General features: G+C 41.1%; 3 protein-coding genes across 4 annotated transcripts in view; all 3 read left to right on the top strand.

Annotated features, from left to right (window-relative positions):
• itgb5 (integrin, beta 5) overlaps positions 1-9864 on the top strand; it is a 67837-nt gene extending 57973 nt beyond the window's left edge. Inside the window, exons 13-16 of the mRNA XM_078262564.1 lie at positions 1-27; positions 5444-5563; positions 7130-7296; positions 8256-9864. The exon at positions 1-27 is cut by the window's left edge and continues 74 nt beyond it. Of these exons, the coding sequence (XP_078118690.1) occupies positions 1-27; positions 5444-5563; positions 7130-7296; positions 8256-8351 (410 nt within the window). The 3' untranslated portion in view covers positions 8352-9864. The remainder of the gene's footprint in view (positions 28-5443; positions 5564-7129; positions 7297-8255) is intronic.
• A 14859-nt stretch (positions 9865-24723) lies between these two features.
• Positions 24724-39659, top strand: tnfaip6 (tumor necrosis factor, alpha-induced protein 6). The gene is made up of 6 exons (XM_078262935.1): positions 24724-25021; positions 28151-28288; positions 29702-29863; positions 36649-36877; positions 39242-39282; positions 39370-39659. Exons 1-6 carry the CDS (start codon positions 24922-24924, stop codon positions 39489-39491), a joined length of 792 nt encoding a protein of 263 aa, XP_078119061.1. The 5' UTR covers positions 24724-24921; the 3' UTR covers positions 39492-39659.
• Positions 39660-42602: 2943 nt separating this feature from the next.
• On the top strand, positions 42603-69420 carry rif1 (replication timing regulatory factor 1). Of its 2 annotated transcripts, none has more exons than XM_078262563.1 (36): positions 42603-42807; positions 43296-43344; positions 43862-44008; positions 44135-44213; positions 44316-44412; positions 44520-44650; positions 44778-44872; positions 45627-45816; positions 46393-46485; positions 46811-46949; positions 47071-47222; positions 49621-49732; positions 49857-50042; positions 53085-53195; positions 54205-54267; positions 54911-55011; positions 55808-55894; positions 55985-56058; positions 56567-56747; positions 57150-57257; positions 57418-57567; positions 57913-58012; positions 58097-58386; positions 58467-58669; positions 59492-59585; positions 59678-59809; positions 60812-60954; positions 61064-61153; positions 61244-61298; positions 62220-65372; positions 65461-65589; positions 65711-65797; positions 67428-67546; positions 67658-67808; positions 67937-68060; positions 68454-69420. In XM_078262563.1, exons 3-36 carry the CDS (start codon positions 43893-43895, stop codon positions 68741-68743), a joined length of 7425 nt encoding a protein of 2474 aa, XP_078118689.1. In that variant the 5' UTR covers positions 42603-42807; positions 43296-43344; positions 43862-43892; the 3' UTR covers positions 68744-69420. The 2 variants fall into 2 exon arrangements, with proteins under 2 accessions (XP_078118689.1, XP_078118688.1); XM_078262562.1 differs by having other exon boundaries at positions 54908-55011.
• Positions 69421-72089: the final 2669 nt, after the last annotated feature.

Raw genomic sequence — 72089 nt, 5'->3', positions numbered from 1 at the left:
ATGAAATCATCACTGTGGAGACCCTCAGTGAGTAAAAAAACACACACACACACACATTCTTACACATGCACACAGACCAGCTGGCTGGAGGTATTCACATCTGTTGCATCTGCAACAGTTTCACTTTTCACATTACATCCTCCTTCCACTGTCATTTTTTATTAGACTTTTCATGCTGTTATTGGGGAGCTCTGCCAAAGTACAGTACATGGTCCAGTGATTTCAGTTCTGTGTGACATGTGACACATTTAACACGTCTGATGTAATGGATACAAACTCTCACACCGGTCTAGCACCATGCTGTCATTGCAAGAACAGCCATATTTAATTATTTACACACTGCCATTAGAATAATAACAAGATGGAGTTTAGTTAAAATAGCTTAATATGTCACATGCTCACATGTGACTGTAAATCACATTCATTTTCCCCGTTTGATTTTAGCCATTACATTATATACTGTAGGAAGTTAATTATGTTACTTTGCGTTGCCTATATACTTTAAGAGGATTATTCCATAATACTGTATATTAAATTAAAATGTGCATCAGTATTTGTCACGGAGACTTATTTAGCCTTTGCACATTGGTCCTTCATCACCCTCAATCTAACATACCAGGGCTGTCTTAAAAATTAATATAAAAAATAATAATAAATATCGGTTCTCCAATTAAAATCAGTTTTTGTTTGAGTGATCTGATATCGATAAATACAATCCCAAAATCGACCTTTTAATAAATGCCTTTTCACCATGGATGTGGTGAATTGACCACCTTTTTAGGTCTATATGTATGTCAAAAAATATATATATTAAAAGAAAATACTCACATTGTCTTGGAAGACAGAAGGAAGCCATCAACGAACCAATAGTAAAACATAAAATAAAGAAAAAGTAATACGTAGAATAAATTAGGGTTGGGCGATGTGTAGAAAATCAGATATCACGATATTTTTGACCAAACACCTCGATGTCGATATTGCGACGACATTGTAAGGTTGACAATTGGTGCTTTTACAAAATATCTTCACATTTAGATTTTAGAAAATATAATATAATGACTAAGCAAATAATAGAACAGCTAGAACAATCTGCAATGCATTTTGTCTTGACTGTTGTTGTTAGTTTTTGTCTTGCCTCTCAAACGATGAGGGTGTTGCATGCTTGTTAGTTTTTTTTATATTTTTCTTTTTATGTATCTGCCTAGGGACAATAGATGAAAATTAGCTATGGTGCTAACTCTAGCATATTTACATTATGTACTTGTACTGATGTCCATTAATATGCACTGTCCCTATCTAAATAAACAATAAAATAAAAATAAAATAAATACAATCTGGTAAGTTCAGAAAAGGACATCACTTTACTGTAGTGCAGCCTATAAAACCAGGAAAAGACAAAACTTACCATGTGACGATATTACGATTCTTCAAAATCTAAGACGATATCTAGTCTCATATCACGATATCGATATAATATTGATATATTGCCCAGCCCTAGAATAAATATAAAATGTAGAATAGAACAAGAACGGGGAAGATATGAAAACGCTACGATATATACAGCATGAACATGTACGTATGTGTATATGTAAATATACACTTTTTAATATACAAACTTATATTTGTACATAGCTTAACATGTTTGTTTACCTTTTCAGCTTTTTATCCTTGTTTTTAGCCGTATGTTTATTTCTGTTACAACTGATTTTGAAATAGTAAGACATTATGTACAGAATAAACAGCTGGCGGTATGATATGCCCAATAGATCTGATTATGGACAGTATGATAAGTCACTTAGGACAAAAGCATCTAGCAAATAGTTATAATATAATGTGTCAGAGAATCACACAGAGCAGCAAATTCCACGAGCAAGATGTGAACGTGCTTAATGAGAAACCAAGCCTCTGTCAAACTGCTGGAAGAAGAACTGTGTCCTATTGTTGATAATGTAAGAGCGCCTCGAAGCTGCAGCACGCTGATGTTAACATGCCTATACGTACCTAAGTGCAACCTCACAGAGCTGCCCGAGTGGCTGTAGACCAGGGGCGGGCAACGGATTTAGGGTTGGGTATCATTTGGATTTTTTTTTTTACGATTCCGATGCCGAACCGGTACTTTTAAAAATGATATCAAAACTGTAATATGTTTACTAGCGACAGTGTTGGGGAGTAACGGAATACATGTACCGGTGTTACGTATTCAGAATACAAATTATGAGTAACTGTATTCCGTTACAGTTACAATTTAAATAGTTGGTATTTAGAATACAGATACATTGTTGAAATCAATGGATTACATGACGATACTTCTCTGTTTCACGGGTTTATTCACTCTCGCAACTCCATGCATTTCCCAGAAGCCCCAATATGAAAACGAAAAAATGAGCTATTTGCGTGATCACTGATAGAGGTAAAGATGGAGCCGGAACCGGCACAACAGAGCCAGGGCAGGAATGTGTTTCTATCTTGGAAATTCAAACAGCATTTCACATTAAAGAAAGAGAAGGGAGAACGAAATATAACTGTGCACTGCAGTGCAACTTCTGCTTGCCAGCAACCAACTTCCTTTCAGCGTCCAAATTACTCCACTTCCAACCCGAAGAAACATCTTGAAGTAAGTTATTTTTAGCCAAGGGTAGTCGTCTGCTGTAGTTTTACTGGTCACCTTGCTATTTTATAGAAGACGTGCGACTTTACATTCTCCTACGTGATGATTTACTAGCCCCAGAGCCGTTGAAAGACTGACTAGCCCCGTTTGACATGTTAGCAAACGTTAGCTAAAATTAGCTCCTGGTAGCTTAGACTGCGGTTAGATTTTTGTAGTATGCAGTTCGGGACTACAAATACAAAAATCTATCTGCTTATTTAGGTACACATTCAGCCAGTTGGAACAGAAGAACACACCAGAATAGGCCTGTTTAGTAAGCTGGATGTGATGGCCGCATTCCTACTTATGAAATGCAATTCAATGTGGAAATAATCCAAGTATTCAGAATACGTTACTCAGATTGAGTAACGGAACACGTTACAAATTACATTTTTGGGCATGTATTCTGTACTCTGTAACGTTTTGAAAGTATCCTTCCCAACACTGACTAGCGATCACGTGCAGTGTAAGGGTAATATGCTTTTACGTCCGTTTTGGTGAGCCCAGAGGGAAAATGGTCGACACACTAAGTGCAACCGAAATGAGGAACCGAAATTTGCGTTCTAATTTTATGGTTTTAAAATAGCTTCAACTTTGTGTCATTTCCCCCTCAGTATCTCTGACCTGGTACATATCTGTGAACTCTACTCCAGCACAGTGTAATAAAGAGTCGAGATTAGAAGAGTTCAAATTTCTACGCTACCTATGTTATGTAGCCTAACTTAAAAATGCCAACATCAGAAGTTTTGCCTCTTCTTAAGTGGCAGGATTGTCTTCCTCAACATTTGATTTGATTGTTCTGGTTTCAGAATGATGAAAACCGGATGATTCTTTTTTTTTTTTTTTTCTTGGAAACTTATAATGGTTTTTCCCAAACGATGTACAGATTGCTAAGCATTCTGTTATCTCAAATGGCTTGAAAAATAGTAGGGATAGACCCATTATCGGTCAGTTTTTTGGCAGTTTGCAGATGATCTGTATCTGTGTTTTATTTCCCTGATAACCGATGAAGTTAATGAATTAAAAAGTGCTCTACTTTGGCTCTGCTCCAGCTCTGTGTCTGTCCCTCTGCTTCGGTTTCACTCACCACCGAGTCTGACTTAATGTCCCGCCCACAACACTATCTGACTCCCTGTTACTGGCTATTATGTTGAAAGTTTCTCATTTATTAAATAATTGCTTAAAGCATTTAAACAAAGTTTTGTGTTAGAGTTTGTAACATTCCAAAATCTTGATTTTGACTTTAAGATTTTCATTTTCACTGTACATGCATATCGGCTCCAAATTTTGGTAATCGGTTTCATTAACTACTAATAATCGGTATCGGTATCTGCCTTGAAAAACCAGTATCGGTCCATCCCTAAAAAAATAGAGCATATAGCTCCCGTAAATAGGAATAAACTCTCCCTGGTGGAGCATGCCCCTGGGAACCCCACCCCCACCCTCTAAGTTTGGGCTGAGCCCCAAATGTTAACAAAGTCTGGCTCTGCCCCTGCTGTAGACTGGCTCTCTGTGCTTGTTTGGGGCTTCACAGCTTTTCTTGTTTAACACCTCACACACGTCCTGTGATTAATAATGAAAGCCCGCCCACTGGTCAGTCGTGTCCCGATGTTTATGTTATTATGTGGCAGTCTGTTTGGGCCTCTCGCAGCTCCACGGACACCTTCACTTCACACAGCAGGAAATAACTACACACACCCCTCATTTGGTTCAAAGAGATCAATCCATTCACGTCTGTTCTTCCTTCTCCATAGGGAGACTAAACAAACCATTGCCTCTCTCATGTGTCATTTTTTTAAAAGCTGGAGTTACAGGTCTAACTGTGCAGACCGTGTTAACTATAAGTGCTTCTATCTGGGTTTGTCACCTCCTGGAGGGAAAGGTTTAGGAATGCATTAATAAGTACACAGTGATTTATGGCCTCTATGGCACCGTGATGCTGCATGAAGGAGAAAGAGGAGACTGACAGTTGTGTGTTTAGTTACAGAGACTATTTATATTATTATATAATTATTATAGACTATTATAAGACCATTCCATATTGGCCCAGCATGCATGGCCCTGGCCCAGATCTGATGTCTTTCATAGCATTCCCTGCTAGTTCAGCCATCTGACTGGCCTTAATAGGCTCCACATGTACATTCCAGATACTTGGTGCATGAAATATAAGGGGGGTAGTGTGACTTCACCCTCCTCTGTGAGCTTTTAAATGTTTTTGGGTGATAAAGATTGACTGAAAAAAAAAAAAAAAGCACCCAGAATATCAGTCTCATTTGTTGGTTGTGATTTCAGAGCAAAGAAATTCAGGCTATGTGATGATTGTTCACAAGTGTTTTCAGTTTTTCCCCTCAAGAGCCGGATTCCTCTTCAGTTTCACTTCATCTGTTCCGAAATCTGAAGCTAAACCTCGGCAGATAATGATAATATGATAATATTTCCTTCAAAACACCAGTAGAAAGTGAGCTCCTTCAGAAACGATCTTTGTTAGAAGAATATTTTCCCTAAGTGAAAGTAAAGAGCAAAGAAGCTCCAAGTATTTCTAAAAACAAGTCCGTAAAAGTTCATTTTAATCCAGTAAGACATTGATTGGGGGGCTGTTGTTGTTCTTCTCGTTAATAACTTTTAATCATTTTTTCTTCCAGGCTATTTCCTTTTCTCATCTCCTTTTGTGGTAAAATTCTGCTACGTATATGAACTTGAAGATGATTTAACCGATCCAATTAAAGATTGATACAAGATTCTTATCAGCTATTGAAGTGTGTTTGATCTGCTTTTCTCTCTCGCCTTCCCTTCCAGAAACGGAGGAGCCCGGCGCTGTGCTTTGTCTGTATAAGACAGACAACGATTGTGTCATGAAGTTCACGTATTCCGAGCACGCCAGCGGACAATCCGTCCTCACAGCTCTAAAAGAGCCAGGTCAGTGCTCCAAACAACAACAAATTAGGTCTGCCTTCCTTTTTAACCTGCGACCAACCAAGTGCCTTTAGATTGTATTTAAAGTGGAGAATCACCCACCACGGCTCCACCATAAGAATAGTTTAGTTTGTTTTGTCTTGTGTAACATAACAGGACTTCAACTTACATTTTGTTGTGCAACCCTGTGTTTTCCAATGAAGTATAAATGTATAGTCTTTGCTCTTAAAGGGATAGTTTGGATCTGTTGAAGTGGGGTTGTATGAGCTACTTCTCCATAGTCAGTAGTCAATAGTGTGTTAGCTACAGTAAGGCAAGGCAATTTTATTTATATAGCACATTTCAGCAACAGGACAATTCAAAGTGCTTTACATAAAACGTTAAACATTAAAAAGCAAAATTCACAGTGCAGTATAAAAAAATTAAAGAAAGGCAACATCAAAAATAAAGGTCTTCAGCCTTGATATAAAAGAAGTGAGTGTTGCGGCGGACCTGCAAAACTGAACGCTAGTAGGGCACGTCCCCCCCCCCCCGACAGTTCCCCGTCGTAAAGGGCTGTTAAGTTAAAGGGGTGAAAATATTCTAAATATAGCGTACACTTAAACTGATTTCGTTTTGTTTGATGTCTAAAATGTGTTTAGCTGCTGCCCCCGTCCACAGCAGGACATAGCTTTTTTTTTTCTTTTTTTATTAATACCAGGAAGTACACCAAATAAGGGCGAGACAACACCAATGAAAAGCAATGTAAAAAAAAAAAAAAAGATTTCAGAATTTCATCAAAATCAGAGTTTCATCAGAATTTCATCTCTACTTTTACATACTATGCTTCCCTCAGTACTTATTATTGATTATACAGACCCACCCCTACCAACCCACCTCACTTCCTTCAACCCACCCTACCATCCGCCCACCTCTCCCACCCCCGCCCTCATTTACCCACACACAAAAAAACACAGCAGTACATAGCTTAGCTTCCGTGTCTGTTTCTCCAAACTGGGGGCGTGCCGACCGCCATCTGCTGTAGCTAACACACTGACTATGGAAAAGTAGCTCATACGGCCCCACTTCAAAACATCCAAACTATCCTTTTAAAGCTATAGGGCGTAGTTTCTGTCGCCCCCATGAGGAATTCTAAGTAATGACAACAACACTGTTGGAGCGTCCACGTGATACAAGCCTTCCGTGACCGCGCACCGCCCGATAACTACATTTCTACATTACTTACCTAATGTCAGCTATGGATTCCAATGAAAATGTGAAATGTTCAAACATCAGCAAAGGAATTACCCCAGTGTGGAATTAATAAAGTCTATCTTATCTTATTTAGATATTACTGCGTGGTTTGTAACCTGAAATGTTTTTTGCATTTGACGATCAAGTACACAATGTAATAAACTGAGTGAGGAACTTTTAGACGAGCAACGATTCCATGATTCCATACACAAAACACCTTTAGAGGGTATTGATGGTTTATTCCAACTCTTTTTGATCATTGCTCTCGGTGATGGCGAGATTGTACTCGCCAGTGATCGATTATATCAGAACTGATTTGCCTGTTTCCTGTGTCAGAGTGCGGTGGTGGGCCCGATGCTCTGATGGTGCTGCTGGCAGTGGTCGGCAGCATCCTGCTGGTGGGAGTGGTGCTGCTCGCTGTCTGGAAGTTGGTCATCACCATTCATGACCGGAGAGAGTTTTCGCGCTTCCAGAGCGCACGCTCACGAGCCCGATACGAGATGGTAAGGTCGATCCCCCTCTTTGTATTTGGGAAGTTTATTGTATCTACTAGAACATAGTCTATATACACCATGTTCCACTTCCGGGATTGATTCGTTGCCGCCGGAAATTCCGCCGGATTTCACTCTTTTAGGCCGGATGTCCGTTACCTTCCGTTTTCTTTGTGTTGGCGTTCTAAACTCTGGTGGATTTCTGAGGACTATGGTTAACTGCTCCTCAGATCTCTGCAGGGTAAATCCAGACAGCTAGCTAGACTGTCTGTCCAATCTGAGTTCTGTGTTGCACGACTAAAACATTTGAACGTACACTTTCCACCAAAACAAGTTCCTTCCAGAGGCTATTTTGCAGAGGCACAGCGGCTCTTTGCGCTGCTTAGCGCCGCCCAAGACGGTTGTGATTGGTTTAAAGAAATGCCAATAAACCAGAGCAGGTTTTCCTCCCATCCTGGGATGCTGTGTGGACTAGCCAGACCCTCCTCCGCAGCGCTGTGGAGGAAGGTCTGGCAATGCGAGACTAACTAGAACCAAACTTTTCATTATAGATAAAAATGTCAAGTAAAAATATGAGGCTCATAGAACAAACAGAATTGTATCAGTGCCTCTTCTCTCTGCATAAATAGTGAGAGAGGCAATTCTAGTACAATTTCTCTAAAAAATAAATACTTACTTTAAAACGGTGTTTTATTTTGAAAATTCAAATGAGAGCCAGTGAGCGCGAGTAGGATATTTTTCAGTTAAAAAATAAAACTTGTCAGTGCTCTTTAGAGGACAAACTATGTAATGAGGACATCATCTTTGCATTTCTGCATTTTCTTATTGCTTATTGCCAAACAAATATGCTGATACCATCATATTTGTATTAAGCTAATATCAGCAGAGCCGTGTCCTAGACATTCAAAGCTCTCATCTTGTGCCGTTGTGTGACTTTCTGTTTTTTGTTTTTTTATGTCTCGCCCCTTCAGGCCTCCAACCCTCTGTACAAGCAGCCTGTCTCTACACATTTTGTAGAAACCGATTTCAACATGTATGGGAAGTCCTTCAACGGGGGGGTCCACTGATCCCTCGGCACGGGGCGCGGCAGGACCGGTCCGACAAACAGATCCCCGGAGGACGGGGCCAGAGGTGGACGGCGGACTCAACACACCCCATCCCTCAGCACGGTTCACACCTGATAACAGAAGTGAAAAAATGAACTAGACTGTGTCCGAAGGGGGGGGGCGGGGCGGAAATCTGTGGCCTTCTTGTTTTTTTTGTTTTTTCTTTACGCAGGAGATTCAAGCCTACCCCAGAGACGTGATGCGACTTCTTTTTTTCTTGATCTGTGTGTTTCGCTGACAGCGGTGGCAGTCTGGAGGAGCAACGAAGAATGAACTTCTTCTTAGGGAGAGAGAGAGAGAGAGAGAGAGAGAGAGAGAGAGAGAGAGAGAGAGAGAGAGAGAGTCTGCAGTTACACAAAATAAACAGAACTCTCTCATACAGACCATGACTCCAACCACCATTCAGTCTTTGCACAGAGCAGGCAGGACATTGGCTTATATTTGTATATTTTTTATAAACACTAAAACTGCTTTGTTTTAAGTATAAACTGCATCCAACAGGACAGGAAATTTACAGAATTATTAAAAAGCACATATTTCTAAAGGTGGCTAGATGACATTGTGGTACCACTAACATTTACTAAGCAATAGACTTCTTACCCTCATTTTGCACAGAGAATATTTAGAGTCAAGTCTCGTAAAGATTTAAATTTTCTTTTGTGTGTGTGTGTGTGTGTGTGTGTGTTGTTGTATGCTCCAATTGCACTCCCTTCTCGACCAGGACTCCCTGAAAGAAGAGATATTGTTTCTCATTGGGGGCCTTCCTGGCTAAATAAAGGATGAATGAATCTGAATGGCAGGGTACCAACTCATCCCCCAGCCTCTGAACCCTTAAAGGATAATGCTGGTCTTACTCTTACTTTTTTTTGTTAACAAATCCCATTAAAAGACCAAAACCAACAATGTGGTTGTCCCATAATACTTTCAGACTTCTCTACCGCGTCTGTTGCGCTCAGACCCAAACTCATTTGTTCCTAATGAAGACATAAATCTTCAAAATGTGGCAAAAAATATTAAGTTTCATTTTTCTAAAAGCAATATGCTAAACGGAACCACTGGGCGCTGTGGTTTTAGACAACATTACTTAAAGCTGGGGTAAGCAGTTTTCTAGAAAAGGCAACAACAAAAAAAAGGTTATTGTGGAATTTTTGCCCAATGACGCCAAAAAAACTGCCTACCCCAGCTTTAAATTTGAGGAAATGGTGAGTTTGTTGGGGACTATTTTCAGCAACGGATTAGTACACGCATGAAGCTCTAGTGACTATTTACAGTGAAGCTGAAACACTTGATTAGTAAATTGGCATACATTTGATCTGCAAGTATTTATTTTTAAAATGAGATAATCATTAGTTTTTTCTCAAAAACATCAAATATTGTCAGGAGGAGTCATTTGCTACTGTTCCTATTCTTCTGTAAAATGAATAACTGGGATTTGGACAGTTGGTCGGACAAAACAAACAATCTGAAGATGTCACCTTGGGCATTAGGAAATTGTGACAGGCATTTTTTTTTTTTTTTTTTCTTTTACTATTTTCAGACATTTTGTTGTCCAAATCAAGAAAATAATTGGTGTATTAATCCATAATGAAAATAATCAATAGTTGCAGGGCAACAGTGTGGCTCCTTTTTATGGGTTTTTAGAAGTTTTTGGACAAACTCTTGGTAATTTGTTCAGTTTATTGTTGCGTTTTGGTTTCTTTGACAGCGAGAAAAGTCAGAAATATCACGTGCCTCTGAAAACCTCACGATCAGAGACTTCCCGTGTTAAGCCCTGTATCTGCAGCACTGTGGTGACTGCCTTCACCCTCTGATGACGAAAGACGCACCGGCGAGTCCACACTCCACACTTTATTTTATATATTACACTACTTTTGAGAACCCAAGACTTTTGTAAATTAATTTCAAGCCCCAAAACAATTGAGTGTAGCGTTTGTTTTCACGAGAGATTTGAGAAATTTCAAAAAGCGAACATCTACTTTTCAGCTTTACACGTTGCTCTGGATCAAATGTGGGCCTCACTTTACAGAAAGCTGAGTTTGCTGTGAACATTTTGATATGAAACCCATGGGGATCAGGTTATATACAAATACCCTTAAAAGGGGAATTTAAAAAAAGATATCTTAAAATGCCCTTAGACCTCAGAGGGTTAAAGCGTTCTCGTGTGATAAAGTAGATTTGTTACACTCATGAGTAGATCACCTCTAACTTGGAATACGGACACATGCAGTACTTTGAGCTAATGTAGATTTGGGCATACTGTACTGGCTGCTACGTTATAAAGTCCCTGTGAGGCTGTGTCCACCCTGCCTGCACTGGGAGTGGGTGGAAACTTCAAGAAGCCCCAACAGGACGGCGTCTGGAGTCAAAAATCCACCATCACTGTTCCCACAGAAAGAGGCTGAGTCTGAGCTGCCGCAGGGAAATCGGACAGTGAGCAAAGTTAGAGGGGTTGGGGCAAGAAAGAAGGGCAATCTGTGATCTTTCTTGTGATGGTCTTTCAGTAAAAGTGGCAGGGACTTTGGAGTTTGTATGCGTAAGAGTGCGTTTGAGTGTATGTAAATAATATAACACGAGGATGTATGTACATAACGGTGCCAAATGAAAATGTTTTGAGTTTTGACTTAGCTTGGCTCTGTGTCTTGGCACGGTTTACTTAAACTCACCCACCCACATGTTTTTCTCCGATCAAACATAAATCTTTCCTGTGCAGGCGTGAACATTTTCACACGGATGAACAGACTTGCACCACTACACGTTTATGTAACACTGCACAGAGCAAGAACAATAAATGGGCTTATGTCAAGAACAACAAAAAAGCCGCTGAGTCTGTTGTGTTTGGTCGCTCGTTACATATTTACAGAGGCTGCAAGAATCTGAGGTCTAATTTTAATCGTGTGTGTGTGTGTACACACTCCAAGTTAGTAAAACATCTGTTTGCAACACTAACCATGCAAGGCTGGTCTGATGCTGTAATTTACCCCTCCTTTTTACCATGCAATATCGTTTTTTATTTAGTTTCAGTATTATATTTCTATATTTATAATCCATTGGTGCTTGTGCAAAGGACAGAGGAAAGGCCATGGACGTGTGAAGAGAAATGGGGGAAAAGGGAGCGAGAGGAAGAAGCAGCACTGATGGGAGGAGGGTCTTTTTTTAGGTGATGAGTTCATATGTTTATACTGCTTATTTTTCGGTGTAGTTTGTGTTTATAACCGTGGAGCTGTGAAACTATCTTAATCACATTTGATTAAGGTGTGATTACAAATCTGTAATTGCACACACAGACCTGAGCACACAGAGATTCTATTTTTATTTTATAAGATTATTTTTTGGGCATTTTTAGGCCTTTATTCGACGGGACAGCTGAAGACATGAAAGGGGGGGGAGAGAGAGAGAGGGGGAATGACACGCAGCAAAGGGCCGCAGGTCAGAGTCAGAGGAGTCGAACCCCGCGCCCGCTGCGTCGAGGAGTAAACCTCTATATATGGGCGCCCGCTCTACCGACTGAGCTATCCGGGCGCCCTAATGTGGGTTTTTTGAGGTGAAGCGTCACCATCCATCTTTGGTATTCTAAAACCTTTTAACACGCCGTCTTTAAACAGACTGTTTCTCATGTGAGGCAGGAGGAAACTGCAGCTGTGATGTGGAACGAGTCAATGTTCTGTTATTCCTGCTTGAGGTGAGCTCATAAATCTCTGCACGCTCCCCCTTGGTGGTTTTGGGTGGGTTTCCTCCCCCCCCCCCCCCCCCCCCCTCTTCCCCTCCTGACTGGGTAAGAGTATTCTGCCAGCACATTGACATGCTTGTGAAGTCACAGAGCTCAGGTTAAATCTGGCTGTGAGAGGGAGGAAAATAATCTGCTGTACAGAGCACAAGTCTGACCCCCCATTAACAGAATCAATGTCTTAATTAGCTGCTGATGAACTCACCCCACACACAGCAAGGGGAGGGGGGGGGGGAACATTGATTTTCAGAGAGGGTAAATGCTTTTCTCTGCTGACTACACACGTCTGTTATATTTTAGGAAACCTGACTCTGAGGAGATGTACTACAAACAGCACTTTTCCCCAAACACACTTTATGGTATATTTATATTTTCTGTGAAATTATGTCTCTTTTCTCTGAGACACTCACGTACACAATGGTACCTGCTTTACTTTTAGCTTTTTACAGTTTTTTTAGGAATTCTCTAATGTCTCCATTCTGCCTTTTAAAGAGATTTTTAGAGATGTTCAGTGTAAACGAGGATTGATAATTTATTGGTGAATGTCCTGCGTAGTTAAACTAAAATGGACCGTTACATCTGATTATTTACATTTGTGACAAAACGATACGATTTGGTTATTTCGTGATTCCAAGATCCTATAAATTCATAGCAGAGCTACTCCGCATCAATGTTTAATGATATTTAACCCTTGCGTTGTCTTCCTCTCGACCATGAACTTGTTGTCCTTCCAGGTCAAAAGTGAATTTTTGGCGCTTCCTTTTCCCCGACGTTTTTGTTGCTTTTTTCAGTGCTTTTGACGTTTTTGTCACTTACTTCTTTATTCATGGTCAATAAACCTAATTCACATGACATTATACCTCATTTTTGAGTTAAAACAAAGCAGAAATGATGATGTTGAATGAAAAGCAGACTGGTTTATGTCAAAGTTTAGCCCATATTTCTGAAATAAAAAACTTTGTAAATGGGTCAAATTTGACCTGAGGACAACACAAGGGTTAAACACATCAGTGCTATTTTCAGAATAAACCTTTCTTTTGGAGCGGGAGATTGGTCGGAGAATCGGAGCAGCGGGGGCGGTATTGCATTTACTTTATCGCACCGTTGTGACGAAAAGAGAGCTGAGCCAGAAGGCAAAGCTCTCAATCTACCGGTCAGTTTTTGTTCCTACCCTCACCTATGGTCATGAAGGCTGGGTCATGACCGAAAGAACAAGATCCAGGGTACAAGCGGCCAAAATGGGTTTCCTCAGGAGGGTGGCTGGCGTCTCCCTTAGAGATAGGGTGAGAAGCTCAGTCATCCGTGAGGAAGATTGGGCATCTAGAACCGATTCCTACTTGGAATCTTTTCAAAAATTATGATTCCAGTGGAATCGTTTCTTTATTGGAATCGTTTAGAGGATTTGGTTTCAAATCCAATCATCACTTCCCAATTTAATATGCGCAACTTTTGGAGCACAGTAAGCAGCGCTCTAGTGTGGCTTTATTTTACATTGAAAAAGCTGTAAAACTGCAAACCTAAGGGAGGTGTTGCAGGTACGTCCAGCTGGGAGGAGGCCTCGGGGGAGACCCAGGACTAGGTGGAGGGATTATATCTCCAACCTGGCCTGGGAACGCCTCGGGATCCCCCAATCGGATGTGGTTAATGTGGCTCGGGAAAGGGAAGTTTGGGGTCCCCTGCTGGAGCTGCTGCCCCCCCGACCTGACCCCGGATAAGCGGACGAAGATAGATGGATGGATGGACCTCTCTTTTGTATATCATAACTATTTGCTTAATATTACAGATGGTTTCACAAATAGGTAAGCTAGCTCAAAATGTGTTCTGAGGGCTTTTACTGTTATTTTGGCATCTGTTGGTTGGTTCAGACTGAAATATCTCAACATGTATGTGATTGATTGCCATGAAACTTTGCACAGACATTCATGGTGTCTACATGATGAATCCTACTGACTTTGGTGACCCTCTGACTTTTCATCCATGTCATATTTTAAATTGGTCAAATGATGATTGCTTATCACCAAATAATGGCATTCCCATCAGCTTCAGCTATACTTTGTCTTTATTGGTAATTAGCAAATGTTAGCATGCTAACATGCTAACCTAAGATGGTGAACATGGTAAACATTATATACCTGCTTACCATCAGCATGCTAGTATTGTCATTGCATGCCAACATTATCATTTAATTTCAAGCATCTCTGTGACTAAAAACAGGCTCACAGAGCTGTTAGCAGGGCTGGAGTGTTGTTGCAATGTCTCTGTGTGTGTGTGTGTGTGTGTGTGTGTGTGTGTGTGTGCGCGCGCCCACGCTTAGGTCTTCCTGTGTATGCTGTATTTTAACAGACATGCTGCTGAGGTCATAGTTTCTCCTCCTCCTCATGTCACACTTCACACCCTTCTGAGAGAAGCTTTTCATCCGGAGAAGATTTTTTCAAGTGCAATTAATGTATTTCCTTCCTCATAAAGTATACATATTCTGTGTTACATCTTTTAAGCCAACTTCATTCCAACTTACCACCGCTAGTTTTACACTTATGTTTGGAATTCACGGTCAATAAACCTCATTCATATTAAAATATGCCTAATTTTGAGTTAAAAAACCCCAGAAATTCTGAATTACTTTAGCTAATAATTAAGATCAGAGGAATGTACGTATGTTGATGCATAATTACAGCCTGTTTCGTGTATGGAACCATCCATGTTATTTTTGGCCAATTTGGTTGGAAGAAACACATATTTTTTATACAGATCTTTGAAAACGGGTCAAATTTGACCCGAGGACCACACACGTGTTAAATGCAGCATCGTTTACATCAAGATCTGAGAAGTAACTCTGTTAAGTAGTTTTCATGTGTTTGTCTTTAAATGCAGAAATGCAAGATGAGATGAAATGAGGGGAAAGAAGAGGGATGACAAAGCCCTTTTTAAATCAGGCTAATTTATCACACAGTCCTACCCAATGAAGTGTATCTCTTGCGGCAATCACAGGCGTCTGTTTCCCTCCACATTGGGAGGAGGAAAAGGAGCATTTGCCTCTTTGTGATGTAAATGTTTTTTGTCAACTGAGGATTGGTTCCCAGGTCTGAAAGCCGAGAGAATTCGGGGGAAGGAGAGAGTTTCACATGAACCCCAGTGAGTGTGACAGCGGCTCACCCGTCGCTCGTCCTCATACTTCCATGAATGAACACAGCACTGATGGGCTCTGACCTCACATGCCTGCTCTCACAGCAACGACACATTCAGGGCATCGGCTTCACAAAAGCTCTGTGAACCGTGTAAAGTAACATTGTCAGAAAGTCACAATGTTTTGACCTTTGGCCTCCTCTTGCTGAATGCTGTTATTGTCAATCTGATGCAAGGCTTTTCTGTGTCAAATACACACGTTGTTGGACAGAAATACTGCAAAAGCTGCAGTATTTGGGGTATTGACTTTTTTTTTATTGACTCACGTGGATGCCTATTTTAAAAGTGTTGTGTTCTGGGGGGCTGATTCACCCTTATTTCTAATGACGGGAACTCTTAAAGGGATAGTTCGGATCTTTTGAAGTGGGGCTGTATGAGCTACTTCTCCATAATCAGTGTGTTAGCTACAGTAGATGGCGGTCAGCACGCCCCCTCTCCCCCCAAGTTTGGAGAAGCAGGCAGGAGTACCAACAGCAGCAGATTAATGCCTATTCAATAAATCACATATGGCTGTCCATATAATTTAGGCTATTTAAGCACATCTGTACAAAGTGTATTCATGGAAATACTGCTACTGCTGATCTGTTATTCACCAGAAGCCTGCTTGCTCCACAGTATCCTGCCTGCTGCTGCCATCTAGTGAATGGAAAGAAGTCAGTGACGCTGTGAATTTACCTTCCCACTCTTTTAGGCTCCCATGTGCAGTGGTGGAACGTAACGAAGTACATTTACTCCAGTACTATTTAAGTACACATTTGAGGTGATTGTACTTTACTTGAGTCTTTTCTTTTCATGCCAATTTCTACTTCTACTCCGCTACATTTCAGAGAGAAATATTTTACTTTTTACTCCACTACATTCTACCTATAGCTTTAGTTACTAGTTACTTTACAGATTTAAGATTTGTGCACACAAAATACATGTAGTTTATAAAATATTATCGGGGTTTCCACGGGTTCTTAAAAAGTCTAACATTTCAAAATCAATATTTTAGGCCTTAAAAACTCAAATTAGCTGAAGCATTGTGTTCTAGGTCTCCTATAAGTTTAAACAGGTCTTACATTTTCCTACGTCCATGCAGCGCTACCTCTAATGCTCAGTGAAATGTACAACAAAAAATATGGTGTTTTTTTGAAAATTAAACCATGTAAACCTTTTCTGATATAACCTCTAAATACAATTATGAACCTGAAAATGAGCATAATATGAGCACTTTAAATCAGTGGCTCCCAACATTTATGGCTCGTGAGTGACCACTTCAACAAAGCTGCATCTAGTGGGAACTCCTTAGCTGCATCTCATCGCTCTTATGTGATAGCTCCTCGACTCCTCTGTCATTGGGTGAACCAGAAGTTGTTCTGTCCCTCCTCGGTGAAGGCCGTCTCAAAGCTCTTATTTCTGCTCCGAGTAGCGAGCATCGAGGAGGGATCATCGAGGAGCTACAGGCCAGGATACACAAGCGCAGCCTTCCCGGAAGCCGTGCAGCTGAAGGAGTTGCTAACTCCTCCCATAGAGCTGACAAATTCATGTGACGCTTCAGAGGAAAGGACTTCTCAGCCCCCTAAAAACACATTTGCTCGTTGCCTCTCTCCTCCCATGATTTCCTGCGTCTCTCCCGTGCCTCCTGGGTGGGAGGGGCTAAGACGCGAGGAAGGAAGGTAAGTGGAGGAGTCGGGGATGCAATTTAAGGGCTATGGGATGCACCTCTTGTCATGTTTCCAATGTTTATCAGTTCCACTAAAGAGACATTTCCCCTCTAAACTTCTCAGATCATTAAAATAACAGTTTGAGGCCTAAAAAGGTAAAATTATCCATATGTCATAAAAAAAGCAAACAGAGAAAATGAAAAAAAATAAAAATAATGAAAACATGAAAACTTTTCTTTTTCTTCTTTCCTGTCCCATTAATCATCTCACAGCCTCTCACATTTATCTTGTAAGCCTTTGGAGGGATGCAACCCTCAGATTGAGAACCACTGGGACAGTACTTTTACTTTTGATATCACAAGTACAATTTCAGAATCAGAATCAGAAAAAGGTTTATTGCCACAATGAGTACACTTATGTGGAATTTGCCTCGGGGAATGGTGCAAACATAAACAAACATATTAAACATGAATATGAAATAAACAATAAATACAGGAAACAAATATATACATACAAAACAACTGTTGCATAAGAACAAAAAGGAAAAAGAGGCTGAATGGATTGAGTGCAGAATGTGCAAAGAATAGAATACAGTATGTGCAATGGACAAATGGATAGTCCAGGATGAAGGATAGTGCAAAGTGTAGGGTTAGCTTTGATCATAATAGTTCTGAAATCTTACTTACAGAAGTTTTCTTTTACTTGTAATTGAGTATTTTTATGTTATTGTACTGGTACTTTCACTTAAGTAAAGGATCTGTGTACTGCTTCCACCAGTGAAAGAAGACATTTTAATCACACTGTATTTTAGGTTGAATCTGTGAACACCAGGAGGCGCCAGCACTTCATCCTTGAGTGTGAGAGGGGATGGCGGAGGAAGTCATTTGTAGTGGTGGCAGTATAGGTGAGGTATTCTTGATATTTTTCAGACTCGTGCTGTTGATGGAAGTCAGCTGTATTCCCAGAGTACAGTTTCTTGGTGAGTCTATCCTGTCTCAAGTCTTTACACTTATTTATTTTTTTAAAGGTGCACTATGAGTTCCTGCATGGTCACTTCTGTTGACGTTCCAAGTAAATTCAAAACAAAACAGAGCAAGCTCGCCCCTCCCCCCATGTTTCCGTAACTGTCTAACTGACTAACTGACTAACTGTCACTACCAGTCGATCCATGAGGACTACGGTTAACTGCTCCTCAGATCTCTGCAGGGCAACTCCAGACAGCTAGCTAGACTATCTGTCCAATCTGAGTTTTCTGCTGCACGACTAAAACAACTTTTGGACGTACACGTTCCACAAAACAAGTTCCTTCCCGAGGCGGTTATGCAGCGGCACCGTGGCGCTGTCTGGCGCTTAGTGCCGCCCATGACGATTGTGATTGGTTTAAAGAAATGCCCATAGACCACAGCATGTTTTTCTCCCATCCCAGGTTGCTGTGTGGACTAGCCAGACCCTCCTCCGCAGAGCTGTGGAGGAAGGTCTGGCAAAGTGAGACTAGCCACCTGGCTAATTTTCAACTGTAGTCATTTGGCCAGATGTTTTAAGACCAGAGTAACAGGAAACATCAAGACACCAGTACAGGACAAATGTACAGACAGAAGTCAACACCACAAAGACAGCTAGAGCAAAAAGTAAGCTTTCTTAAGAAGTCATGCAGAGCGACAGGAAGCAGCAAGACATTAGTACAGTTATACATCAACAGTATCCACATTCAGTACAGGAAGTCATGCAAGCAACACAACACAGCCAAGCAACACAGATTCGAGCCATCTTCCAGGCCATGCAGAGCTGGCTATATCTGACATTGTAGATGTCTTCAAAGATTTCCATGCCCCACTAGCCTGACAAGCCAGACCCACATCAAGATGTTGGGTCTGGGAACTCACCATTGACAGGGCTCAATCCAAGGGGCGGGATAAACGGTTGTCTTTCAAATTCCCTCTGCACGCAATAGGATAGCGCTACAACCAGGCAGAGCAACGAAGAAGGTAGCGAAGCTAGTTGATAGATTAAACTTTTGCCGTATCCGGTCGGCAAAACTCCGAACACATCTTCCTTTTTTAAGAATGACTTCAGTGCCGTTCTTTGTTCTTTTCTCAAAAAAAAGCTTAACTCCAAGTCTTCCAGAAGACTGCTGTTCCCAGCAGCAGCAGCCATAAGTCCGCCCACCAACTCTATACACGATGTGATTGGCCTGATTAGAGTTTGGTTTTTCCAGCTCACAAGACAACGGAGAGTTGCTAGACCCCCCCTGGCTGCAAATTAAATTTGCTGCCGCTAGGGTGTGTCTAGATTTCTAGGCTAATCCCCCACTGCTAACCCCTGTGAACTCAACAATCATGCAATTGATTTCCTAAGACAGTATGAGGCCTCCTCAAAGGAGAAACATTCATAACAGTAAATTAATGATGTATATATATCATAATGATTATGATATATTGATCAATTATAATCCAAAATGACCAGTGTTGATCTTTTACTTGAGTAAAAGTAGAAATACTCTGCTACAAGTAAAAGTCCTGCATTCAAAATCTAAACAAACAATCTTTTTTTGTTGTTGTTTTTGGACACTTTTCCGGATGTGTTTGTCGTTTTTTTTTGACACCTCAACCCCTCGCCAAATACACACACCTAAGTCTTCCACAAAGCTAGGGACACACTGCTATAGGGAATATTATACATTTATTTTATGCCCATGGATGGATGAATTAGGAATTTTCTACTAACCAGTAGAAACCAGACATGAGTGTACTGTACAATAAATGGAAGAAGGTGGGTTTGTATGTGCGTAATAGTGTGTATGCATGAGTGTGTGTGTGTGTCATAGACCACCAGAGCGACGAACACCACCAACTCCACTTTGACACATGCCAGTGTCAGGATGTTAAGTCATGGAAGTACGTCAGTACAGCCAGAGAGAATTAAAGAAAACAGAAAGCAGTCCAAAAACAAAGACACTATTATCCTCCACATCTCTCTCTCCATCCATCCATCCTCTCCCCATCTGGGTTGTTGTATTTGTGGAGGTCTCTCACAGAAACAATCAGCCCAAAAGAGAGAGGGTCTAAACAATAAAACAACCTCTGCTCCAGAAACGTGTTGGACATGTGTGCAGAGGATGTCCTGTCACTGCAGGGCAGTAATTACCGACAGCATGCCACCCCCAACGCTAGTAAAACAAACTACCTTAAAGCACTTTTATATGTTCTTATATTCAGATTAACTTAACTTAATTCAGCGTATAGTGAATAACTTTAAAGCTGCAGTAATAGTTTTTTTTCCCCACTTGGTGGCAACGAAAAAATAAACGCTGACATACTGTATTATTGCCTCATGTTGCTAGTCAGACCGCTTCCCGGGCACAGGCAATAAAGACACATAACACGACTACAAAGAAACACAAAAAGACAACAAAGATGCCAAAACAGCTGCAAAGAGACACAAAACGACTACAAAAAGACACAAAATGACTACAAAACACAAAACGACAAAGAGACACAAAATGACTACAAAGAGATACAAAACAACAACAGACACCAAATGACTACAAAGACACACAAAACAACTACAAAGAGACACAGACGACTACAAAGAGACACAAACCAACTACAAAGAGAGACAAAACAACAACAAAGAGACACAAAACAACTACAAAGAGAGACAAAACAACAACAAAGAGACACAAAATGACTACAAAGAGATACAAAACAACTACAAAGAGACACAAAATGACTACAAAGAGATACAAAACAACAACAAAGAGATACAAAATGATTACAAAGAGATACAAAACAACAACAAAGAGATACAAAACGACTACAAAGAGACACAAAATGACTACAAAGAGATACAAAACGACTACAAAGAGACACAAAATGACTACAAAGAGATACAAAACAACTACAAAGAGATAGAAAACAACTACAAAGAGACACAAAACAACTACAAAGAGACACAAAACAACTACAAAAAGGCTCAGAATAACTATAAAGAGACTTTACATGACAATGACTACAACGGGGCCCATTGTCTTACAATCCCCCCATGACTACAAACTTTCACTATCATAATGAAAAAGAGATTGTAAACACGGTTACTAATGCTATGATGTACGATGACTGTGTGGCAGTAGTTTTCTTTTCAGTTGCTAGGCAAAGCAAACTGCCCCATTCTTGCTATATCACAAAGGGAATAAAAGAATGTGCTCCAGGTGTATATTTAAAGCACGACATCGCTTGATAACATACAACACATCTATAAAGACAGGAAGGTAAGGATTGAAATCCGATGCTTAGCTATAAATCAATTCCCATGCTAAAGTTACGTATAACACAGAAGCATAAACCCAGCTTTAACTGTCGGGATTATAAAAGTTGCTTCTGAAATGTAATTCACTCTTGTGTGTGAATCATACATACACAAAGAAACAATACATAGTCACAACTTGTTGAAAGTTCAAACTCATTATTTACGATGTCTTTTATATATACAGCAACATTTTCTCACAAACCCACAGTAGTCAGATTAGTTTTAAATCAATGTTACATTCAAGAAACAACGTATCTTGTATGTCAACATTATGCAGTCTTTCTTCCTATTTCTGAGCACATTTAACATGGTTTTTTTGCATTTATTACTTATGACAGACATGATGTCAGTATAAATAATTGCACTTTTATTGTTTTTTAGTAATCATGATACAGACTACTGACTCCTCCTGTAGTTGTAGGACACATGGAAATAATGATGAATCCGCTATTAAAGTGCAGCCATAATTTACAGTATGTCACAGTTACTGCGTCTGAGATGGACTTTCCGTGTGTGGGTTTGAATGGGAGAGGCTTACCGCGAATTAAGAAGGTACAGATCATTTCCTCCCAGATCTGGAACCAATTCAGGGCAATTTTACCCAGCAGCCATTGTTGAGTGTGTGTGTGTGTGTGTGTGTGTGTGTGTGTGTGTGTGTGTGTGTGCCTTCTCACATTAACCTGTGACTGAGAAAGGGAGATATCATGTTGCAAACTGAGGCATCGCATTGTTTACCAGGGCTCTGCTCCTGAACATAGCATTGCAACAACAAATTCAGTGTCAGAATATTTAAAATGTGGATTTCCAAGGACTGTATTTTATGCATTACCACATTGTTTGACACAAAATATCATAGATGTTGTTTTATATCTATGCAAAATATACTCTATGCATGCTGTCTCTGGGTTTCCAACCGTTTAACATGTTAGTAGCATCACTAGAACTTTAATACATGAGTGAAGTGAAACCTTAATGAGCAGCACAGTCATAAAAATAAATAAAATAAAGTTACTGAAATAATAACGAAAGAGTACATTAATTAAATTAATTAATTTGGTTTCTTTAATCAGCATTAAGTATCTAAGAAAGATTATCCTTTGTTTTCTTTTTTACTGATTTGATCTTTATATGAAAAGAAAAACATTCTGGAAAAAAATATACTTTGTAACAGCATTGATGTATTTTCACATACATTTTTAAAATGTATTTTAATTGTTGCTCACTAGTTATCTGTTGCAGTTGACATTTGCATATTGATACATTTGAAAAGCTAATGGTTAGACTTAACTGAGAAAAATAGTTCAGTAATCAACAAAGAATGGTGCATCGGGGTTGCCCTGGGGGTTACTGTTAGGAAAGCTAAATGATCTATTTCCTAACTGCTCTGCTCCTTTTACTCAGCAAGACCAGCCCCACCTGTGGCCTGTGTGTTGTTGAGCAACTGTGCTGACAGGACTCTGCAGGGGAATGCACAGAAACTCCAAATCCTTCTACTCCATTTAAAACATAAACATAACACATGTGTTCAAAACAATGTCCCAATTAAGCTGCGTTATCAATATAATCATCAATTAAATAACTACATTCAGAAACGTATCAGTCACCTCTGCAGCTCTACAGGGCGTTTTCCTCTGTGTACTTTTTAGGTGTACTTTTAAATGTCTTGCCTGATGAATTAAAGACCTTTTGTAACCAACCTTGAGTGCCTGGATATGTTTTTTGTATTCTTTTTTATAACAACACACAAAACATGGTCATAACTCTTCCTCTTTTTTTCTTTCACATTTACTATTCAGTTCACACTCTCATCAGCCCCATTTCCAGCAGAGTGCTGAACAAAACAGCTTAAAAAGGAGAGTGAATTGGGCTCTCCTTTTTAAGCGACTTGCATTTCTCTGATTGAATGGAGCTTAAAACCTCAGTGTCTTTCATTTAGACTCTGCCTGCCTGCTAAATATCCATAATCTTTCAAATGATATGCCCCAACATTGTCATGGAGGCGTTCTGTTACAATGTGTATCCAATGTATGAATTTATATATTTAACTCCCTCCAGAGTCACAGAAGACATTTTACAGCTGTTTTCACAGGCTGAGTGGCACTTTGACGATGAGTTAACTGATCTCGATGTGTAAAATCACTTTGCATTATTAGTTTGTGTCAGATTGTGTGTCTTTCAACTTCTTCTTCTGCCTGCTAGTGGCTAAAAATGGATGAATACACATTTAGGTTACAGAACATTTAAGTATGTAAGTATTACCAATACAGTGATTTAATGTAAAAGCACTCTTTTTGAAGAACAGTTTTTTTGAGTAAGCTGAGTTATTGTTTTTGAACCTTCTAGCCGTTCTTAACCCTTCATTTGTCATCGGGTCAAATTTAACCCATTTTGGGGTTTTCTTTAACCAAATTGTCACACAAAAATAACGTGGATGGTTCCCTGCAACGCTGCAATTTTATAGGATTTGAAAAAAGATTGCAAAAATGTCGGAAAAAGCTTAAACAACGTGGGGTAAAAAGAACAAAAAACAACAAAAAGCCCAGAAAAAAGTGACAAGGCACCAACCTTGTTTTGAGATAAATGTCTTTTATTCGCGATGTCTTGGATAAGTACTCCATTACCCACAATCCTGAACAATCCCACAGTGATGCCTCTGATTGGTGGAACTCATGCTGGTGAAGAGGGGGGGGCTGCCGAGCTGCCTGCACGATCCGTCATGTGCATGCCCAAAATGATTATCCTGTTTTACGAGGATTTACGACACTGCACGAAACACGATCTGTTCCACGCTTCTGCCGTTAGCCTCCACCGGGAAGCTAACGTTAGTTTAGCTAACTGCTAATTCGGCTAACCGCTAGCTGACAGCTTGATTCAGTCTAAAATAACATTAACTCAAACTAAACACTGGGAAAAGCCGGCTACAGCTGACGTAACAGTCGTTATATATTTAACGGTTATTTTCAGGTTTTATTTAGAGGGTCTTTTAAAGTTATTACATGCTGTCTCAGCTAGCCGTATTAGCTGTTAGCTAAACTAACGTAGCTTCCTTTCTTCAGTGGTGCGCGGTGGTTTATGGGATGAGTAGTTCCTTCGTTCGATAATGAAACTATGTACACAGTCTTGTACCTTTGACTTTTTTTGGATTTTCTGTTCGTTTTATCAGTCGAAATGACACGTTGTATGCTTATGAGTCACGTCGTAGCTGGTTAGCCTAAGGCATGGTCTAAAACTCTTTATATATGGATTTTTCCAGACGTCAATGGGAGAAATGAATGGGAAATTTACTTCCGGAACCCAAGGTCTCTCGGAGGAGGGGCGGGACTGTTGAGCTCTATAGACTATGGAAACGTTAATTGGTCATGTGACAAGGGCTGGGCCGGTCCCACCCCGTGCCCCCCTTCTAGCCCCGCCCCTGGCATCCCTGTTTGTACTTAATATGCTGCAGTACCTGAGTGAAGCTCAGTGGATCCCCAGCTCTGTTGGAGGCAGCAGCAGTCAGAACTTACTATACAAAGCCAGCAGTAGCTGCACCAGTCAGGACTTCGTATTTAAAGCAGGCAGTAGCTGCAGCAGTCAGGACTTTGTATTTAAAGCCAGTAGTAGCTGCAGCAGCAGCAGCAGCTGCAGACGGAGAAACATCTGGAGAGAGCAGCTGTGCATAGACAGCTGCAGGATGCGCTTCTTCGCTCTCCTCTGGACTCTCGGCTTCCTACTGAAAGAGGCGCGGTCATGGGGCTACAAAAACGGAATATTTCATAACTCAATATGGCTAGGTAAATAACAGTTTTTCTTGCTGTCGTAGTTGTTGTACATAGGAAAAACGTGTCGGGTACGCTGTGACATCGAGGACCACGTTGTTATGAATCCGCAGCTTCACTTTTTTCTTTTTGTCGTCTTCTAATTGTGAAGTTAAAAACCCCAAAGTGTCGAGTCAGGACCATTTCTATTTACATAATCAGTGGAGTAACTTTGAAATGGAGTAGACACGATGATTAAAGTATTAAAAGTACTCGATGCAGAAAATCCCTCACATTTTAGAAGCTGGAAACGATCCAAACAGTTGTGTGTTTAATGGTCTCATCATTTCAGCTGGACTTGTAGGCCGTTATATTGTGGGGTAGCCTATAGTATAATAACACGTCATATTTTATAAACTACATGTGTTTTGTGTTCAAAAATCTTAATTTGTAAAGTAACTAGTTACTATAAAGCTAATTAATGTAATGGGGTAAAAAGTACAATATTTCTCTCTAAAATGTAGCAGAGTAGAAAGTGGCATGAAAAGAAAAGAGTCAAGTAAAGCACAAGTACCTTAAATTTGTACTTAAGTACCATACTTGAGTAAGCTACTTTTACCTGAGATTGTCTTATGTCAGTGTTTGGAATCACAGTACATAGGCCTAATTACAACCCCCCCAATAATCAAAACTGGCCAGTGCCAGTATATATATATATATATATATTTTTTTTTCCTTTACATGAATAAAGACATTTGCACCATAACTTGATGCAGAAAAGGCACAAATACTTGCAGAAACATTCACCAGAATGCAGTAAATGAAGTGTTTGATGTTCAAAATTTCAATTTGGCACCACCCCCCAAACGTTGAACCCAAAGTTACGCCCTTGTCACAGTAAAACTTTCCTCACATAAAGGCACATTGTGTGAAGTAGTAAGGACTAATTAAAGCAGCACAGCAGTCCAGCAGCTTTGTGCCAAACTGCATGTTTATGACCTGGCCCTAGTACTGCATGAGGCCAGTAAACATGGAAGAATGACCTCATCTCGGGGGGGGGGCTCCGAAACGCAAACAGATAAAAGAAAAGGAATGATTGTTCAGCTACTTTCTGTTACTTAAGGAATATTAATAGAATGGCTTAATAATGTTGTAGGCTAATCCTATTGAAATGACCACAGCTTTGATTCTCTCCTCATGTATATTAAAATATGTCTCACAAACAGTACACCTCCAACTCATTTTAATGAGCCCCATTCTTTATTGTTTTATGAGGTGAGGGGGGGAAGTAACAGAACACTGTTTCATTTTGCTAATGGGTTTGACTTAAATTAATCAAATGCACAGCATTTTCTATTATTCGTGCAACTTATGTCCTTTATTACATGTTTGTTTTTTTGTTTTCCTTGGAAAGTTCTCAATCTTTTCTTTTGAAAGTCAGTTACTGTTACCGAACCTGATGGAAGGCAGTCGGTTCCTGTAGCAGTGACAGCCTGAGAGTTTACCTAGTGCAGAGATCTTCAACAGGGGGTCCGGGGCTCCTAGGGGGTCCTCAGAGTTACTGCAGGGGAACCTCCAAAATATTGTCATATTGTCATTATCATTTTTTGAAAGTCTTTTAAAAAATCCAAATGTCTTAACATGAATCCAACATATTATCAATTTGTGAAAAAAACATTTTGATGATAGGATTACTGGCCTGTAGGTAAGGTGGTCACTAAGGTAGCCATCCACAGATACAGATAATCCTAAGGATTCACTGTGCCACGTGTATGTTTAACATTAAAACATGATTTATAAAATTATGCCAACACATTTTTTTAATAGGTTCATATTCTATGCACTAAAAAGAACGTATAAACGTTATCATCCACACCTTATTATAGGCCCGGTTTCACATGCACCTTCATTTTTATTCAATATGCAGTAGGGGTCCCTGCTCCGTCTCTCTCTTAGTTAAGGGGTCCTTGGCTTAAAAAACATTGAAGACCCCAAAAAATAAAAATAAAACATTCATCAAATAGATCAAAATATAAACCTGTGGCTAATTTTGGAGTGCTTTCTGCCCAGTTTCACAGTCATGCATGCGTAAAGCCCAAACAGGATCAGCAGAGGACTCCCCACTGAAGAGGCCAGAGAGCAAGTGACCAAATTGTTGGTGAACTTCCAAAATAGCCTCTTTCCTTCATGTGTTACATTTAGCTTCATTTAACCTTCACCCTCTCACTAAAAACCTTCCTAACCTCACCTGCTCGGCTTCAGCCCCACACTGTGAAAATACTCCACTACAAGTAGGAGTCCTGCATTCACGACTTTACTTTAGTATGTAAGTATTGCCAGCAAAATATAGTTAAAGTACTTCTGTGCAGTAAAATGTTCCCTGTCAGTGTTTTCCTATTATATCTGATGTTTCTGGATTCATATTCCTGCTGCATTCATGTGTATGTTGCATTTTCCTGCTGTAGATGTTTAAGGTTGTGCTCATTTTAACTCCTTTATATACTGTTGGGTAGTTTAATCTACAGCAATGCATCATATTCTATAAGATCATTGTGTGTTTGCAGCGTCGCTGTCCTGGGAGAACCACGTATCTCTGAAAAGTTTGAAAAGTTTTTATGGTGTCAGAAAAACTGCTGTTTTCAGCTTTGTGACGATGCTTTTTACAGCTGATCCAAGCAAGAGGCTTTCTAAAGACTTAAAACATCATTCAACATCAATGGTTTTCACTGGACAGGAAGGGGATGAAAAGCTGTCCATCTACAAAATTAGTAACTAAAGCTGTCAGACAAAAGTAGTGGAGTACAAAGTACAGTATTTACCACTGAGATGCAGTGAAGTACAAGTATGAAGTTACATAAAATAGAAACGCTCAAGTAGAGTCCGACAGAAGGGAAACAAAAGACAACTTGATATCCATGTCTTGGTTTCTTGTTCCAAATCCTTCAAGTTAATTCAACATTTTACTGCCACACTTGGGACTTGGAGGCTCAAAAATTAGAAGTAGAAGTATCTCAAATTTGTATTTCAGTACTTGAGTAAATGGACCTAGTTGCTGCAGATCTGGTTTGCTGCAGACAGCGTCACCAACTCTCTTGGCTTCACACAGTGGTAGCAGTTTTTTTGTCTCTCTCTCTCTCTCTCTCTCTCGCTCTCGCTCTCTGACAGAACAAGCAGCTGGAGTTTACCACCGGGAATCGCGCAAAGGGCGATACCAGCTGACATATAAAGAGGCCAAGGCTGTCTGCAAATACGAAGGAGGGAAGCTGGCCACTTATGAACAACTGGAGGCGGCCCGTCAAATAGGTCTGCAGCAAGTCACGTAGAATACACGTTCAGAAAGAAGATTTACTGTACTGTGGGGAAAGTGTATGGTTCATAATTCATCATAACTCACTCAATGCAGACTCTTTCTTCATTACCAACAGGGAGGGTTGTGTTTAGTTGTTCCTTTCTCCCATGAAACACATGAAACATCATGTCTGATGTAACCCGCTGGAATGTAGGAGAAGAGGTTCATATGTTCACAGGGTAAAGATGGTCGGGAAGCAGCGGGTGAAACACTTCTTTCCACTCGTGCTTTGCTGTTTCCTGACTCCGTGCCAAGTTGAAAGCGGCCCCACGAGTATTGTAAAAGCCTGTTAACAACTTCTTGGGTGGATACCAACTCCGTTCCATTGGCGTGGAGATTGAATCCTGCCGATTTATCCGTCTACCTGTCAGCGGTAACAGCTGAGGTTCCCCACTGCAGTCTACCTAGGAAGTCCCTCTTTTTTTATCTGGGCTGTTCTGGCTTGGAGTCTGCTGATTATTAACTCTGAGGCCCCCCCACAAATAAAAACAACTACAACATCACAAACTGGCCACCCGAAAGCTCGTATCCAGATTTTTACTTCTGAGGCTGCCCTGTTGGCAGAGTTGAAAGCAAGACTTGCTGTGGTTGGCCGGCAGAATACAGTAGTTTATTATCAGCGACTAAGTGGCAGTGGTGGTTACTTAAGTAAAATGATCATCAGGAAAATGTACTTTAAGTATTAAAAGTAAAAGTAGAAAAATCCGGAAAAATCCTCAATTTATTTTTTTAGAAACAATCAAAACCGTTCTGTGTTTAATGGTCTAATCATTTCAGCTGTACTTGTAGGCCTAGACATTGTTGGCTAGTTTAATTTATAATACAACATTGTATTTTATAAACTATAAAATGTGTTTTGTGTGCAAAAATCTTAATTTGTAAAGTAATTAAAGCTGTCAGATTAATGTAGTGGAGTCAAAAGTACTCAGTAATATTTGGTTACACGTTACTTGAAGGTATCTACATAAGAGTGACATGACACTGTCATGAACGTGTCATAAACATTATAAACAAGTCATAAACGTTTATGACATAACGCTTCTGCCATTAAGTGTCATTCTGTTTTTGCCATGACAAGTTAGGGTTAGGGTTAGAGTTAGGGTTCATGTGTCATGACAGTGTCATGTGTTCATGACAGTGTCATGTCACTCTTATGTAGATACCTTCAAGTAAAGTGTTACCCAATATTTCTCTCTGAAATGTAGCGGAGTAGAAGTAGAAAGTGGCATGAAAAGAAGAGACTCAAGTTAAGTACAAGTACCTTAAATTTGTACTTAAGTACTGTACTTGTAAAATGTACTTGCTAGTGACATTCCACCACTGCTAAGTGGTTGAATAAAGCGATATATATTGCTGCTCTTGTTCAGGTTTTCATGTGTGTGCTGCTGGATGGTTCGACAATGGACACGTTGGCTACCCCATCGTCAAAGCCGGCGCCAACTGTGGCTTTGGGAAGGTCGGCATCGTCGACTACGGACGCAGGCTGAACAAAAGTGAGAGATGGGATGTGTACTGCTACAACCCAAACTGTAAGTACATGTTTTATAGCAAACTACTGCCTTTTTTTCACATCTAACAGTCCATACGTTCTTTGAAACCTTTTCTCTGAAAATGAGGTTGATGAGAATAATGAATATGCAGGCCAAAAAATGGGGGGGTAAGAATAGTCATCCACAGGCTGACTCAGGATGTTCTAAGTCAAACGTAAGGGATGATGTAGAGAACTTCACCGGGAACACGGTGGGAGACAGGACTTTGTTTCCTGTCTTGACTCCACACGCCACAATCTCAGTCGCAGCCTGTGAGTTATCATGATCGGACCAGGAATAAACCCTAAGAACAGCAGTGTGGATAAGATGTGGAGTAGCTGAGTGATAGTTAACACACACACACACACACACACACACACACACACACACACACACACAGACAACCACACACACACACACACACACACACACACACACACACACACACACACAGAAAACCACACACACAGACACACCCACACACCCACACCCACGCCCACACACACACACACACACACACACACACACACACACACACACACACACCCACACACACACACACACACACACACACAAACACAAACACACACACACACACACACATACCCAAACACACAAACACATATGCAGACACACACAAACACACACACACACACACACACACACACACACACACACACACACACACACACACACACACACACACACACACACACACACACACACAGACACACTGACACAGTGACACAGAAAACCACACACACACACACATACAGAGGCCTCCCGCTTTATTAGATTGATTGAGTGTCAGAAGATTGTGATGAGAGGTTCTTAAATCTTGTTTAGTCCGAGCAACAGTCTAAAATCTAAAGATATTTAGTTTACAGTGATATAAAACTAAATAAAAACAAGACCTGACACAGAAAACCACACACACACACACAGACACACACACACACACACACACACACACACACACACACACACACACACACACACACACACACACACACACATCAGCACCCCTGGTCAAAAATAGGTTCCCCCGCGCTTGGTTTCAATCCTGTCGGCTGTCTGCAGCCCCTCTCTCGTTATTGTAAGTGCAATGATAAGTTACAGTTTTTCTTGATTGCTTTGACCTGCTTACAGAAACTGGGATCCACTCGGTTTTCATCATCACTGTCTCAGCAGAGCAAAAGACACCTCTTACAAATGTATTAACCCTTTCTCATTGGATTGACACATTTCCCCCACCCTTTTGCAGAACAGTTAACACGGATGTCATTCAAGCAGTCCAAACTCCATTGTTTTAGCTATGGTAACCAAACAAAAACCATCTGTTCCTAACTATTAGAAACTACCTCCATCAGTATGAAATCACTGAAGCACCTGTTTGACACTCCTTCACACAAATCTTCAATTAGCAATCAGTCTGCAGGCCTTAAAGGTGCAGCGTCTGTGTTGTTCTTTGCCAACATGGATGGAAGAGGTCAAAGGCAGATGAGAGTGAGAGTGAGAGTGAGAGTGAGAGTGAGAGTGAGAGGAGAGGGGTCCGAGGAAGAGGGGTCCGAGGAAGAGGGGTCCGAGGAAGAGGAGTCCGAGTGGGAGGTGGAGGTATAGTTTGAAGGGCTCAGGTTTCTGATGAAATTCGGGCAACTGTTATTGATCACGTTATCAATCATGGCCATGTGGCCCAATCATCAAGACAGAAGAGACTGAGTATCAATAGTGGCTATTTCTTATACTCTACAGTAATAGATGTTCATACTTTACTGTAAGAGATTTTATTTTCATTTTCTTAATTTCTTATACTCTAATATATTTTATTTTGGTTTACATGTATTTTGTGTAATATTTACAGTATTTCAGTTTTCAGCCACAGTTTGAAAATAAGAATCAATGGAATCAATAAAATGTGCATCAAATCATTTCTGATTCTGGATCCAATTCTCTGCAAGAAGGCAAATATGACAACAAATGTCACTGGCATGAAAGCTACGTAGAGTAATAGGCTACAGTGACAAGCAATGGTGCACTGATTCACACTGAGTGCTGTATTTAGTATTTTGTTGTCCACTGTGTAACGGTTGATTGGAAGAGCTCATACACTTGTTAGCAAGTTGTGTTGTTTGAAGGCAAAATTAGCTTTTGTTGCATATTTTAAATGTTTTGGCACGGTTAGAGCCTTTTGCAAACAAAATGTGTCATTTTCACCATGGGTGCCACTGTTTCAGCCTGTGTGTTAACTGTTTTGAAAAATGTGGAGTTTGAGTTGACTGCTGCATCAAAGCAATCAAGAAAAACTGTAAAGTCCAACAAGTAACGTTACTTTATCAAACCGTATGAATGTGTGTCCCAGCCCAGGTTAGGAAATAAACTAACAATGGAAAGATCAACAAGCCACTGACACATATGTTCAATTTGATTCATTCAATAAATTCTTATTTTTTGTCTTAAATCCACCAGCCATTTTCATATTATACCAACATTTGCAGCATCCTGAGCCTTTTTGGTAAGGTTACTAGGAAATGTTCCCGCAAAATCGGGCATTTTGGGCCGCAACAATCTCAAAAAAAGGCCTGGAGGGACTGCTGTATGTACTGTAATATTTGACGATAATATTGACCCAGGCTGTATTTAGAAAATGTTTAGTTCCCCTCAAGCCAGGTCAAACCGCTGATGAGACAATGATAAAAAATGAGCATGTAATCAAACACAATTTCCACACAAATTCCATTTCATACTTTGTGGTTATGAGGTTCATTGTTAGAGTAGAAAGTCAGTCATTTTGGAGGCATGCTCACATGAATTTAATATTACATAACCCTCTGCTCTGTGATGTTGAAAGTTTCCTCATGTTACCAGTTCAGTCAGCTGTATAGACCAAACATTTTGGCTAAATTGAGCCCCAGTGATGGACATATAAGTGTATCTCTTTTAAATAACAAACAAAGATAAACAGCATTTCATGTCTTCTTCTTGCAGGACATCTAGTGGAAAATCTTTTGATGCCATTGTGACCAGTCTCCACATGTGTTTCATTTCCTTCATTGAACATAAGCTTTTCTTTTTCCTATTCTGAATTCATTTAGAGCTCACACGCAAGAGACAGACCCCCCCCCCCCCAAACCAAAATGCTTCACATAAACAGATGCACAATCCCACCAGCCGATTACAGTTTTTGCCTATTGCTTACACACTTTTTGCAGAATTTGGCTCATTATGTCAAAACTACACACAAGCCAATCAGACATAGCACTCAAAACCTAACACTCCTTTCTAAAAATGAAATTCTTGCAACAAAACCATACACACAAGCACCGTTTGAATTCCTCTTTCATATCACCAGCAACACACTGATGGGCTTTATAGAAAACACTGCAGTCTTTATGTTTCTATTTTTATTGTCATTTTCTCAGACTCAGTCTTCTGTAAAACTCAAAAGTAGAATTTTTGCAGTAATCAAACGAGTTTTTTACAAAAAAACATTCTTACAGAAATCAAATTTAGCAACAAAAGTAAAAAAAAAAAATTACTGGATTACAGTTTTTGCCCATTGCTTACACACTAAAAACGAATGCTTAGACCAAAGCCTCAAAACCTAAACTTCTTGTAGCATTCCTTAAACACAGTGTAACCATAGCTTAAACACATTGTCAACTTTGCACTTTGTTTGCAATTCTTTAACACACTTATTGCGAAACACTACACACGTTTTCTTACATTAGACACTTTGTTCAAAAACTAAATCTCCTGTTGTCATTGGGAAAACACTCTGTTCAAAATGCAAAACTCATCTGGCAATTGTAGGCACTTACATAAAGACCTGAAAACACAGAACACCAATCGGTCTGAGCCTTAGGACTACAGATAGGCCTCAGGTAAACCATTTTGAGAACTTTGCAAGCATGGAGGCAATGAGAGTCAGAGTAAGAGGAGGACAATGTGTGTGTGTGTGTGTGGTGGGCGGCTAGGGGGGGGACCTTGTCAACATCACAGGAAATGTCTCTTCCACGTCCGACTCCTCTCTCTCTCTTTGTCCTCCTCTTACTCTGACTCTCATTGCCTCCATGCTTGCAAAGTTCTCAAAATGGTTTACCTGAGGCCTATCTGTAGTCCTAAGGCTCAGACCGATTGGTGTTCTGTGTTTTCAGGTCTTTATGTAAGTGCCTACAATTGCCAGATGAGTTTTGCATTTTGAACAGAGTGTTTGGGAAGTTAGCACTTTGGGAAGCTTTGAAATGCTCCTTTCGCCTGAGAACTCAGACACAGAGTGTACCCACATGTCCTCAGCTTACTATGGTTACTGCTGTGATATAAAATGTGTCGCTGGTTTGCGTGTCCTTACAGACTCAGTTTCAATCCTTCATTTTAGATGTAATGCCTTCGTGCACCATTATTCAAGTAATCTGGGATCCAAAAGTTTAATATTATCCGACTTCTCTCTCTTAAAAGTTTCTCTTACTCATTGATCTGTACCAGCTATGGGCCTGTTGGCAACATACAAACTTCCCCGCTGTTTCAGCTGCAATACACTAATGACAAAACATGTCTTTGTGTGTGGGAAGTTCTTTTTAGTGTTTTATTTCTGGCCAGTGGTGGAAGAAGTATTCATATCCTTTACTTAAGTAAAAGTAGTAATACCACACTGTAAAAATACTCTGTTACAAGTAAAAGGTCTGCATTGAAAATGTTACCTAAGGAAAAATTTGTTTCAAAGTATCATCAGGAAAATGTACTTAAATGTACTTTGCACTACCACCATTGCACACAGTCTACCTTAGCACCTTTAACTCTTTAAATTTCTGTGAGTGATTTGTATGTATGTGAGATATATGTGTGTATGTGTTTGTTGTGTTATGGTTGTCTAAGCTACTGGATGCCCTCGGGATGAATAAAGTATCTATCTGTCTGTCTGTCTGTCTGTCTGTCTGTCTGTCTGTCTGTCTGTCTGTCTATCTGTCTGTCTATCTATCTATCTATCTATCTATCTATCTATCTATCTATCTATCTATCGTATTACAAGTAAAAGTACTCAATGCAGAAGAATCCTCACATTTTAGAAACTGGAAACGATCCAAACAGTTCTGTCAATCAACTAAGTGTTTAATTGGCTAATCATTTCAGCTGGACTTTATTTTGTTGGGTAGTTTAATTCATATTAAACCAGCATCAATATAATTAATCAACTACATGTGTTTTGTGTGCAAAAATCTTAACTTGTAAAGTAAGTAGTAACTAAAGCTGTCAGATTAATGTAGTGGAGTAAAAAGAGTAGAAGTAGAAAGTGGAATGAAAAGAAAAGACTCAAGTAAAGTACCTCAACATTTGTACTTAAGTAGTACTGAAGTAAATGTACTTATGTAGTTACATTCCACCACTGTTTCTAGCTCATTCAATACTTCAGTTTTGAGTTCCTTTGAACCCAACAGTTGGACAATCTTGAAGTAATCTTGGAAGTTTCGTCGTGGTTATGTTCTCTCTGTTCAGTCAGCTTGAACTATAATAATATCAAACAGATTCAAGCATGATACAGATCTGGAAACATGAGAGGTGTGGATTCATAATGCAGAGAAATAACATTTGGTTTGGATCCTGTCCCCTCCTAGATCTCGGAGAACAAAGTGACACAAAGCAGGGTTCAGTTCTGAATGTTCTAATGGTTTAATGAGACACACAAGGATATATACATTTTCTAACAGTCGCTCCATTCAGTTAGATGACGAGAGAGTAAATAGATTGAAAGAGGCTCCATAGGACAGGAGGATTGGTTCAAGTAATACAATTTATGAAACAAATGATACAAAGTAAAGCAGATGAAAGAGACTTTGTTCTGAGTTTTTACAGAAAGAAATGTAACAGATCTGGCATACATTTTTGAAACCTTTCATGCTCTCATGCTTCTGCGGATGGTTTGGGATGTTCCTGATTGGTCAAAACCCAGAAGTCACTGAGAATCTCTCATCGGTTATGAATGAACTGAAATAACGGAAACTCTTGACAACCTGTAGCTCACCTTTGAAAGCCTGTTTCTAGTCCAGTGGTTACACAGAGACTCTCTCTGAAGTTCCTTCACTAAGGAGTCTGGTTACTCATACGCTCTGGTATGCACAGGTCAAGATGATCTTCTACGTCTCTTTGTATTCTTACTTTCTGATCAGCTGTGCTTCATATATAAGATTTAAGAATATTTTTTGTGGCATTTTAGGTCTTTATTTGATAGGACAGCTTAGACATGAAAGGGGAGAGAGAGGGGGAATGACATGCAACAAAGGGCCACGGGTCGGAATTGAACCCGCGGTCGTTGCGGCGAGGAGTGAGCCTCTGTATATGGGGTGCATGCTCTAACAGGTGAGCTACCCAGGCGCCCCAGCTTTATATTTTCTTTGAATAAAATATATAATATCATGTAAATGGACTGTATTTATACAGCCTTTTCAAGTCTTAACGACTACTCAAAGCACTTTAACATAGTACAGGAACCATTCACACCCATTCATATACTGTGGCTGAGGCTGCCATTCACCGATGACGCAGCATCGGGAGCAATTTGGGGTTCAATGTCTTGCCCAAGGACACTTTGACATGGAACTACTGCAGGGCCAGGGATTGAACCACCAACCTTCCGATTGGTCGCCAACCGCTCTACCACCTGAGCCCCTACGCAATTTCGTTCGGCAGAAGACGCAGTAGCAGTGGCTTAAAGCAGTAAATATCATATTTTGCATGCTGATATAAGACATTTATCATATCATATCATTGCATGTCATTTGTGTGTCTTCCAGCTAAGGAGTGTGGAGGGGTGCTGACGGATCAGCAGAAGATCATTCAGTCTCCTGGCTTCCCTGAGGAGTATCAGGACGAACAGATCTGCTACTGGCACATCCGTGTGCGCTTGGGCCAGAGGATCCGCCTCCACTTCCTGGAGTTGGATGTGGAGGATGACACAGCGTGTCTGGCAGATTACCTGGAGGTGTACGACAGCTACGATGACGTCTCCGGCTTCGCTGGGAGGTGAGGATCTTTGAGGGGGAAAGTAGGAAGTACCCACAGTTGTAGTAGCGACCAAAACTTTATAGTACTGAAACAGAGTCTTCTTGTGGCCAGTATGATGAAGGGAAATATATAATTGATTAGGGTTTTAAGTTTAGGTTAAGATAAGTTTTATCACGATACAAGTTTTTATGGATTCTTTGGACAACGATAGGATATTTGCTGATATCACAAAGTCTGCCACGATACAATTTCGATTCAATTTCAATGAAAAACAAACTGTTATTTTTAATTAATAAATAAATATAAAGTAGGAATTTCAAAATAAAGGCACATCTTAAAGATGATATGTATCAATATTCTCACTTTACATCAATTACATTGTTGATCATTGATCAAAGCATCGATCCAGACCAATGTATTGTTACACCAGGGCTGTAGTACTTGAATCCGGACTTAAGACATTTTTCTGTTGTCTCGGACTCGTTGGTATTTGGATTTGGACTTGTCTTGGACTCGGCCATTGGTCCCGCCAAATGTTCTAGTTGGCCTCGACCGAGTCCAGCAGTTTATGCTTTTTATCTAAAGTAACTTCCTCCCTCAAAACAAAACCATTGATGAAGCGCGCTGTTCAGAAAACAAGTATTAGTTTAATTCATAATCCATCTGGAACAGGCATTGACATTGGTCGCCTGGTATACACCTGGCTGCGTCATATACCTCAATCATCAGGCATCAATCATTTTCATTTTGGCCACAGACACAATGTCAGCAAGCACTTTGTACTCTGGAGGCTTTAAGACAAGTATTAAAGGAGAAATCAGGCGCAAAATGAACCTAGGGGTTAATTACATATGTGTACCGAGTCGACCGTTCTCTGGGATCTGTTTTCATGCTAATCGATTGTTACCAGTTTAATCGCAAACCGCTAATTAGCTTATAACGCTAGTCCTCGGGGCAGAGGGTAAAGTTAAAAGAAATCGTTATTTCTACACCACTAACAAGGCTCAAAATATCACCACACTTCCACGGTAGCATATTGAGGGTCCCTACATGTAAACCGAAGCATTGAGACTTTGTAAGTGTACAGACAGTTTATTAAAAAGATAGTTTAGAAAGACAGTACCGTTCATGTATACAGACGGGCGCCATCTTGGGAAAACAGTCACGACCAGTCAAACGACGAACGCCGTGCAACCAGTAACCAGAAACATAGCTCAAGCACGCCGTTCGTCGTTCGACTGGTCTACTTTACCTGTGCCCCGAGGACTAGCGTTATAAGCTAATTGGTGGTTTGGGCTAAAACTGGTCACATTCGATTAGCATGAAAACATATCCCAGAGAACGGTCTACTCTGTACCTATGTGTTATTAACCCCCCTGGTTCATTTTGCGCCGGATTTCTCCTTTAAGTTCAAGAATGTGAACATGTCAGTTTTTTTGACATCTGTTTTGCTTGCTATTTGTTACATTTTCCATTTGCAGTCCAGAATGTTCTTGTTACACAAGAATAAAAAGACTCAACATCTAAAATTTGAAGTTGCACTTCAGCTTTATGTGACTTAAGTGAAATTGTTATACTTACAGTGAAATAACATGGCCTAATTTAATCCTACAGTGTTGTACTCTAAAAGGAGAATCTTCCCTTTATGTTGTCATAAGGGGAAAGGTTATTTCCCCTTTCCCTGCTTTGCCCGCCGCCCACAGCTGCCCAGAGAATTTGGCCCACCCATGAGGAAATAGAGCTACAACCGTGGCCTCAAGCTCGTCAAGGCCACACCCCCACCCTCCACCTTGCCCCCCTCTCTCCTCCTCAATAGCATTTAAAGCTACAGACACAGAAATGGCACATCCTAAGTAAAGCTCATTGTGTGACTGGCTCTAGTGGCTGTAATTCTGCACCAAGGCTGAATTTCAGGAAAGAGACTTCAGATACAGTATTAGGGGACCACTAAGGCCTATATAAAAGAGACTTCAGATACAGTATTAGGGGACCACTAAGGCCTATATAAAAGAGACTTCAGATACAGTATTAGGGGACCACTAAGGTCTATATAAAAGAGACTTCAGATACAGTATTAGGGGGACCACTAAGGTCTATATAAAAGAGACTTCAGATACAGTATTAGGGGACCACTAAGGCCTATATAAAAGAGACTTCAGATACAGTATTAGGGGACCACTAAGGTCTATATAAAAGAGACTTCAGATACAGTATTAGGGGACCACTAAGGTCTATATAAAAGAGACTTCAGATACAGTATTAGGGGACCACTGACGCCTATATAAAAGAGACTTCAGATACAGTATTAGGGGACCACTGACGCCTATATAAAAGCATCCAAAAAGCAGCGTGTCATAGGACCTTTAATCTGTCTGTTTCCAGATTCTGTGGCGATTATTTACCTGACGACATCATCAGTACAGGTGAGATGTCCTCCTAATTTCACACATGGCACTATTAAACACTGATGGGTCTCTCGATCAGTCGTCTTTGATGCTCTTGTTCCACAGGAAACGTGATGACGCTGAAGTTCCTCTCTGATGCTTCAGTCACAGCCGGAGGCTTCCAGCTACAATATCTTGCCTTTAATGCGTCTTTGTTTTCACAGAATCACACTGATTATTTTCACTGACCGATGGTTTAATACACTGATGTAATCCTGTTGCTGTTTTCATGATGTTATTGTTACATTATGTACTGTAATTAATACCTTTTTTTTCATAGCTGATTAAATAAATGAAGAACTCTGTTCCTTAAACTGTGTTGCGGTTTCAGACTGTTTCAGTTCGTACTTTCTAGATAAAATAAACAATCCTGACTTTGTGTACACCTGGCCTGGGGCTTGATTTATAAAAAAACAAATCTCATAAACTCAAATAATCATTTCCAACTCAGCTGGGGACACCGTGGGCCTGAGTTTAGGTGAACCAAACAATTGAAGCTTTAGTGCGTAACTTTTGGATTATAATAAATGTCCGTTACATTCAGGTCATTGCCAAGTGAGTTGCTACAAAGCTAATTAAAGCGTGTTTTACAGTAACCGCAGCCCAGCTGGCACGCGCAAATGTGGCGTTATGGAATCGCCGTAACTATTTATACCCGCGCTGGTGGTCGCGACACTAGTTGCAGTCTTCTCCTGAACAGAGGTGGCTAGTCTACGGACTAGAAGAAGAAGTAAAAGATAAAGAACGGCAGAACTGGTAGCAGCATTAACGTCAATGCTTCGATTTGATTCGATGACCTACTTCGTCGGATCAAGCCTTTCATTCACTATAAAAGAAGTCATCTTAACCCAGTAAGTTTACAAGAGAGACTTGCAGTCACTCTGAGAGTCCTGGCATCCGGTTGCCCAGGAGCTCATCCGGTCGCGCGCCGCTGAAATAAAAAAGAGTGGTGCGCGACCTCGGCTCGCGCGCTATAAATCCGGGCGCGCCGGCAAGACTTACGTCATCTTGACGTCACGATGGCGCACACCAGGTTGGGAACGGCCAGTACAATTCACACTTAAGACCATCAGCTCCACACACAACTCTCAAAAGATTGTTGCGTCCGGCGACTTACCCGCGCAGAAATTCGAGTGAAGATAGTGACCTCTTCTGAAGAGTCCATCATGTTTTTGTAATCCTCCGTGTCCTCCTTGGCTACTAGCAACTGCGTGGAGGAGGGGCGGGGGGAGGTGATGTGTGTGATCACGGAAGGCTTGTATCGTGTGGACGCGCCGAATAGTTTTGTTGTCATTACTTAGAATTCCTCATGGGGGAGACAGAAACTACGCACTACAGCTTTAACATGCTGGCCAAGAATCAAAGCCTGGTCCATAGAAACAGAAGAAGATAGACAGCCATACCTTCTATCATCTTCGGGATGGAAACAAGAACCTGTTCTTTGTATGCACACTAGGGGTGTTGAAATTTCCCATTGCATCGATGCATCGCGTTGCAGACGTGGCCGATTCTGCATCGATGCAGTGACCGACCCTAAGCGACTACTTGCCTACTGATGTTGCTTGTTGATTTACCGGTCGCTTGCTTTTAAGTTTTTTGCCTTTTGTCTGACTCATACGCAGAAGGGCTACATTCAGGAAGTGTCTTTTTTTTTTTAAGAGCAGATGCAATAAAGATGGGAGTTATATATATTATTTTATATGAGAATAAAGCGGTAGGCCTCTGTATGTGTGTGTGAGCGTGTGTGTGTGTGTGTGTGTGTGTGTGTGTGTGGGGGGGTTGGGTGGTCTGCCTTTGAAATATCTCATGAGCCCTTCATCAAATCTACTTCACACTGGGTACCCAGTGAACTTGGGGTTTGGATTTTGGAACATTTGGAGCAATTTGGACAGCGTTGGATATTGTATATTAAAAACTGTGAATAACACGAGACAACACAACACTGGCGTCATTACACGCTGACTGTGGCGATATCAACATGCAGTATCGTTGACAAAAAAGACAACACTAAAAATGTTTATTTGCATTGCCATCCACACACACACACACACACACACACACACACACACACACACACACACTACTCGGTCCGGTTCTGGTGGTTGATTAACGCAGATATGTGCTGATTAGCTCTCATAACGGGCCAGGTGGGTATACCATGAGTCCATGACGCTAATGTCTGAGTACTCCACATTTTCATTGTGATATTTTGTGATTAAATTCTGAAGCTGCCATGTTCTCTGTCAGGTAAATATAATAGTAGGCTACAACGTCAATGTCTAGACCACACTCTACAATTTACAAAGACCCAACAATTCCAGTAATTCCCCCAAGAGCAAGCATTTAGTACACTGTAAGACAGTAGGCTATACAGTGGAGTTGCATGTTAAGAGCTTTGGGGTCCTTCTGTAAGTCATTTTGGGGTACAATTTGGTTCTGGAGTATTTTACAAGCAGCAATACCATCCGCCCCGCTCCAAACAGGCACATTTTCAACGGGCACTGTACTAGTAGACCAAATGATTATCCGATGAATCAACGAAATAATAATGATCTATTTTTAGTCATGGCGCTAATCACAAGCACCAAATAGATGGAAAAGAATTCAAATCTTACCTTATTCAGTGTCAACCACCTGCTGCTGCCTTTGGCCCTTCATCATTTTGTGGATATTAAATCACATCACATAGGCTACTTCACGGTATCTGCACCCAATGGTGGAGATTTACATTTACTCAAGTACTGTACAATCTTTAGGTACAGTACCTACTTAAGTATTGTCATTTTCTGATATTTCATACTTTACTTCCAGACAAATAGTTTTCACTCCACTGCATTTGTCTGACAGTTGGAGTTACTAAGTACTTTGCAGATTAATAATACAAAATATAATCAACAAATAAACTTTATAGATTTATAGATTGTGATATTTTATTGATCCCTGGAAGGAAATTCACCCAAAAACTACCCAGCAGTATATAAAGTATTTAAAATAAACTCCACCCTTACCAGCTGCAACAATAAGTGATGGACACAATAATACATCAATAATTATGATATAATAATATAGGCTAATATATTATACTGAAATGAGCCATTCTGCATAATGAGTACTTATGTACAATTTTGAATACTTGCGTTTTACTTGTAACAGAGTATTTCTATTACTATTAATTTATGTTTTGTGTTTGATGTCTTGTTTTATGTATTCTGTAAAGCACTTAGAATTGCAGCTTGCTGTTGTACTTATAAAAGGGGCGGATCCGGATGTGACGTATGCGGGGTCAAAGGTAATTTTGTACGTCGGCGTGGTGGTTTGGCGCCAGCAATTTCGCGGGGCAAGAAGAGCACACAAGAGAAGAAGGAAGACAAAATATTGAACAAAATAAAAAGTGGAGAACATAGTTACAAACACCACGAAGTGAACTGGACCGGCGGCCTTACTGGTTTTTGATGGTGTGTCTGTGTCGTTTCTGCTTCTTGCGTTTCGTCCTGAACTCCCGAGGTGAGCTGCGAGTGTGTATGTGTGTTGTGTTTAAAAAGTGTCAATATTTGTTCGCTTGCTTTGTTTATTTGCTTGTCAGTAAGTCAAAACAAAGAAGGACAAGTGAGCCGGGAGGTGAGGCGGTGTCACCCCGCTGTTAGTCCACATTCCCCCGCATGAAACTTTGCTAGCTACAGGCTCGAACATTGAGCCTGTTAGCTAGCTAACTTGTTAAAGCTAGTTAACATTAGCAGGCTGCTTGCTAGTGCTGTCTTACAAGACGCAGTCAACGACTTGGTCCCTGAGTAGTTACATTTCTGAAATGTAAGATGTGTGTTCAGTAGTGTTGTTTACAGCAGGACACACTTGACAGACTTGTTTTGGTTCCTCTGGGTGTCCGAGAGGAAGTTGCTGTTTTAACTGCTGGCCTCTGGTAGCATCCTCAAAACGTGTCAACACATTTGTTCAGGCATAAGCTTTTTTTTTCTTCATTTATCTCATGTTTACAGATCTGGATACAGTGGAGGGTGGACGCAGCTCTACTTAAATCTCACTGAGGTAAGTTATGTGCATCCGTCTGCCTGCCTGTGTATTCCTTTTCATTATGGCAGCTCTGTGTGGCCATGGTGTGTATAAAAAGCTCATGCAAACCACTGACTATATTAATATCACCAAATCTAGGTCACACACTTAATGATTTACAAATATGTCCGTTCTTCTTACATTAGGAATACACCATCTGATCCAGATTCATATTTTTGCACACCCTAAACAGAACCGTACAGCCTTCTCTTCCTTTCTAAAGCAGTTTTATTGTACATGCTTGGTCTTTTTTATATTTATTGTAATATTTCTAATCTATATTTGTGTTTTTGACTTTTGCAGTACTTTGCTTTATTGTTTGTTCCCTTTTCATGTGTTGTATGCACCAAACGCACCTAGGCAAATTCCAGACTTACTTTAGGCAATAAATCTGATTCTGATACCATAGTTTTTTATTTTTTTTTAATATAAATCTTGACCCACTTGTGCCCAAAGACTACTAACTCTCACCCGCTCTGTGTGTTTCTCTCAGTTTTGTAAAGGCCTCGAGGAGGGGAGTAATAATGATGGCGTCGGCGGAGCCTCCGAGCAGTTCCAGCCTTCTCCCCTTGCTGGAGTCTCTGGAGGACAGCGCTGCTGGACAGTCTGAGCAGACGGACGCCTACCTCACCATCGCCAAGTACGATCCCTGTGCTCGTCTTTGACCATCCTCTGGATATGTCGGAGCATGTGTTGTGTCAGAGTGTTGCCTCAGTTACAACTGGAATTTGTTTGTTAGAAAATAATATTAGTTTTTCCTTTCTAGTCGGCTCAGTGGAGAGGAAGGCCAGCAGTTTCTCCCTGCAGTTGAAAAGCACTTTTCTCGTTTGGGTAAAGCCATCTTGGTGAGTCTTTTGCAGCTAATGAGTTGGAGAACCTCTAAATCTCCCATATTAAAGTTCTTGATATCTACGATGCCTAATTCTGTTCTTACCACCTGTTTCCAGGTTCACATAACCAGTCCGAATGCAGAGCTGAGCCAAGCTGCCTTGCAAGCTTTAGGGTTTTGTTTGTACAATTCTCGCGTTGTCTCTGGAGTGCCTGGTACATGAATTTACATATTTTATTATACGTCATTATTTTTTCACATGTGAATTCTATGGTAATGCAATTGCCGCAGAGGGTAAGGCTCTCTTTTTCTTGTTTTCCAGAAACCTTGGCATCAGAAATATTATCAGCACTTTGCTCCCAGGTGGTGAAGTCGGCAGATAAAAACACATGCACCAGAGCATTATGGGTCATTTCCAAACAGAGCTTTCCTCCAGATGTGGTTGGCAAAAAAGTGAGCATCAGCAGAGGTTTAAATCCAGGGAGATATGACTGAAAACGAGGCAGTGATTTGTTTTTTTTTTAAGAGTGAAAGGTGTCACAACGCTGCTGTATTGATCCATGTTGCTTCACTCACTCAGGTGTCGTCTATACTGGGAACACTGGAGAGTGTGTGTAGCAGAGAGGACATCCAGTCTGTGGTGATGGAGCATGAGGCCTTAAACGTTGTCATCAGGTAAATGATCAACAAATCATATTTCAGTCCCTCCAGAAAAACGCGATTATGCGATTGCATACTTCAATGCATAATCAGCCAAAGTCCACATATTTATGCGGGGGGGGGGGGGGCGCATTTATGCGCCGCACTTTCACCGCATAAATTGCAGATTTCCACGCAAAACATGCGGGGCTTGCATGATTTCATGATCCACGCATTTTTGTTGCAAAAAAGTCACAGAAAGTTGAAACATGTTGCGTTTACTTCACACAAGAGCAGCCATTTTCCCCTGTTGCCATGGGAACGTTATGAAGTGATGTAATTACGCGACGTGTCATCGAAAACCCCGCGATGAAGCCATGATGAAACCGCAGTTTTTGCAAGTTCCCGCAATTTCATCGCATAAAATTGCATCAATATCCCGCATATTCCATCGCATTTTTTAAGAAAACGTGCTGCATAATCGAGGATTTTTGCCTGCAACAATCACAAAAAAACCCTAATTTTTCTGGAATGACTGATATTAAAGCTTTACTGGATGGGAATATTTATATTTGCAAACGAGACATGAATCGGATCCTCTGTGGATGATGGTTCTACATTGTTATTGGTTACGGAGCATTCTTACTCTATTTGACCATGCACGTTACAGGAATGTTCACATATGACATTGAGTAGTAGAAAAATACTATTCCATGTGTATATTGTTATGAATACTGGAACATTGATTGTGATTACAAGAGTTGGTTCTGATTTGTCCTGGTGTTTACAGGATGCTGGAGCAAGCGCCGGCCCAGATGGGTGAAGGAGCGCTGCGGTGGGCGAAGCTCATCATCCCGCTGGTGGTCCACTCGGCCTCCAAGGTGCGACTACGGGCCGCGGCAGCCATGGAGTTGGGCATGCCTCTTCTCCTGGAAAAACAGATGGAGGTGGCTGGTATCATCGAGCCAATGATGTCCTCAGTGAGTGTCTCTCTGTGTCATTAACAGTGCTTCAATAGTTTCTGTGTGTTACTGTTTGTACTTTGTGGGATGTAACTAAATGCACTGCACCAAATGTCTGAAAACATTCATCCCCAATAATTACACAACAGCAGATTGGCGCTGCGACTAACAATTATTATTTTAATATGTTGCTCATTTTCTCTAACGATGGATTAGTTTTGTCTACGAAAAGAAAATGGGGAAAAATGTCGATCAGTGCTTTCCAACGCCCAAGATGGGCTCAAATGTTTGTCCACAACTCAAAGATATTCAGTTTACTGTCAGAGGAGTGAAGAAACTAGAACATATTCACATTTAAGAAGCTGGAATCAGAATTATTTTCAGAAAAGGACTCAAACTGAATAATCAATTACTATAGCGGATCTTGTATAGTTAGTTTTGATTTTCAAATTGTTCATATTAATTAGGATATATGAATAGTCAAGGTGCATGCTTCACTTAGCCAGCCTTCCACGTATTGAACACCTGCGAAGAGGGAAAAGGAATTGAGCAGTGTAAGTAACTCTGCTGGCGTGCCTCATTTTGTCTTCACAGAAACTGATCCCAGAGCTCCAGAAACTTTTCATGTCCAAGAATGAAACCAACGTCCTGAAGCTCTGGCCCTTATTTGTGAAACTGCTCGGCAAGGTAAAATGTGTATATGTCTCCATGTTCTGTCTCTGAGATACTGGCACATGAATGTATGACCAAAGAACAGGCCTTTCTACAAATCCTGAATGTCCATAATGTGAATTTACAGTGAGGCACACTAAACTCTCTATAAACTTTATAGAGCATCAGAAACACTTTGTAGTTCCAGTTTGAGAAGCTCCTCGGTTAGCAAAATAGTTGCAGATTTATTTCTGTCAATCCACCAATCAATTAATCGTTTCAGTGCTGGTTGAGAGAACATTCTTAAAATGAACATAAGTCTGACAGTTCTCCGACATATTGAAACCTATTTCCTACACAGTTGCTTCACAGAGGAGGTCCCTTCATCAACTCTCTGCTGCATCTGGAGGAACTTGGTTTCCGCAGCTCTTCTCCCACCATCAAGAAGATCGCCTTCATTGCCTGGAAGAGCCTCATAGATAACTTTGCCCTCAATCCAGGTGATCCTCGACTCTCTGGTCCCAGTTACTTCCTCAGACTAATCCTGTTTTTGAGCTCTTCAATTTAGCTTTGCACAGTCTCTGTGGCTGACTTTTAATGTCTTACGTGTCAATCCTGAAGCCATCCTATGCAGTGCCAAACGTGTGAAGCTCCTGATGCAGCCGCTCGCATCCATCAATGTCAGGACGGAGGCCCTGATGCTCACCAAGGTGGAGGTCTGGTGGTACCTGGTGGTCCAACTCGGTCCCAACCTGTCACCCATTTTTGATCAGGTTAGATATTCCCCTCTTTTCTCTCTCAATTCAATTTTATTTATAGTATCAAATCATAAAAAGAGTTATCTCGAGACACTTTGCAGATAGAGTAGGTCTAGGCCACACTATAATTTACAAAGACCCAACAATTTCATTAGTAACAAGCATTTCTGGAAGATGAGTGCACACAGATGGAAAGAGAGAGGAGATCAGTGTGTCAAAGGAAGTCCCCCGGGGGTCTAAAACTATAACAGCATAACTATTGGAGATGCACCGATTACAACTACAAATAGAACGATATCAATTACTCCTGGTGTGGGAAATTCACTGCATTTTGCTGTCTTTGTACTCTGCACAATGACAATAAAGTTGAATCTAATCTAAAAAAAACAAAAAACAATCAGGGTTACCTCGGAACAATCCAGCAAATAGACGGTACCCTAGAGTTCTGTTACCTGAAACTGATGATTTAACGTCACCGCTCATTTTACACGCAGTTTAGCAACAACTAAACGCTGAGGGAAGATTACTACGCTTTTAATGTTGGTTTGGAGCGGTATGCATCCCCACTAACCTGGAAAGCGGTTTAAACCAGTAACATTAATACAGCGTGTCGGAGGAATACACACAGTCTCCTGCAGCGGGGCATCAGAGACAGCGACCGTCACCGCAGCGCTCACTAACGTTAGCTGGGGTCTGATAAACGGTAAATTCTCAAAGTCAGTGTGCCCAACGCTATTTTCTCCGATAAACTGTAGCTGTGAGTGCGGTTTTCCTGTTCCAGTGGTTCAGCCTCAGAGGGGAGAGAGCGGCTGACTGTTTGCCTGAGATCAGTAGAGCAGACGGCTCTGCAGAGCTGTGCATAATTACGACTTTATGACATTTCATAAACAGCTGATGGAGCGGCGGTAGCGTGTGCACGTGCGATGCTAATGTTGCGCAATGTTTATCGTGCGGCGCCTGAGTGCATTTGGCCGGCATAAAATCGGCATATGTCAGACTGACCTGCCGGTCTCCGGTCATGGCCGGTCACGTGAAAATCGGCCAATTCCGGTCACCGGCCGGTCAATCGGTGCATCTCTAATAACTATGAGCTGGTCCAGGGCAAACCTGAGCCACCTCTCCAATGGTTGGTAGATGAATCGGACGACTATGACTACTGTAACGCCTCATCACCTGTCCCATCCAGTCTGCACCAGTAAAAACAAGATGTAGATCCCACATTATGTCCAGTATCTGTAGTGCTGATTTTAAAAAAAAAAAACATATGAAGGAATTATACACTCTGAAGGAGCTGCTGTCCCCTGTCTCCATGGGGGAGAGTCTCGCAGTGTCATGCACTCGATTTTATATTGGAATCAGAAAAGGGTTTATTGCCTTGGGGAATGGTGCATACATAAACAAACAATAAACTTAATGTGAAATAAACGGAAACAAATATATTCATACAAAATGTATGCGTACAAAATAACTGTTGCATAAGGCTTACGTCTATTTTTACCTTTTCACCATGAAACAATTTTAGCTTTTTTTGCTTAAAGCGTCTGAACGCCCACACAGGTGTTTTCAGTCATTCTGGCTGATTAGACTCTGTTCAGGTTGAAGGTGGGCCGGAGCTTAGATGGGAACTTATTAAGTCACAAATTCTTTCTACCAATAAGGAGGATTAAGGTGTCATTTGTCCCGCCCTAACAGGTGCAACAACACTTAACAGTGGACTCAGGAAGATGTCAATCACTCAGTCTAACCACACCCACACAGTCCTGGAAAAGGTCCAATCAGCCACATTAACTTTAAACACCTGTGTGGCTGTTCAGGGCCTTTAAGTTTTATTTTGATGCATATATAAAGACTCTTCTTCATTTAGACGCACAGTCAATGCAAAGTCAGAGAGCAGCACAAAGAAAGTTAGGCAGGTATAGTAGCATGCTGCCCAATTAAAAAAAGATGTGTAATCTCTACCAAGCCTGCAGAGCAGCAGCTTCAGTCCTCCTGTGTCTACACAGGATGCGTTGAGGCGCAGTATTGAGTGTAGGTCACACATGTATTAACATCCCTCAGAGCCCCACACACACAATCACTGTAGTTAGGAGTGTATAACGGAAGAAAATAGGGTTGCGATTGTGTTTGTAACGCACCTGTAAAACATGTCCTGTGGACAGCTGGACTGATTAAAAAATAAAGGTGTATCTGTTCAATAACTGATCAGTTTCATTTTCTTTTTATTTATTTCCTCTTTTCTTTATGATGTTAAATTGTTTTTAAATTCAAAAGATTATAAAAGGTCTCCCATTAAGCCTCATGGCAGCTGCCTCTTTTTGATATGAAGGTGTATGAAACATTAGATATGATGTACTAACTTGTGTCATCCTGAGTAAAACACTGTTGTGAGTAAATAGTATTTGTCTCTCTCCAGGTTTCTGTTCCTCTGCTACAGTGCACTATTGGATCCGACTCCTCAGTTCCAAGCACCCCTTCTAGAGCTGTCAGTCAAAATGGTGCCGTCGCACCTGGCACACCAAAGACTAGTACGTTTACACAGGCCTCTCAATCCCCTACAGTCTATGATGCTCTTGACCATCTTGCATAAAGACTGAAGTTGCACCAGAATCAACAAGGACATTGTGTATTTTTCCCCCTTTCCTATTGCAGGCACTTCAGTATTGAACAGCTTCAACAGCCCTGCCAATACGTCTCGGATGAGCCTGAACTCCAGCATCCAGATCCCCTCCACCTTTCCCTCCATCCAGCTGCTGGGCCTGGAGATGTTGCTTCACTATTTTCTGGGACCAGAGGTTCTTGCCACAGCAGCAAAGAAAAAACTCCCCCTCAGTCTTGGTAAGAATCTGAGCCGCACGTTACCTACTACCAGAGATGTTCAAAAGTCATTCTTTGAGCTCGAGGTCAAGTCTCACGTCTCTGGCCATCTGATTTAGATACAACTATCATACCTGCATGTAGTCGCTTTTCGGCGAAAATCTCCATTTTGAATATGAAAATGTCATCCACATGAATGGTGTAGATCCGAAGAGTTTTTATTTGGGGGGAGGGGTCTGTGACCCGGTGCTAACCAAGGTTATTATAGTTTTGCATTTTTCATTAGTTTTTATTTCGTTTTGACTTTTTGCTTTCAAATTCTGTTTAGTTTGAATTAGTTTTTAAAGTGGGTTTGCTAGTTTAGTTTTTATTTTTTGAAAATGCTTAGTTTTAGTTTTTATTAGTTTTAGTCTTTTTTTTTTTGTAATATGGGTTATTTGTCAGGGGATTCAAAAAGTATTGTATAATAATAATAATAATAATAATAATAATAATAATAATTCAACAAAACCATCATACAATTTTAGAAATGTATTGAACAATAACACCAGTACATAAAATGTAGCCTACATATGGTCATAAATATGTAAACAGTCTACACAAGACGCCGCAGTAAGTGCAAAATGTGTAAGTGACGTGTTCCAGGAAAAAAACTAAAGAGCCAACAGACTAAAGAAGACATACATCAACAGGTGTTTTGAATTTTGGTTCGAGTAAAGTGACTTTTTGAAGTCAATCGACTCTCACAGTTGTGTAGACATCCCAGTATCAAACCACATATTAACCCACGCTTCCTCCCGCTTTTGGTGTTCCTGCGTATTTACTAACCAGCAGCTATCGGGTCGCCAGTGAAAGCCCTCCTGTAGTGTTCTCTGTCCTGCTGTTGTCTCTGTCCTGCTGTTGTCTCTGTCCTGCTGCCTGGCCCTGTATCCATACATCCATGCCCGTAACGTTACCGGGGTTAGCTTCTGTTTCGGGGAAAGGGGGCTTTGCTTTCTCCTTTACCTTGTTAAGGTAAGCTAGGTTAGCCTGCTAGCTTGTGTGCGCTTCTCAAATGTACTTTCAAATTAGTGGGATTTTTCCCTGTAATAAATTGACCACATATTTTACCACCTTCCACTGCGAGGTACTTGCTTTTATCTGACACAGTCATAATCAATAGGACTGCGGCTTTCTTCCGACTTTCGGTACCGCCATGATGCCAGGCGAGGGCCACAGACATGTTGTGTTCAATTTGACATGGAATGTCGGGATTTCAGGGTTACCAGTCGGAAACTATACATGTCTACGGGAAATGTCACAGTCGGAAAGAGATAACGTTATTTGCTCTATGAAAGGCATCGACAAAAACGAAAACTGAGGACATTTACTCGATTTTGTTTTAGTTATTTAGCAAACAGACATTACAGTTTTAATTTAGTTATCGTTTTTTTGTAATGCCTCGTTTTTTATTTTTATTTCAGTTAACGACAATGTTTTTTCCCACCTAGTTTTCGTTATTTCGTTTGTTTTCATTAACGATTATAACCTTGGTGCTAATACGGCACCGGTGCCCTAACGACCGTTATCTACCGGACCGAATAGCAACGCAGATTTCGGTGCCTTATTTTGGTGCCACTTAAATGCCTGCGCTTCTCTCTGATGCTCCGAAAACGGAGGTTAGAGGGAGCTGAAACGTCGCCGCACAGGACGCTTGTTAACACTACACTCGACAACAGCTAACGTTAGCTAGCAGCTGGAGTAAACACGGTTAAAATGTTGACAGCTAAACGGTGTAAAAGTGTGACTGTATTTCACTGTAGTGTTGTAACACCAGACTGTAGCTGCCGCTGTCTGAAAAACACAGCCTCGCCAGCCTCGTGGTGCATTCAAAGTTATTGTAAAATACCATTTTCCCATCCAGTGGTTGTTTTTGTAGTTTAACAGGAATTTACTGGTGAAATAAGTTATTGATGCGTCACCTTTTTCAGCCCATCTGAGTTTGCAGGTATGAACTATAAAGATACAATTTGCCTGTTCCACAACACTTTGCGATGGTTAGCTTGTTACCTGTGACGATATATATGCTAAATGTAACGTCTCTTTCACATTAGCAAGTGACTGACTATTTGGGTGCGTTTTTGAGATGCCTGATGAAGTTCGACGTTGTTGATCCGGCATCATTTATCTTGGTGCCACACACCTTACATGTAGCTGTTGGCTTACTGCCACTGTTTACAAAGTTATTGAAAGCAAAACTAATGAGAAAAGGCACAACTCTGGGAGAACTTGGTGTTGCCATCGTCAATGCATTTTTTTTTTATATGTGAGTGCGCGCACATAGACAAGCGCGTGCATTACGTAGCACGTTATGGCAAAGGGCGGGGGACATGCAGCTCGTCATAAGTTTCCCCAACGTATATGCGCCAATAAAAGAAAATAGAAATACATGAATACATTTAGATTTAAAAAGCAATAATTGCATGAAAACAGGTTGACGAAGCTCGAGTCCGAGTCAAGTCTGAAGTCAGCTGTTTGTGCGACTCGAGTCCCCACCTCTGCCTACTACTACTTCCATGATGGCATAATGGCCATTCATACATTGGCACCAATCTGCTCTGGAACATGGTGATCGTGAACTCGCTTCTTTATATGTTGCTCTTGTGTACTTGAGCTTTTAACTGAAGGGTTGTATTGTACCTTGTGAAGTTTTTGACCACTAGTAGTGCCATGAATAGAATACAGTGGTTCCCCAATTTGTTTGTAAGAGCACGCAGGCAGTGCAATTTAACACTCTGCTTTTGGTTTCACGCTGTTCTGCTTATCGGTAGTTAGAAACGTAGCTCACCAACAATTTTTCCTAGCAATCGCCACTTCAGCATTTGTGTCGACTGCAAATTAAATGGGCGGGAGAAACGCCAACTTTCTATTAATTGACCAACAAACATTGTGAAAACAAATGGAAATTCAGTCTAATCGTGCTACCTTCAGCTGTTCAACCTTTTCATAATGTGTTGGGTAGGTGAATCAAAAAAATGGCAGTTTAATTGCAACATATAACGCCACGTTCTCTTTTCTTTCCAGAGCCCTTGAACCACCCGCTTCTCTCTGGCGCTTCGGCTTTCACTAAACATGCTGCTGTGCTCACCTCGAACGTCAGAGATGGATTCACCAACATCGGCAAAGACGCTCCAGGTAAATGCCACAGCTCCACTGGACTGAGTTGATTGAAATTCACCACCAATCCTTTTTTCAGTTGTGTAGTTTCTAAACGGTTAAATGGAATACCCTCTCCACCACCACCTCCTCCTGTCAGCATTTGGCAGAACGTTGATTTAAGTGAGTTTTATTGTCAAGAACTCCATATAAACTGTAGGAGGCCATGCTTGTGTAAATGCTCAAGTTCACAAATATGGAAATTGCTGTTCTTGACAATTTATATTAATCTAATAAAAAAAAAATATAATGAAGAGGGATAGTGTTGGTAGCAAGTTGGCGGATTTAAAAGAATCCAAAAGTGCTTTCACATGCACTTTCGTAACCTGGTTGTTGTTGGCTTTCTGTAGAAACTTAATTTCTTAGCGGGACTGTTAAAACAACGCAGGGAGCTGCAGTGTTTTAAGGTACCTGTGGGACAATAAAATATCAGTTAGTACAAAGTGTTTTTTAAGATTGTGTATGTGCACGACTAAGCCCCTTTCACACATGCACTGCAACCCTGAATTTATCTAGACATCACCCAGAGGAGCTCTGTGTGAGAACGCAAATCTGAATCAGTTGGACCGGACATTAAACAGACTTTACCTGGCCAGCTTTTTAGTACAAAGTCTGTGTAATGTTGATTGAGTGCATGTGTGAATAGAGCCGCTCATTGTTCAGAGAATTCACAGCGAGCAAATGGATAACAAACAAAGAAGAACGGCCGTCATGGAAAGACCGTAACAAAAATGTCTAACTGGAAAGACGACCAGTTTCAGCAATTTCTCTCCAGAGACTCGGCTGTTTATGACCAAATTATGAACCCGCTACTTGACCGTGGTGTAATGCTGCGGCGCCACTTTTGCGACACAACTGAAGTGTGGTGTCGTGACACCTCCCCTGAGCATTTTTGTAGTAGGACGTCTAGAACAAAGGACCCGCGAGAGGCATCTTTTGTCTGGAGTGCATGTAACATATTAACGTTCCATCTCTTCTCCTCCTACAGATTCTCTTTTGGCTGTCATATGGACGAGTCTTGTCCGATTTGTCAACCTAACTATAGAGTCTGGTAAGTACTTGGATGTGAAGTCATCTTTAGTACACTCTGATATGTGGAGAACTACAAAAGAGTTTTCTGTGTGCTAAAGACATTTGCAGGGCTTTTATTTGTTTATTTTTGACATGCCTTGTGGCTTTTTATCACCACAATAATACAAATGTTTGGTTGTAGAACTGACAAGATAAACTTTGACTACAAATTCCAGCTTTGGAGTAAAGGGACAAATAACATTGGTCTATGGCATTCCCACTGCTTTGTTATTGTCTTAATAGAGAACCATTTCAACTGTCATTGTGGCTGCTGCTCAGCAGTGTGGGGATCTTAAATTTGTGGTTCCCACCTCAAAGCTCCACATAGAGCACCCTGATTGGGTCTGGGCTCTGTCATTTGGGAGGAGGACCAGTGAGACCTCGACCTCATCTCCTGCCCGACCCACTCCCACTGTCACATCAGTTTAAGTCGGAGTGGTCAGATCCTCGTGGTCTGGACTGCGGTGAAGAGAAAAAAACTCTGAGGGGTCCGTCCCCAATGATGACTCTCTTCTCTTAAATTAGACACATTTCCTTCTCTCAAGAAAAGACCAGGTTTTTGTTTGCATTAGTCATTCTGCTGATGAGTTTCTGAGATGAATTTTGTCCCTGGCTCTCAGTAGGCAGTAAGAAGGATCGTCAGGGTAGTGAAGTTCTGACACTGATGCTTCAGGCTCTGCAGAGCATCGTCACCTCAGAAGCTCTGCCTGCTGACAAAGTCCTGGTAAGACCGAGATCCAAAACCTTCAAGTCTCATCACTCACTGTAGTTACACACAGAACACAATTAGTCATTCCAGTGTACATCGCTAGTGATGGCGAGATAAAGCCTCATGAAGCATTGAAGCTTTCCAGCAAATTGGTTCACAAAGGGTTCATCATTTCTTGAGGCTTCATTTGCTCACGCTACCACCTGTTGGTCAAGGAGTTTAAAACAGGCCGATAGATCGGAGACGATCTGTGTGATCTGTGATACACTGTGTCAGAGAGGGATTTTGACTGTATTTTGCGCCAGTAATAACAATAACCAAAAACTTTCCATGTAATCCATTTATATCAGTAGGTGTCTTTTCTGGTGGTGTACTGTAACTAACATAGCTGTACAATAATAAATGGATTTCCTTGAGAGGAACGCGGCTATCAAACGTGTGTAGATCAGTCCTTTTGGTCATGATATAATAATAGCAGGAGGGGCAATATTAGCATTTTAAAACTGGAAAGTGCCTGTGGTTTAAGCAGGCAGAGGGCAGTGAATGTGCTTGTGTAGATCATGGATGTGTTTATAAAACCGTGTAGATTCGAACCACTTCCTGTTCCTGTGACATCAATGACGTCATTTGTCTACAACGATACGCGCCTCACGGAAAGCTTCCGGGATTTCTCAACAAACGGTTCGAAGCCTCGGCACAGACCGTGACATCACCATCTATCGCACCTCAATTTAATATTCATGTTTTCTTTGATGTTTTCATGGATTTACTTAAGACTTAGGATTTTAACTGTTGAATCTTTTACCTCCAGATTCTGTTTGAGGCCACGGTGAAAGGTATTCCCCAGAGAGTTCTTGGCTCGGCCTCCTATCAAGTGGGCAAGATGGATGTGCTGAATGTGAGGGATTCTTTCTCCTCTGTTAAGCACATATTCATATTCAGTAGTAATGGGAATGCTCATAAAGAGAATTTGTGTTTCATTCCTCAGGGAACGCCAGCTCTGTTCCTCATTCTTCTCCTCTACAACAGCAACATGCTCTCAGCCTACATAGAGGACGAGAGGTGGGTCTAATGTCATTTATTTACATCAGTTTACTCTGTGCTCTCTCTACACCAAAGCAAATTTCCCAGGTATTTAATCAGTTCTCCTCCTCAGGACTGAAACCTGATTGTCATAATTTGGCGCAGAAGCTAAATGGGCAAGCACTTTTGGATGTCATGACTGTTTTTTTTTAGGAATAATTAATTGAGTAATGTTTAATATACAGTACTAAAATATGACGGAACGGTGGTAGTTTTGTCAGAGAATGGTTTGGAGCCCTCTGGCACTGCAGGATTAGTTTGAGTTACTCCACCAATACATGTCTGTTTTTTTGTTATATTAACTTAAACAATTGGATATTCTCCTAGCCCCCAAAAAAGAACTTACTTAATACATCTTTAAGCTATATAAAAAACAATTCATATATTTTGTGCATTGGAGTTATTTGGTTCCATGTATGGGTTGCAAACTCTGTAGATATTACGTCACATCCCATAAGAGTGTTGCTTGATCGCTTTCCGTCTGCAGGTTTTTTCAGTGCCTTCAAACGCTGGTGGGCTGCGGTCTGTCAGGCCCCACTTCCCCTCTGGCGTTTGGTGAGGCGGTGCTGGGTGCCATCGGACGCAGCGCTGTGTCTGTGCAGAACAAGGAGCAGCTGTGGAGGATGTGGAGCGTGATGGTCAGCCCCCTTACCGACACCATCACACAGGTAGGCAGAGAATCAAAGGGATTGACGACCCGTGGCGTTGTCATTATGTGGCTATATTTAACAGGTTCCTAGTAGGGGAGTGCTCTGAAAGTTAGCTTGACTGTGTCAGCAGGAAGTGGAGGACAACATGTAATTTAAACATCTGAAGTTTTAGTTGGTTAACCCTAACCCAGTTCAAATGTTTAAATGAAGTCACAGCTTATATTTTTTGTAAACATTTGGGCTGGGTTAGGGTTAACTAACATAAAAAATGCATAAAAGTATCATTTATCGTCTGGGAAGAATACAATTACAATTGCAGAACATTGGGTCTGTGATCATAGGAGAAGCTGCTAACTGCACTCAATGAACTTAACATTTTCAATCACTACTTTGTCTTTTTCTATTTTCTTTTTTTTGCAGTCTAATGAAGTCAACCAAGGTGACGCTCTGGAGCACAACTTCAGTGCCCTGCACTCTGCCTTGTTGTTCCCAATCACACACCTATTAAATGGCACACCACTACAGCAGGTCTCTTAATCTTTAATCTTAATTTTTTTTTATATCTTGCGTACATGACCATCATACTTTTAACCACTGTTTGCCATTTTAAAAACCATGAAGCACTGGTCAAAAATCCTGTTTTCACTTCAACCAAAGGGCCCGATTCTGACCCCTGTATTTTGTCCAGGCGCCCCAGAAGTCGATGCTGTCTTCGTGGTCCAAACTGTACAAAGTGTTTGCTCGCTGCTCTGCGCTGGTGGTCACAGCTGAGGAGAACATCTGCTGCGAGGAGCTCTGTGGAAAGATGGCGGCTGCAATAGACAGAGATGCCCTAATGGTGAGTAGAGGAGAGGAAAACTGCCATCACGTTAAAGCAACGATGACCGTGATGATATGTAACCTCCTAAACAAAGATTATCTTTTGTACGACTACCACCGCTAGAAAAAGTCCATTTATTAAAGGGTTTTCAAAATAATAACCCATAAATGGTGGTTGCTACTTTGCCATCATCAGGAAAATGTATCCCACAAATCTTCATCTGGAGGTTGTGGTTCTTTCTTTGGTTTAACTAAACAAAAGCCAAAATTAAAAAGCTTTTTGATTTCTCAAAAGAATTATATATATATATATATATTTAAAACAACCCTGGTTTGACATATTGATGCTGTCTGATCTCTGCAGGTTCCTTCAACATTGCATGCCGTTGCAAGCATCCTCCAAGTCATCGTTGAGTGTGTGGACTTCTCGCCGTACACGCCACAATTTCAGCAGAAGCTGAAGTGTAAGAACTCAAGATAACCTTATTTCAGTCTTCACACTTGGATTAAATGGAGAATTTAATCTGTATTCACTCTGTTTCTTCCAGCTCCTCACACTCCAGTAAACTGGATGAAAAAGAGGAATAAGGTCCTGGGGAATCTGTCCACCTTCCAGTCCCTGCTGGTACAGTGTCTAGAGGTTTATCTGGAGGGCCCCGAGGCTTCCTCTGACGCCACAGGACTGGCCCTGGTCTCTATCCTGTCTGCTCTCTTCACCAACCTCTCTCTTGCCAACACTGTCAAAGAAGCTCTGCGTTCTCTGATTCAACCTCTCACCCTATTCTACAAACAAGCAGCCAGTGAGCCGCCCAAATTCTTCTCGCAGCTTCTGGGAAAGGTGGGATCTTTGTCGAATGGTTACACAGTTTTTGAACATACTTTTAACCATTTGAAGTAATAATGGTCTTTCTTTTTCAGTTGGAGAAGCTTCTCTGTGAGATTCTCGGCTGCCTTCAGACCCGCTCTACTTTGCCGTACAACGATGAACTCCTGGCTCTACTTTCTCCTTTGCTTTGTGTGTTGTTTCCTCACAAGAACAAGCATCTCCGCACCTCAGTTGCTCAGTTCTGGAACTCCACTTTCGGCAACTCGGTCACTCTCACTTACCCCAATGAGATCAGGTGAACATCTTCAGGTCACATTTAATGCGGTAGTCCCATTTTGACTCGGTGGAAAAGGCCAAATTTGAATAGAATTGGATCGAGATCAACATTTAAGAAAATATGCTAAACAGATTGGATCTTTGTCTCATAATTTTTATCGTGGGACATTTAATTTAAGGTGTTTTTCTGCTTTTAAATTTTAATCAAAATATGGTACATATAAAAGTTATGGTGTGTGCAACTGTGCCATCATCAGGAAAATTGTTCCAACAATTAATCTTTATCTGGAGGTTATGGGTGAGTGATATGGAGAAAATCAAATATATCACAGTATTTTTGACTATATACATCAATGCCGATATTGCGGCGTTATTGTAGGGTTGACTATTGGTGCTTTCACAAAATATTAACACAATGAGAGTTTTTAAATGTAATCACCAATAATGTGGATACAATGATTAAGTGGGTAAAGGCAAATAATAAAACGGCTAGTAAGTCTTGCAGCCTTTTAAAACCAGGAAAAGACAACACTTATAGGTATATCACGATATCCAAAATTTAAGACTAAGGTATCTAGCCTCATATCGATGTCGATATAATATCGATACATTGCCTAACCCTAAGGTTATGGCAGATTTTTGGTTTGAATAAACAGACAAAATTAAAAAACCTTTTTTGGTTTTCAAAAGAAATCATGATTAAAGAAGTATATAAAAAAAAAAATTTGCTACAACAGTAATGCAACAATAGAAAAGTTTGTTTTAGGACAAGAACAAATGGAAGTAATTGGATCCATCCGAGTGGCCCAATCTTATCAATGTTGCCAATTTCCTTACACAGACCAATATTGAGCCAAGTGAAGCAGAAGACCCCGATCATTCTTCCTGGCTTTGAGGTTGTTGGTGTTTCTGATGACCTCAGTGGACCGTATTCAGTGAGTTGCTTTTACCTTTAGTGTTGTAATTTCAGCTATATTCACTGCGCTCTCTGTTCTTATTATTTGTGGCTGATCTTGTTTGTCTGAAGAGTGAGAGTTCCCAGTTGGAGACCAATCTCAGTGGGATGCCAATTTCATCTGTGGGGAAGAGGGACTCACTGCTGGGAAAGGCTGCTGAGCTGAAGGACAGGAGCTCTGGGAAAACCTCTAAACCTGTTTCTGTAAGTTTAGACTCTAACCACACCAGGTAACCAAGTGGCCTTGGTGATGTGATAGCAGTGTCTCGGTTTCAAGTTTGAGGCTTTTGTTGCATCTTTCTCCCCCACATCTATCCTGTCAACTCTACTGTACTCTCAAGAAGACAAAACTTATCTACTAACCTAAAAAATGCCCTAAATACTTCCAAAAGTTAACATGCGTGCATACTGTGAGATGGGTTGATTGGTCATCCTATCATGTATGTGTTAAAAATTTTGATTTACATACTTTATCTCTTGTTATTATTAAAATAGAATAATATACTACTGAATACACTACTTGAACTCACAATATAACATGGGAACCACTGTCTTGTCCTTGCTGGAGCACAGTGTGATGCTGAGGAAGGAACAGGCGCTCCCTGACTAGATAAAGGAGACGTCATCGTCTCTTACCAGATAACAACTGACGACACCAACTCTTGTATCATGATTGTATTTCACACATAAATAAGCTACTGTAGAGAGTTTTTCATCAGGTCATTGTCTGTACTATTCCGTAGTGTGGAGACTGCCTCCTCGTTGGGTTCTCGAATAAAATTAACTTTAATATCTCTTCGGTGGTTCCGTCTATCCTTTGATAATGTAATTATTCTAACAGTATGTATTTAGATTATTTAACGTGCTTTCTGTGATTTCATCGGTTGTTCCAGTCTGCTACTCTACTACTAAGTAATGTTATATCATTATATTGATGCCTGATGGTCTGAGATAGAAACAGATTAATCAAGATCGGATCATTACAAAGACAAAATGTTTTTAGGAATGTATTGGAGGTAGAAATATATATTTTTTACACACTAAAAAAGCTAAATGTAAGATGTAGATTTTGGAAAAATGAGAAGTCTCCCATTCTGTAAGAAGAGAAAACATTTTGTGACCATGCGAGGCAAGTTATTGTGCTGAGACTTGGTTTTTTTTAGTGCTCATCATCCCAACATTGCACAATTGTGTTCCTTTCAACAGACGAAGCTGGACTTTGGCTCTCCCAAGCCTCCCTGCAGAGGAGTTTTGGAGGAAGAGGCCTCCGTCGACTTTGTCTTCATTCCTCCTGAGACGAAGGAGCGAGTTCTGACGGAGCACCAGAAGGAGGTGAAGAGGACTAAAAGGTCAGATTTGTCCTCTTGACCGTTTGTCCATCAGTGGCGTTTATAAAATACAATTTAAGTGTCCATGTTGTCAGTCTTGTGTAGAGCTAATGTTTTCTTTGTTGCACAGGGTTGACATCCCTGCCATGTACAACAACCTTGATGCTTCTCTGGATACAACAGCTTTCACTCAGTACACACAGAGCCAAGAAGACTCTTTGTAAGTTCGGAGCGTCTGCTACCAGAATCAAGATAAATTCCCTCTCATAAAAACACAGCAGTCACGTAATAAACCATGTTTTTCCCACAGGGACAAACTGGCAACTGAACAAGCTGACAAGGTTACCAAAGAGGCTCCTGGCAAGGTAATGAAACACACATCCCAATCATTGGAAAAACAAAAATCTACACTGCCAGGAAAGACTACTGGGGGCTGTTTTTGTCCTGTTTTTCATTCTGCTAAAGTGAGAATGAACAAAACAAAAACTCCTTGTACGTTGTTACTTTGCTTTACTTGCAACACCGACACAGCCCATGTGTATTTTGGAGCATTAATTAAGACAGTATTAGGATTGTGCATCAGTCTGCACACTTGAAGTTGCACATTCATTGACTTAGTCAAAAAAATAAACAGAGTAGACTTGCTTTATCCCAGCTCACATATCAAAATCCAGAAAATGGCAACAGACTTTAAAAAAAAAAAAAAAGCAGAAATCAGATCCTCCATCTATCAATTTCCAGTGCTTACTTGTGTTGGGTGGCAGCAGGCAAAGTCTACATGTCTTTCTCCCCAAGCACACCCTCCAGCTCTTCCTGAGGGATCTTGAGCTGTCCCAGGTCAGATGTGAAATCTCTACAGTATGTTCTGGTTCTGCTCCAGACTCTCCTCACAGTTGGACTTGCCCTGGATACCTCCCCATGAGGCATCCAGGAGGCATTCTGATCAGAGGGGGGTTATGTTGCACAATTTTATAATGAATCACAGTTGCTCCCACAATGCTTAAAAACAACAATGAATCACGAACGTTATTGTTTTGCTTTGGAATTATTTTAATCAGTACACTCACTTCTTCAACATATTAAAGCTTTAGCATATTGTTTTTTATGGTGTGCCCTTTCTCACACAGATTTGAAATAAGGTTACTGTTAAGGTTTAGGGAAAGACTCAGAATATTCTTGTTTCAAATGACTTTTTGGAGCAATGAAACCTTCACATCAGTACACGTCTGCGAGTTTCTACATATTCACACTTGCAGACCATTTTACTTATATTTGGTTTCTTTCAGGTTCCTCAGGAAGATGTGGAAAAAGAGGACACTGAAGTTCCAATAGAAGATACTCAAGACTATACCAGCCCAAAAGCAGTAGAGAACATGCCAGAAACCCACAAACCGGAAGAGATGATCCCTGAGTCAGCAGATGTTTCTATAGAGGATGATGTCAAGAATGATGATAAAGCAGAATACTTGGACATACAGTCTAAAGAAGGCACAAGTCCTAACATCTCTGGTTCTTCAGATTTGGTATCAGGGACTCCCCAGAAACCTAACAGTCGCCGTCAGTCCTTTATCACCCTGGAGAAGTATGCTGAGGGAAAACCTGCCAGTCCCAGCAGTGTGTCCACATTCACTGGTCTCATAAAGACCTCCAATAGCCAAGAATGCTCCAAGACCAACAAGAAGTCTTCCTCTCAGGCCTCCCTGACATTGACTGGTCCTAATTCTCAGGATTCCCAGTCCTCAAGGACAGGAGAAATGGACTTGCAGTGTCCTGTGAACGATGCCCTTGAGTCCCCTGTTAGGCCAAAAGACTCGGTGACAAAAAGTGGGCCAGTAAGGCTGATTGAGAGACTGCCCAGTGACCCAACCGAGGACGAAGACGTTATCCCGGACACCCAGGCTGAAGTGGAGGACAAAGAGGGTACACAAATGGCTTCCTTATCGGAGGAAATTAAACCCTCAAGCCAGGACGAGGAATCTGGACTGAATCTGGATGATTCTCAATCTTCTGGGACTTCTCCAGGCGAACCCAGACGGTCTGGACGCCACAGGGTCCGACCTCTGTTGCCTGGAGAGGACCCTGAGGAACGGGGAGAGAAATACACGCCGTTGAAAAGGAGACGTTCTGGAGAGGAATCCAAAAGTGATTCTCCAAAGCCAAACTCAATGCAAAACAGACCAAACACAAGAGGTAAGCAGGCTGCTGAAGAGGACAGTGGCAGAGACAGATTACGAACGAGGGTCCAGAAGGACAAGAGTGAGTCGAGCCAAACCAACTCTCAGGGTAGAGCACACAAGAAGATCAAACTGTTCAGAAATTCTGAGAACTTCCTTGATAAACCTGAACCCAAAAGGAGATGCACCAGAGAGGATGAGTCCAGCCAAACTGACTCGCAGTCTGATTTTGAAAGCCAGTCACAGGGTAGACAAAGACGGCAGAGCAAAGCATCTTTGGAAATCGAGGAGGGTGGAATGAAGAAAAAGGTTTTGCCTGAAAAAGAAGAGTCCCTCCAAACTGACACACATGAGCTTACGATTGTAGAACTGGCAGAAAAGGATGCTGATAAGCCAAAGAAAGATTCTCAAATGATCACTCCTTCCCCTCAAACTGGTGGCAAATCCCAGGAGTTTGAGATTGTAGGACAGACTGAAAAAGATGGTGACAAGCCAAGGAAAGATTCTCAAATTGTTACTACTTCTCCTCAAATTGGTGACCAATCCCAAGAACTTATAGAAAAGACCAACAAGGAAAAGAGAGATTCTCAGATAATCCCTTCTCCAACTAATGACAAATCCCAAGATAGAACAAGCACCACAAACAAGTTGGTGAATGACTCTGAGGTAAAAGACAAACGCCAAACAAGTGAAATCACAGATGACAACCTGAGTCAAGAGGACTCTCAAGGGATCACACCCTCGTCCTCTGACAGCCAGTCTCGGCGTAGATCCAGAAGAAGCAAGTCTGAAGATAAAAGTGAAAATAAGAATTCATTAGAAAGGCAGACTAGATCAAATTCTCAGCTAGCATTGTCAGCTGTCAGTCAGTCAGAAGCCAGCATTGGAGGTAGGACCAGAAGGAGCAAGGTACAAGAGGATCAGTCAAAGTCAAGTCCTAGCTCAACCCCAGAGAGTTCTCAGTCATTAGATACTGCAGGATCAATAAATTCTTCCCGAGGCAGGGGCAAATACCCACGAAGAAGCTCTTCTCAGGTGTTAGCCAGTAAAGAGTCTTCAGAGTCTGAATCCTCGGAGGCCAAAGAAAGTCCCCCAATGCCCAAAAAGAGAGGAAGAAAACCTCGAGCATCTCTTCCAAGTCCCCTCACCCTTGAATCCGGAAACAAAATTAATAACGTTATAGTAAGTGATTCACAAAGCATAGAAGCTAAAACTGATTTAGAGGATTCACAGGAATCTCAAGATTCGCAGTGTTCTGAATTACTTCAGGTTACACACAACGTTGAGGAGCAAAGTAATGCAGAATCACCAATGAAGGTGACGGTTGATGCTGTTGTAGAGAAAACTGAAACTGACAACACAAAGAATAGTGAATCACTCAGTGTGTCACCTCACAACGAGCAAACGCAAAAGGAGTCGAACATTGATAATGCTTCCTCACAGGAAGCTGACACTAAGGACATGCCGTCTGCTGAAATGATTAAATCAGTTGCGATCAGTACAGAACCAACTTGGCAAGAGGTGCCTTGTGACCCTGTGTCTGTGTTATCTGCTGTGGACACAGTGGCGCCCCCTGATGAGACAACCGAGAAACTGCAGTCCTCAGAGTCTTCACAGGAGAACGTAGAGAAACTCCAGGCCTCAGAGTCTTCACAGGAGAATGATGTAGAAGCGTCTGAACTGGTTGACAATGTTACAGAAAAACAAGATGATTTAAATTCAAACCAAGAACACCCAGTTGTTCCAGTGGAGGATACAGCTGAAGACATTCACAGTACCACTTTGGGACAGAACCAGATGGAGTGTCCAAATGTCATTGATCCTTTTTCAAAGGAGGAGAAACGGTCTGCCTCCAACGAACAAGGCGAATCAACAAACCAGCACACAGAGGCTAGTGCCGGTGAGGACATCACACCTCTACAGGAGAGCGATAAAGACTGCAACACTCAGATTGTGGAGTGTCCGGATGAAGAGGAAACTCAGACCGCCAACACTGAGAACAATGTAGTCGCAAATTTGGATGCTGCACCGGATGGTGTTTGCAATGCGTCAGTGTTATCAGAATCAACAAACAACGATGTTTTCCTGGATTCTCCAGCGAAGCAGAAAGACCTGGAGGCTTTAATGGGGGCAGAAGGCGGCCAAAGCCCCAGCAGTGGCAGGAACCGAGGAACCTGGTCTCCTTCAGCATCCCCATCGACCAGTATTCTTAAGAAGGGCCTGAAGAGACAACTAGAAGAGGAGAGTCCCTCACCTCTTGTCAAAGTATGTGACAAAGCACTTGTAAAATGTCAAAATGCATCTCAAATACATAATTTCCACCATAATAATAATCTTTATTTCAACTTTGCAGTCCAGGCGTGTGTCTTTTGCTGATCCAATCCAACATCAGGAAATGGCAGATGACATTGATCGTCGCAGCCCTGCTATCAGAACCAGCTCCCCCAGAAGATCCAAAATTGGCGCCATACCACAGCCTAAGGTATGAATGAGGCCAGCATTGTTCTTCATTGCCTTGTTTCTGATTCACACAAACCAAACCTTTTTCTTTAGCAAATCATTTGCTTTGATCTAACATGACGCCCTTCTGCTCCCTATTCTAGTACATCACTACTCCAACAAAGGGTCTGCTGATCCTGAGTCCCAGAAATCTGCACAGTCCAGGTTACAAGAGCTCCAAGAAATGCCTGGTATGCAAAATTGTAACATTCGTTATTGCCACCATTTTCTTTGGGGGGCGTTTACTTAAGGGCAGAAGACACCAAACAAGCTGACGGACACAGTCCTGGTTAACGTGTTAGCAAAGAACACCCAAAGAATAGCCTTTTTACACATCCAGGAGATATGACGCAACATTTACATTCATTGTGGAGTTTCTCTCCACAAGTCCAGTATTCACTCTCCTTGTAGCTTTGCTTTAGCTTCTACCAATGTCTGAGGGAAATATCTGGCTCTTAAGCTGCATGTTTTTGCTTTTTTTTTTTTAACCAGCTGATCACTAATGTGCCGGGCAGGTGGTGTAACTGGGTTTGTAGCCATGCTAGTGGTGGGGCTCTAGGTATGGCAATGTCCGTCTGTCGATGGCTTCGGACCAGACGGAACTATTTTAACAACTATTGGATGGATTACCATGAATTTTTGTACAGCCATTCTAAAGGATGAACCCAATGACTTTGGTGACGGTCTTTCATCCGGTTGTCCTTCCATCAACAGTTTAAACATTTTTGTTTGTCCAATACTTTGGTTTATGACCAAATACCAGTGGAACTAATTACACCCCCACCAGCCTCAGTTGTGCTTTGTGTTGATGGTAAACATAGCAGCTAAACATCAACGTGCGACGATTACCATTCTTAGCATAGCACACATTCTTATTCCTTGTCAAAACCTACCCACAATGCAACTTGAATCAACTTGATTGTAGGGATCGGCCAATATGGATTTTTTTTTTTTCAAGTTTTTTTTATTCTATTAGCCTTAGCCGATGACCGATAAGGGCTGCCGATTTTCTTGAGCCAATATTTGGAGCCGATACTGCTTTACATCATAAAAATGTATAAACCCTGCCACGCTGGATTTGTTTTCGGAATCTGCTCTGCCATTTCTTTAAAAAAAAAAAAAAAAACACACAGATCAGTGTCACTTCTGCAATCATCTTACATTCATATCACTCAAATTATGTGTGCAATGTGCATCATATGGATGGGTCTGCATATGGTTGACTGTGCAAGGGTAAAAGGCTTTCATCAACATCTACAACACAGCCTTGATGATGCATTGCTTGCTGACATGTTTTAAGACCGATATAATCAGGTCATCACAAAATGTCCTTTGTCAACACATTTGAATAATTTACGAAAACAATAAACCTGAAAAGTAGCCATTGAAATAAAGTGCTTGATTTGTAATTTAAGACTGCCATGGTGCTAGTGGTGGAGGGGCAGTGCAGCGTCTCCAGCAACACAGAGCTGCCTGTGGACGCCTGTCTGTAAATAATGCCGGGAAAAAACTACCGGCGAACGCAGCAGCCGCGTATCGGCGTATCGTACACGTAAAAATGCAAATATCGGCTTGATATACCGGCCGGCCGTTAAAATCGGTTTATCACTACTTGATTGCAACTTTAATCTGCTGTAAACCCAGTATGGTGAGTGGGTGGCTTCATGGAGTTCTCTGTGGGTGCATTAATGCAAACAACACTTCACCATACACATTTTCATTTGTTTCAGTTTTTATATACAAATATTGATTGGTGCAGCTTTTTGTTCACAGTTAAAGGCTTTTAGTCCTAATGGTAGATGCAACCCTTTTTCTCCCCAGATTTCCGAAATGAGCCAAGAGCAGCGGCCTCCAGTCTCCAAAGACTGTATCTACCCGGCCCTGCTTGGCTGCTCTACACCTGTAGAAGCCGTGCTGCCTCAGATATCCTCCAACATGTGGTGAGTACAGAACAGGGTTGATCAAAGGAAAATGTTTCGTATTGGGTAAAATATTTATCTATTGTCTTATGAGGTGCATTTATTTGTTACGGCTCTCGATTCTCCTCATAGGTCTCGTGGTTTTGGGCAGCTTGTTCGAGCCAGAAACATCAAAACTGTCGGTGACCTCAGTGCTCTCACTCCCAGTGAAATCAAGACTTTGCCAATTCGCTCCCCCAAGATCTCAAATGTCAAAAAGGCACTTAAAAACTATGAACAACAGGTACGCCAGGAGATAGAGGGCTGCAACAGCATTGAGATCACACAGCACAAATACGTAATATCAATTTTACAAAAACATATAATCGTGAAATTGTTCTTGTATTTGACATCTGAACAATTCTCTTTCAGCGTAAAGGACGAGGTGGCGATGAGTTGAAGAGTTTGGATGAAATGGAGATGACGACCTCTGAACTGGAGACCAGTGCTCCTCAAAACCTGGATGAGGAGGACAAGACCTCAGGAGAGACACTAGGTGTGTAAAAACTGGTCCGGTGCCACTGGGATTTTATAATAAATCTACATTTCACCCATGAATTTGTTGGAATAGTTTAACATTTTGGGAAGCTTATTTGCTTTCTTGCAGATAACTGGATGAGAAGACCAATACCAAACTCATATCTGTATGTTATGTATGAAGCTACAGCCAGCAACCAGCCAGCTTAACAGTTAATAATAATAATAAATTGAATTTATATAGCGCTTTTCACGAACTCAACTCAGCGGCGAATGAACAGCGCCAGCGTCCTCTCGCGTCGTTGATGCTGGTGCAATGAGTGCAGTTGACCCTGCTCTGTTCAGAGGTCACAACATATATACTTAGTTACTATACTTAAGTTTCTAAACGATGTCATCTGTCTATTTGCAGCAACAGCGCTGGTGGACGAGCCCGTTCTCGCAGCTGGGAGGCCGGAGCTAGACGGCCTCGGGAATCAGACACCTGACACACCAGCCGGAGAACAGAGACCTGGAGGGCAGCTGCACCCTGAAGAGCTGCTGTCAGACGTGGAGGCCCTGACCGACAGGATGACTCAGGTTGAACTCAGCCGCTGCTCCCCACGGCAGCTTGTTCAGATCCACGATCAGTTAGGAGGCATGATGAGGCGCTTGGTTGTCGAGCTGCAGACACGCCTCTGCCAGACCGACGGCAAACCCTGAAGAGACTTCAGCTGGATCAGACGGATGCATAGCTGTTGAAATGGCACATAAAAAGACAGAACTATTGAAGAGGAATCTGCAACAAAGGATAACATTATCTTCTATCCTAGACATCTTAAATCAACCGATTATATGGTTTTAACTCTGAATGCCTTGGCCTTCTCTCAACTTTGTTTTTTTCTTTGCTTAAAGTGTTTTTTTTTTTGTTTTTTTTTAAAATAAATACTAGCAGCACTTCCATTTGTAGTTAAAGCTGTTGGATAGTTTATATGATTTTAAAGAAACACTCAAAGGGAAGCACAGTCACACTTTCTAAGCTGTGTCAAAAGAACTTTTTTAACAGTTGTAGTCTCTACGTGGATGGTATCTAAAGACTTTGTAATAAAGGACTGAAGACAAATATTATTTCTCTACACACGCTGTTCCAATATGTTGTACATATGCTTTCTCTCATGGCATTTACATCCTTTTATGTGCCTATTTTTAGGCTGTTTACAATTCAACTTATCAGTACTCTTGTATATTTTGTTTTCTTAGTTTGTAAATCTTTTCTGTCACTTCAGTTGTAGTATTTTTAAAGTCATGAAGCATACTGTAGATGGTAGTCTGCATTTCATTCATTTGTGGTTTTAAATGCTTAAATAAAAGACAGAACTTATGTCTTAAGTTCAATTACATTTTGTTTGACACGCATACATTAATAGGAGCAAAGATTCATTGTTGCACATGAGGTGACAACCCATGCAGCAAGTTTTTTTTTGGGGGGGGGGGGATACATTAGAAAAAATAGATTTGTTTGATGATTTGGGTGAAATCTGCACATTGATGTACCAACATACTTCAATCACGTTAAATGAATTATGAGGACGAGTTATCATTTGGCAGTGACAGTTGATGGAGCTCAAACGTTTCAGATATTTTACACTTTTGTTTTAAGATACTATTGAAAGGCTGCATAGTCTAAATTGATGAAGGGCAAATCCCTTAAATGATTTCTATGTAACTGATGGGGGACAAAATGTTAGTGAAGTATCAAATTCTCTCTCTGCATTTTCCTGCACAGTGTTTCCTTCAGCAGTCGCCAGATATTTCACATAAAACCTCATTTTAAAAGATCTCTACTTGATTTGTCTGACATGAGGAATCTGGTTTCCATAATCGGGTTAGAATATTAGAGTAACCTGATTGTCCCAGCTGTCTGCTGGAGAAACCGCTTTGTAACGGTTTCTTATTGGCCTTCACTAGACAGTGCCACAAATGGCAACTGATGGTACAAGGTCTCCCCCTTGTGGGTTGGCTTTATGGTTTAGGGTAGGGGTCTGCAACCTGTGGCTCTTTAGCCCCTCTCCAGAGGTTTCCTGTGGCCTTGACAAAAGAATTATACCCGTTAGTTTTTATTATTGTTGTAGATCTAAAGTGATTCTTACATTCTCAATTGACATAACATTTCAATATACACAATCTATTAAATAGATGGTAACACTTTACTTGAAGGTATCTACATAAGAGTGACATGACACATGAACCCTAATCCCTAACTCTAACCCTAACCATAAAAACCGAATGACACTTATGTCATAAACGTTTATGACTCGTTTATAATGTTTTATGACACGTTCATGACAGTGTCATGTCACTCTTATGTAGATACCTTCAAGTAAAGTGTAACCAAATAGATTATAGAATTAAAATCATCTATTCTTAGACTTCAAAAACGAAACTGAGATAGTTAAAAAAAAAAAATAAAGGCATGCCTCTCTCTGCAAAGACAGGGCCATACAAATGGATACAACATTGTTCATTTAGACCTATCAGTTTAGACTATGGTTGCACCTTAATTATTGCGGCTCTATAATGGCTCTTTTGATAGTAAAGGTGGCTGACGCCTGGTTAAGGAAAACACTGAACTACGGGACATTGTCTGTGCAGTGACACAACACTTAGTCATTTACAGTACAGTACATTGTTTCAATTATATAACTGTTACTGTTCAGTATTTTGAAATTACAATTACATCACAACACATAGCTGACGCTTTTATCCAAAGCGAATTCCAATTAAGTGCTTTCAACCATGAAGGTGCAAACTCCAGTCAACTAGTAGTAAGTGCAAGTACATGAAAACTACGAAGTAGTGATGGCCAAATGAAGCTTCGTGAAGCATTGTCTTTATTTTCTGAGCCCACTAGATGGCGCTCTCCATTCAACAAAGGGTTGAGAATACACTGAATTGCAATGCCTTAGGCCTTTCGCTTAAACCCAAGAGCGCCATCTAGTGGGCTCAGAAAATAAAGACAATGCTTCACGAAGCTTCATTTGGCCATCACTACTGCAAAGAGCCATATGAAAGTGCAGATTCAAGAAATACAGTACTGTGCAAAAGTTTTAGGCAGGTATGAAAACATGCTGTAAACTAAGAATGCTTTCAAAAATGGAAGTGTTAGTAGTTTATTTTCATCAATTAACAAAATGCAGTGAATGAACAAAAGAGAAATCTAACAGCATCAATTCTTCTAGGTACACTTGCACAATGTTTTTGAAGGAACTCGGCAGGTAAGTTATTCCAAACATCTTGGAGAACTAACCACAGATCTTCTATGGATGTAGGCTTTCTTCAGGTCTCTTCATGTTATCCCAGACAGACTCGATGATGCTGAGATCAGGGCTCTGTGGGGGCCATGCCATCACTTCCAGGACTTCTTGTTCTTCTTTACGCCGAAGATAGTTCTTAATGACCATGGCTGGATGTTTGGGTTCGTTGTCCTGCTGCAGAATAAATTTGGGGCCAATCATACGCCTCCCTGATGGTATTGCATGATGGATAAGTATCTGCCTGTATTTCTCAGTATTGAAGACACCATTAGTCCTGACCAAATCTCCAACTCCATTTGCAGAAATGCAGCACCAAACTTGCAAGGAACCGCCACCATGCTTCACTGTTGCCTGCAGACACCCTTCGGCGAACAAACTGCCTTCTGCTACAGCCAAATATTTCAAACCAGTCCAGAGCACCTGCTGCCATTTTTTCTGCACCCCAGTTCCTATGTTTTCGTGCATAGTTGAGTCGCTTGGCCTTGTTTCTATGTCGGAGGTATGGCTTTTTGGCTGCAACTCTTCCATGAAGACCACTTCTGGCCCGACTTCTCCGGACAGTAGATGGGTGTACCTGGGTCCCACTGGTTTCTGCCAGTTCTGAGCTGATGGCACTGCTGGACATATTCCGATTTCGAAGGGAAATAAGCTCGATGTGTTTTTCATCTGCTGCACTAAGTTTCCTTGGCCGACCACTGCGTCTACGATCCTCAACGTTGCCCGTTTCTTTGTGCTTTTTCAAAAGAGCTTGAACA

The sequence above is a fragment of the Sander vitreus genome, chromosome 11, assembly GCF_031162955.1.
Source record: "Sander vitreus isolate 19-12246 chromosome 11, sanVit1, whole genome shotgun sequence".
NCBI classification, from domain to species: Eukaryota; Metazoa; Chordata; class Actinopteri; order Perciformes; family Percidae; genus Sander; species Sander vitreus.
This window is presented reverse-complemented; position numbering and strand designations above follow the sequence as displayed.

Bases quoted from the DNA above. Each gene is read 5' to 3' on its own strand.
- tnfaip6 (XM_078262935.1), top strand. From the start codon at position 24,922: ATGCGCTTCTTCGCTCTCCTCTGGACTCTCGGCTTCCTACTGAAAGAG. The intron at 25,022-28,150 runs GTAAATAACAGT...GCTCTCTGACAG, and splicing joins TCATAACTCAATATGGCTAG to AACAAGCAGCTGGAGTTTAC. The intron at 29,864-36,648 runs GTAAGTACATGT...TGTGTCTTCCAG, and splicing joins GTACTGCTACAACCCAAACT to CTAAGGAGTGTGGAGGGGTG.
- rif1 (XM_078262562.1), top strand. From the start codon at position 43,893: ATGATGGCGTCGGCGGAGCCTCCGAGCAGTTCCAGCCTTCTCCCCTTG. The intron at 53,196-54,204 runs GTAAATGCCACA...CTCCTCCTACAG, and splicing joins CATCGGCAAAGACGCTCCAG to ATTCTCTTTTGGCTGTCATA. The intron at 60,955-61,063 runs GTCAGATTTGTC...TTTGTTGCACAG, and splicing joins GAGGTGAAGAGGACTAAAAG to GGTTGACATCCCTGCCATGT.